Source organism: Capra hircus, chromosome 19 (genome assembly GCF_001704415.2).
Source record: "Capra hircus breed San Clemente chromosome 19, ASM170441v1, whole genome shotgun sequence".
NCBI lineage: Eukaryota > Metazoa > Chordata > Mammalia > Artiodactyla > Bovidae > Capra > Capra hircus.
In genome coordinates, this window is record NC_030826.1 from 56,236,576 (window position 1) to 56,304,477 (window position 67,902).

Sequence of the window (67,902 nt, forward strand, 5' to 3'; positions counted from 1 at the left end):
AGGGCAGCTGGGAAATGTAGTCTCAGTGCTTTAGCACCAACTCTATACTATGAATGGAGAAGGCAATGGCGCCCCACTCCAGTACTCTTGCCTGGAAACTCCCATGGGCGGAGGAGCCTGGTAGGCTGCAGTCCATGGGGTCGCTAAGAGTCGGACACGACTGAAGCAACTTCACTTTCACTTTTCACTTTCATGCATTGGAGAAGAAAATGGCAACCCACTCCAGTGTTCTTGCCTGGAGAATCCCAGGGACAGGGAAGCCTGGTGGACTGCAGTCTATGGGGTCGCACAGAGTCGGACACGACTGAAGCGACTTAGCAGCAGCAGCAGCAGCAGCTATATTATGAAAGAGGAGCATGGATTTTGATGGACAGCTCACCACCTCTGCCGAAGGATGAATCAAGTCACATAGATCATGGGACCAACAGAGAAAGCAATCCATTCTGAGCTTTAAGGAACTCTCTGGAAGAACAGTCTGGGTCCTGGATCAGGGAGTCCGAGATAACTTGCTGGAAGGGATTTAGCTTTTGTCAAGGACTAAGTGATCCAACAGTTTCGGCAGAAATACAGGAAAAGTTAACAGAGAAGCAAACAGATAAGAAACACAGATAATTAGGCCCAAGAAGCCATCCTGTTCACGGTTTGTGTCCAAACTTCCTAGTCCAGTGACTGGAGCTTGGAGCCTCTGAGTGCTTGCGCTCAGTGTCAGACGGCGACTCCGTGGACTGCTCCTTCGTCCATGGGGTTCTCCAGACAGAATTACTGGAGTGGGTTGCCGTTCCCTTCTCCAGGGGATCTTCTTGATCCAGGGATCAAACTGGGTCTCCTGTGTCTCCTGCACTGCCAGTGGATTCTTTACCCGCTGCATCAGCTGGGAAGCCTGGGGCCTCTGGCAGAGGCTAATGGACAAAGATTTGGATGCCTCAGTGTGAAGGAGGGACATAAACGGAGTGAAGGAGGAGCCTGCCACCTCCAGGTCATGGGTGAGTCAGAATCATGCCTTTTCCTTCTCACTTGGGCCAACATGCATGATAACCTGAACCCTTCATTGTAGGTACAATAGTTCCCGACTGCCAAGTAACAAGTCACCACAAGCTTAGAGGCTTAACAAGCCTGATCTATTAGCTCCCTGCTTTGTAGGTCAGAGGTCTGGGGTGGGCTTGACTGGGTCCCTGCTTAAAAATTGAAGGCCAAAATCAAGGAGGTGGTGAGGCTGAGCTCTTACTGAAGGTTCTGAGGAAGAATTCGCTCCCAAGTTTATTTAGGTTGCTGGCAGAACCAGTTCCCTGCGGCTGTAGGATTGAGGCCCCTGTGCTCTTGCTGGCTGCTTGCTGGTCTCTGTTCCTGGAGGCAGCTCTCACGTCCTTTCCCTGCAGCCCCCACCCCTTGGTGACACTGCCCCCTCCTTCAAAGCCACTGATGGTGCCTCAAATCCTTCTTGTGCTTGGAATTTCTGATTCTCCTTTTGCCATCAGAGAAATTCTCTGCTTTTAAAGGGCTCTTTTAGTTTAGGTCAGGCTCATCCAGGTAACCACTCTATTTGAAGGTCTGTTGATTAGTAAATTTATTTCATTGTGAATCCCTTTTGCCATTTAATGAAAAAATAATCTTAGGGGCTTCTCAGATGGTGCAGTGGTAAAGAATCCACTTGCCAATGCAGGAGACACAGGAGACGTGGGTTTGGTCCCTGGGTCGGGAAGATCCCCTGGAGAAGGAAGCAGCAACGCACTCCAGTTTTCTTGCCTGGAGAATCCCGTGGACGGAGGAGACAGGCGGGCTACAGTCCATGAGGTCTCAAAGAGTCAGACACGACTGAGCACGCAATCACAGGGGCAATTCTCAGGGCGCATCTTAGAATTCTGCCTTTCACAATGCCTGGGACATTGAGTCTGAGACCCAGTGGTGTCCTTTGGAGCTAAAGAGACGCTTTTGTCTTCTGGCCGAAGAGTTGTCCCACTTGGTTCCACCCCGTGTGGGTGGGTGACCAACAGCCTTGGCCCCAACTCTTACCAGATACACTCTGGAGATCTAAAAATAGAGAGGAAAAAAAAAAAAAAAAAAAAGGCACTCCTCTCCCTTGGAGAAAACTCCTTTCTCTGAAAGCCTCATGGACACAGGACTCCCCTAAGAAGAAGCTCAACACTGCACTGAGCTCTCTGTCCCCGAGAGAAAGAAAGCCAGGCTCTGTTGGTTGGCTCCTGGCTTCCTTGAGGGTCTACCCTTAACAAGCTCCCAGAACTTTCTGTACCATATTTCTAGCTCCTTTCAATGCTTGTTCCTTGTAGCAAGGCCAGGTGGGGAGCCTCCCTCCACCCCCTTCTGGGGCCTTCTCCCCTCCAGCTATTCAGGAATGTAGGTGCCTGCAGTAAAAACCACTAAAGATGTTTCCTTAGCTGCAGGCCTGCCCACTGGGGCCCCTCGATGCAGAAGGACCCTTTGTGCAGATTCCTCCTCCTTCTCGCCCAGGAGCTGGCATCTCAGCTCCACCTCAGCTCCGACCTTGCTCTCCGCTCCTGTGGGTGTTTCAGGGCCTGGAGGACTGGAAGGGGCCCCTGTGCTGCTGGTAGAGCAACCTGATCCAGAGCTCCCACCAGGGCCCTCTGCCCCGCCTGCAGCCCTCCCTTTCCCCTGGAGCCCCACGGAGGGCAGCCAGTGGCAGGCAGGCAGCAAGGCGTGGGGACGATAAAGGCCCAGGTCGTCCCCTCAGTTCAAGGGGACCCAGACTCTCTCCGCAGAGCTGCTGGACAGCACTGTATAGCAAGGGCGCTAAGACTGGTGTGCACGTAGGTGCTGTCTGCTCCGCTCGGAACCTCAAAGCTAAAAGAAAACTCTCCGATTGGCCAGACTGCCTGTTATCACTCACGCACTTGGTACCAATTTAATGGAGAATAACACCCATTTGTCAGGCACTGAGTAGGTGCCAGGAATCTGACAGCTTGGCTGGAGTGTGGTTGGGAGGGGGCATGGGGAGAAACAGGCTGAGAGCCTGGCAGCTAGTACCTCAAAGGGCAGCATCTTACCCCAGGCAATAGGAAGCCAACAGAGGGCTTTGTGTGGGCTTCCCAGGGGGCACTAGCGGTAAAGAACCCGCTTGCCAGTGCAGGAGATGTAAGAGACGTGGGTTCCATCCCTGGGTCTGGAAGATCCCCTGGAGAAGGGCATGGCAATTCACTCCAGCATTCTTGCCTGGAGAATCCCATGGACAGAGGAGCCTGGTGGGCTACAGTCCATAGCATCAAAGAGTCAGGCACGACTGAAGCAACTTAGCATGCTTATCCCAGGATATTGAATAGACAGGAGGACCCTGTTGTTTAACCGCTCGATATGTAATAATTTGCATCTACCAATCCCAACCTCCCTCTCCATCCCTCCCCTACCTGCCTCCCCCTTGGCAACTACAAGTCTGCTCCCTACGTCTGTGAGTCTGTTTCTGTTTTGAAGATAAGCTCATGTGTGTCATATTTCAGATTCCACATATAAGTGATATCACGTAGTGCTTGTCTTTCTGACTTACTTCTCTTAGTGTGATCATCTCTAGGTGCTTTTTTCTTCCTTTAGATTTTCAGGGAACCAAGCCCTCTGGTGGATGCCTTTCTGGGGAAAAGAAGAAAGAGAGGCTGATGGAGGCAGAGCCACGGAAACTTCTAGCGGCACTGTGCAGGCCCTGCCCACTTCCTTTCTCTTGCAGTGAATTTCGTCCACATGGTGTCAGAAGGCCCGTGGGTGGCGGTGGCGAGGGGCCAGTCACCTCCCCAGCCCTGGCTCAGGCTCCTGATGCCCAACCTTTGTGTGTACTGAGTGGGCTGGCTGGACGCTCAGGTCTTTATCAGTTGTGACCACACCCTCCTGTAAGGCCCCAGGGAGAAGGCAGAACCAAGCCCTGGGAAAGGTCAGCAGCCATGCTCTTTGGTTCTTCTAGGTGCAGCCCTTCCAACCTGAGGTCGTAGAGGAACTGAGGCTGCAGAGGGTGGGGTGGGAATCCCACGGGTCCAGGGTCACTGCACCCACATCCGGAAGTGATTTCTTCTGCTTATTTCTGTCCACGGGACTGAACAGCCGCCTACATCCACTGGACCAGCATCACCCAGAGGAGCTGGCCTTCTTCCTAGCCTCTCCTGGCCTCAGAGGAATCCAGATCACAGTTGGCAGGGTTAGATTGCTCAGGCCAACGGCTCCCTTCAGAGATACACAAACTAGGGCTCGTGGAATCTCAGGGCGAATACAGAACACGCTAGCAGCCAGATCACCTGACCTCCCCCTGCCCCGGGGTGGGGGTTGTCTGACCACCCCATCACCTGACCTCAGGTCACCACCCTCCCCTGCAGTGTGGTTCTCTCCTTTACTGTGTAACATAATATAATCACGGAGTAACTCCCGAGGACAGGGGTAGAGATCACGTGGCCGCCTGAGAATTCTGCCTTCAACAGGGCTGGAGGCTCCCGTCCCCTCACCTGGCCAGACCCCCAGGCCGGCTCCTGGGAGGAAGTGTCCTTCTCAGCTCTTGACTGCCCTAATTACTCAACGAGGTTGGACCAGACCTCCCAATGCATCAGTTAGAACAGGGTGGTGGACAGGCCGCTGGGCGGATGGCTTTTGTCTCCCAGAGGCGAATTCCCTCCCACCCAGCTGGCCCAGACCCGCATGTCTCAGCCTGTGGTTTCGGCTTCCAAGCCCGGAGTGCAGAGATGCCTGTGGGATGCCAAGAGAGAAGATGGTCGAATGCTTGACGGTTCTAACTGCAGGTGCCCTTCCAGCCAGGATCCCTCAGCACCCCATTCTGTTCTATTATTTTATTTGGCTATGTCAGGTGGCTTGTGGGATCTCATTTTCCTGATGAGGTATTGAACCTGGGCCACTGCAGTGAAAGCCCAGAATCATAACCACTGGGCCACCAGGGAACTACCCACCCCACCACACACACACACTTTCATTTTGCATTTCTACCTGGTTCCCTCCAACTTTACTACGCCTTAACTTTAATGAATATTTACTGAGAGCAAGCTCAATGTACTGGCACAGGGGCTGGAGGCTAGGGGTCAGGATCCTTGCCTCCAGAAGACTGAAAGGCAAAGAAATATAAGCTCGAAACTAGTGGCTTCCTGTCCAGGTTCTGAAATTTACTGGCCCTATGACTTCGGCCCTATGACTTCCTCGTTTGCTTGCCTGAAAAATGGATGATACTCATGGGTTGTTGTTGAGACACTAAATATACAGATGGATCATGGCCAGAGCTTCTGTAAAAATAGATCTCTGACCCGCAATCAGCGGCAACCATGCCAGGAAGCCGGCCTGCTAGCCGTAAGTCAGACTTGTAGGAAATCAGACCGCTATCCCGGACAAGTGGTCCAGAAAGCAAACAGTAACCCTGGTAGCAATCATCCCACGTGGGCAGGGCTTGATTAATGATTGACAGCTGCCCTAACTCTCATCCGGGCTTCCAGCTTAGGACCAATCAGAGAAAACCAGGTATGCACTTCTTACCTCTCACATAGGACACCCTACTTAAAAAAAAAAAAAAAATTATTTATTCTTGGCCATGTCATGTGACATGTGGGATCTTAGTTCTCCAACCAGGGATCGAACCTGTGCCCCCTGCACTGGAAGTTCAGTCTTAACCCATTGGGCCACCAGGGAAGTCCACGCTCTACTTCTGTTATTGTTTTCATTTTATTAATTATTAATATTGTTAAATATATTAATATTTATTATCATACACTGATTTAAACAATATTAATAGATAGTATTGGGCTTCCTTAGTGGCTCAGATGGTAAAGCGTCTGTCTGCAATGCAGGAGACCTGGGTTAGATCCCTGGGTTGAGAAGATCCCCTGGAGAAGGCAATGGCAGCCCACTCCAGTATTCTTGCCTGGAAAATCCCATGGACCGCGATGCCTGGTAGGCTACCGTCCATAGGGTTGCAAAGAGTCGGACATGACTGAGGAACTAACACTTTCACTCTATGGGAGCCCACTTCTATTTCATCACAGAGGAGCTCCCTGGAGGTGAGGCAGCAGGTCTAAGAGAGGTCAGAGGTCTCAGAAGGCCAGGAGGCGTGCACACACACACACACACCACAAACACACACTGGTCCACGGGCGATTCTCAGAAGCTGCTGCTTATTCTGTGAGATGCCTCCCAACCAGCAGGCTGTGTCTCACCCTTCTACTCTGAACTGAGGTTCATCCAGGACTCGGGAGTTTGCCAATGGACTTGACCGTGGGTCCTGTCTTGTCCAACCTCCACATTTTACAGATGAGCTAACTGAGACCCCTGGGGCCAGAAATGACTTTTCCAAGGTCATGCAGTGTGTTGGTATCAGAGAAGGTCCAGAGCCCAGGTGCCCTGGTGCCAGCTCAGTGGGTTCCCCACCATTAAAGCCAAAATACTGTGCCATCACCCCACCTGTCAGTCACTTCTCAAAAGTCAGGCCCCTGGAAGCGCTCTCGATGGAGAGCTTAGAACTCCTGCTCTAACCCACCCCACGTGATGTCCCGAAGTGAACCGGTGACTGCTGGCACGCGGCTCCCCAGCCATCTCTCCTCCGGCCACGTCCAGCCAGCCAGGTGGGCACCTGAACCGGTTGGGGCACCCGGCCTGTGACCCTCAGTTCCCACAGTCCCTGGCCCAGGCCAGCATCGGGCTTAGCAGGTGGAAGGAACCCTCCCAGCCAGCTGTGCCCCAACGCCCCTTGACAGTGAGCCCTCTGATGCCAGCCCCTTTCCCACAATCCTGCCTCCTCCAGCCCTGGGAGACCCAGTCACTCGATCCTTCTCTCTGGAAAAGGAGCAACGCCCTGCCCTTCTCCACAGGGGCCTCCAAGAACCCCTGAGGCCACAGCCTTCCATTTAGAGCCGCCCCCACCCTCCTGGGAGTGGTGTGGCCATCAGGGGCTCCAGTGCCAGGGCAGCTGGGCATTCCTCTCCCTGGCTTTGCCCTGTCTGCTAAATATACATCTAGGAGGAGTCTGGGAGGGAAACGCCACAGACCTTGTTAACTCTTTCACTTCCAGCATCCATGGAGAGAGTTGGGGCGGTAGGGCGGAGTCAGGCCGGCAAGCGGGTGGGAGGGGTGCCCAAGCCTGGAGGAGCCCTTGCCCAGGCTCAGCTGGAGGGGTGGGAGGCTCCAGCCAGTCCCTCATGCCCGGCCAGGGGTATGGGACCTGGGGTCAGAGGCCAGGAGTGACCGTGGGAAGTGGACCAACCATGTCCTCATCACCCCCTCCCCGCTCCCGCCCAGATGACCCCGAGAAGGAGGAGGGTAGGTGGGGGCCCTGGGTGGGAAACCCCCTGCTGGCCACGAGGCGGAGTCAGGCCAGCACCCACTTTCTCCAGGGGCACCTAGACCGTGGCCTGAGCTCTCCCTTCCAGGAGAAGGTGAGGGAGGGCCAGGTGGCAGCCCGGCTCCCCCGGGGCGTCCCCTTTCCCAGCTCCTTGAGGGGAGGTGTGATCAGAGAGCAGGAGGCTCTAGACGAGCCCCCACAACCCCCTTCCCTTCTCCCTCCCCTGCAGGGCGCCCCTCAGCCAGGCCTGTCTTCCTGCCCCCTCAGTGCCCTGAGAGCCCCCCGGGGCCCTGGCTGAAGGGTCGAAGCATCCCAGGAGCCCGGCTTCAGCCCCTCAACCCCGGGTCCCAGCTCGGCTGGTGACTCACTGTGGGGTCGGCAGGCCCCCTCCCTGCCTGCTCTCCCTCCCCTTCCTGCCCCCTCCCTGTCCCTCTCCCCTTCCTGCCCGCTTCCTCCATCCTGGCTGTGTGGGGCTGAAGCCAAGGCTCACGCTCTCTGAGTAGGGAACGTGCCCTGGGCAGGGGCTGCTAGGGGAGCCTGGGACCCTAGAGGCACTGACCGAGGCCCTGCAGCTGCGAAGCCCGGGTAGGCCGGTGCCCACCGCGGGGAGGGCAGGCAGCCAATGTGGGATCAGCGGGAGGGGCTGCCCGGACCAGGTGGGAGGGACGAGGGTGAGGACCGGGCCCTTCACACACTGCGCCGCGCAGCCAGCCTTCCCCGTCGCCCGGAGGACCTGGGGAAACCGTGACAGTGACACCCGCCCGTCTCCGCCACCTCCCGGCTTGGAGGAAGGTCGGGACTCCGGGGCCTCAGGGTGGAGAAGAGTGACCAGGGGGCCAGTTGAGCCCTCCTGCCCAGCTGCTCCCTGCTGGCTGTGGACGGGATGGGGATGGGGGTGAGGGTGGGTGGGGGCATGGAGGGCCGTGGAGGGGTGGGGGTGGAGGTGGGCAGACAGAGTTTCTTGGCAATAACTCAGATCTGCTTGGAAATCTGCTTTAAAGGCCCGCCCCCTGGCTACCAGGCCAGTCTGCGCATCCGGCCTATCCTGCAGCGCCCCCTGCTGTCTCAGCCCATAGTGACGGGACAAAGCGGGAAGTTGGGTTGCAAGACCCTCAAGCTTCCCTGCTGACTAAGGAATCAGGGCCTTGATGGGAATGGGGGGGACACCAAGATCCCCAAGACACCCCCATGCCAAAGACCATCCCATTGTGCTTGCCGACAGATCTATAACCTGGCCGACCAAGGGGCTCAACATTTAATCTGGTAAATAAGTAAAGTTTTGCTCTCTGGGGGCGACCCCCTCCCCTGGGCATGGTTGCTGAAAATAGCAGGCCCTCTAGAAGGCTGATTCCTTGTCTCCACCATGCCCCCTCCCACCCGTCCCCATCCCAGGAGCACGTGGACAGCCGTGGGGCCCTTTACCCAGTGGACACGGACGGAGTGGAGGTTGGGGGGCTGGGGGTGGAGGAGGCCACGGCGGGATTAGGGGAGTGAGGTCAGAAGCCCCCGGGACCGCTGACAACCACATGAGGGAGCAGAGGCAGTGAGTGCAGGTAAGAGGGGATCTTTGGCAGTGCTGGGAAGCCATGCACACTTCAGTGACAGTCGCTCAGTTGTGTCCGACTCTTTGCAACCCCATGGACTATACAGTCCATGGAATTCTCCAGGCCAGAATACTGGAGTGGGTAGCCTTTCCCTTCTCCAAGGGATCTTTTCAGCCCAGGGCTTGAACCCAGGTCTGCCGCATTGCAGGCAGATTCTTTACCAGCTGAGCCACAAGGGAAGCCTGTGCAAACTTTAAGCCCAGTGCAGAATGGGAAAAAAAAAAAACACAAACCAACATGCTGTTGGAGGTGAGAGCATTAAAGGGAGCCCAGGAGATGTGGCAGACAGCAATTTTATTCTCCTGTACGAGAAGAAATACGAGCAGCAGCCAGAAAGGGGGCCAGCAACCCCGTCACAGCTAAGAAAATGCAGAAAATTCTTCTGAACGAGGAGGAGATACTCTCAGTGTGGAATTTCAAAGTTCTGTAGCCGACTTTGGGAAACTTCTTGAGGGAAGATACTTGTCCTCAGATGTTTCTTCATTACGGTTTAACCAAAAACATCAAGATCTTCCAAGAATCCAGGAAGAAAGGAGAGGTCATGTTTAAGGATCAAGACTGATGTTGAATCCTGCTACACCAGCCAGAAAGAAAGGTGGGAGGACATTTCCTAAAGAGCTAAGAGAAAAATTCTTCTCGTCAGAAACTGAACGTACAGCCAAATGAACACTTCCTTTTGAAATAACCACAGTGCTATGGGCCAAATTGTGTCTCCCTAAATTTGTAGATTGAAGCCCTAACCCCTCTGTATGTCAGAATGTGAATTTAAAGAGATGATTGAGTTAAAATGAGGCCATTAAGGTGGGCACACATCCAATATGACTGGTGTCTTTTTAAGAAGAGGAGAGTAGGGGACTTCCCCTGGCAGACCAAGTGGTTAAGACTTTGCTTTCCAATGCAGGGGGTGCAGGTTCAGTCCTTGGTCAGGGAACTAAGATCCCACATGCCTTGCAACCAAAAAGCCAAAATATAGAACAGAAGTAACATAACAAATTCAATAAAGACTATAACAACGGTCCACATCAAAAAAAAAGACCCTAAAGAAAAAAAAGATTTGGACACACATAGAGACACCAGGGACGTGGCCGACAAGAGGAAGGAGCTTCAGAAGACACAGAGGAGCCTCTGCACCAAGGGATAAGGCCTCCGAAAGCAACCAGCTTGCCGACATTTAATCTTGGACCTCCAGCCCACAGAGCCTTAAGAAAATTAATTTCTGTTGCTTAAACCCCCCAGACTCCGGTATTTTGTTATGGCAGATCTAGGGCACGAATACACCTGGACACAGAGATCAGAAAACACGTTGTCGACCAACTTCCAGACTGGCAGAAATCATATATATAGACTTGGAAATACAGGACAAACAAATGTCCTCAGGTATTAACACAAGGTTAAAGATAGGAGATAAGATCAACAGATAAAATGGAAAATCTGGGACAGGGTGGGAGGAACCTGTAAGGGAAAAGCTTGGAATTTCAAAAAGGATTTCCATCAGCCAAGGTATTTCAGCAGATGGGGTGGAAATAAGCAGGGCGACCCACACCCTGGAAGTGAAGTTCTCCAGAAGCCATTGAGATTTTAATGACAAAAATTCACAAAGGAAAGATGAGCAGCTTCAAGAATACCTTCCATTCAGTGACTTGTTTATCTTAGTGATGATCTCTCACTTTCATGAAAGGTTATAAAGATATCAAAAAGGAACTGCTACCTAAAGCTTCGTAGGGAAATATGATGGTGGTGGTGAGTTAGTCTCTAAGTCATGTCCGACTCCTTGTGACCCCACGGACTGTAGCCTGCCTGGCTCCTCTGTCCGTGGAGTTCTCCTAAGTAAGAATACTGGCATGGGTAGCAGTTCCCTTCTCCAGGGGATCTTTCCAATCCAGAGACTGAACCCAGGTTTCCCATACTGCAGGCAGATTCTTTACAGTCTGAGCCCCCAGGGAAGCCCCTTAGTTCCCAGACCAGGGATCAAACCCGTGTCCCTTGTATTGGCAGATGGATTCTTAACCACTGGACCACCAGTGAAGTCCCTTTCTGTCTCCTTGAAGACAGCCCCCCAGCCCGTTGAAAGAGGCTTCTTCTCTTGCCCCACTGCAGCTGCCTTCCATGGCCAAGGTCTCCCCTGAGACGGGACAGCTCTCCTACAGGGCCCTGCAGGTTTCCTATAAAGTGGGAAGGGGGGTCTCTCCCTCACAATGTGTCATTTGATTCTGCATCAAAAGATGCCTTTCTTCCCAGCACTTCGCTCTGTAGGGTGGACTTGGCCCCTGGGATAGGCTGAGGGAGGCATCACGTCTTGCGCCCCTTCTTGGGGAACCAGCACTCACACCCCCTTCCTCCTTAAGCAAGGAATGAAGCTCTGGTTCATCAGCTTTTCCCATGGACGTGTCTCTGTGCACGTAGTGTTACTGAACAAGAATCGGGTCCTGTGCGGCTGCACGCAAAGCCAGTCTACAGACACCAGGGAGTGGGGAAGGAAGTTCAGTCGCTCAGTCGTGTCTGACTCTGTGCGACCCCACGAGTCGCAGCACGCCAGGCCTCCCTGTCCATCACCACCTCCCGGAGTTCACTCAGACTCACGTCCATCGAATCGGTGATGCCATCCAGCCATCTCATCCTCGGTCGTCCCCTTCTCCTCCTGCCCCCAAATCCCTCCCAGCATCAGAGTCTTTTCCAATGAGTCAACTCTTCACATGAGGTGGTCAAAGTATTGGGGTTTCAGCTTCAGCATCAGTCCTTCCAAAGAACACCCAGGACTGATCTCCTTTAGGATGGACTGGTTGGATCTCCTTGCAGTCCAAGGGACTCTCGAGTCTTCTCCAACACCACAGTTCAAAAGCATCAATTCTTCAGCGCTCAGCTTTCTTCACAGTCCAACTCTCACATCTAAACATGACCACTGGAAAAACCATAGCCTTGACTAGATGGACATTTGTTGGCAAAGTAATGTCTCTGCTTTTCAATATGCTATCTAGATTGGTCATAACTTTCCTTCCGAGGAATAAACGTCTTTTAATTTCATGGCTGCACTCACCATCTGCAGTGATTTTGGAGTCCAGAAATAAAGTCTGACACTGTTTCCACTGTTTCCCCATCTATTTCCCATGAAGTGATGGGACCACATGCCACGATCTTAGTTTTCTGAACGTTGAGCTTTAAGCCAACTTTTTCACTCTCCTCTTTCACCTTCATTAAGAGGCTTTTTAGTTCCTCTTCACTTTCTGCCATAAGGGTGGTGTCATCTGCATATCTGAGGTTAAGGATATTTCTCCCAGCAATCTTGATTCCAGCTTGTGCTTCTTCCAGCCCAGCGTTTCTCATGATGTACTCTGCATAGAAGTTAAATAAGCAGGGTGACAATATACAGCCTTTTCCTATTTGGGACCAGTCTGTTGTTCCATGTCCAGTTCTAACTGTTGCTTCCTGATCTGCATATAGGTTTCTCAAGAGGCAGGTCAAGTGGTCTGGTATTCCCATCTCTTTCAGAATTTTCCACAGTTGATTGTGATCCACACAGTCAAAGGCTTTGGCATAGTCAATAAAGCAGAAATAGATGTTTTTCTGGAACTCTTTTGCTTTTCCCATGATCCAGCAGATGTTGGCAATTTGATCTCTGGTTCCTCTGCCTTTTCTAAAACCAGCTTGAACATCTGGAAATTCATGGTTCACATACTGCTGAAGCCTGGCTTGGAGAATTTTGAGCATTACTTTAATAGCATGTGAGATGAGCGCAATTGTGTGGTAGTTTGAGCATTCTTTGGCATTGCTTTTCTTTGGGATTGGAATAAAACTGACCTTTTCCAGTCCTGTGGCCACTGCTGAGTTTTCCAAATTTGCTGGCATATTGAGTGCAGCACTTTCACAGCATCAACTTCTAGGATTTGAAACAGCTCAACTGGAATTCTATCACCTCCTCTAGCTTTGTTCATAGTGATGCTTTCTAAGGCCCACTTGACTTCACATTCCAGGATGTCTGGCTCTAGGTGAGTGATCACACCATCATGATTATCTTGGTCATGAAGATCTTTTTTGTATTGTTCTTCTGTGTATTCTTGCCACTTCTTCTTAATATCTTCTGCTTCTGTTAGGTCCATACCACTTCTGTCCTTTATCGAGCCCATCTCTCCATGAAATGTTCCCTTGGTATCTCTAATTTTCTTGAAGAGATCTCTAGTCTTTCCCATTCTGTTCTTTTCCTCTATTTCTTTGCATTGATCACTGAGGAAGGCTTTCTTATCTCTTCTTGCTATTCTTTGGAACTCTTTATTCAGATGCTTATATCTTTCCTTTTCTCCTTTGCTTTGCACTTCTCTTCTTTTCACAACTAACTGGAAGGCCTCCCCAGACAGCCATTTTGCTTTTTTGCATTTCTTTTCCATGGGGATGGTCTTGATCCCTGTCTCCTGTACAGTGTCACAAACCTCATTCCATAGTTCACCACTAGATCTATCTATCAGATCTAGGCCCTTAAATCTATTTCTCACTTCCATTGTATAATCATAAGGAATTTGATTTAGGTCATACTTGAATGGTCTAGTGGTTTTCCCTATTTTCTTCAATATAAGTCTGAATTTGGCAATAAGGAGCTCATGATCTGAGCCACAGTCAGCTCCCAGTCTTGTTTTTGCTGACTGTATAGAGCTTCTCCATCTTTGGCTGCAAAGAATATAATCAATCTGATTTTGGTGTTGACCATCTGGTGATGTCCATGTGTAGAGTCTTCTCTTGTGTTGTTGGAAGAGGGTGTTTGCTATGACCAGTGCGTTCTCATGGCAAAACTCTATTAGCCTTTGCCCTGCTTCATTCCACATTCCAAGGCCAAATTTGCCTGTTACCTCAGGTGTTTCTTCACTTTCTACTTTTGCATTCCAGTCCCCTATAATGAAAAGGACATCTTTTTTGGATGTTAGTTCTAAAAGGTCTTGTAGGTCTTCATAGAACCGTTCAACTTCAGCTTCTTCAGCATTACTGGTTGGGGCATAGACTTGGATTACTGTGATATTGAATGGTTTGCCTTGGAAATGAACAGAGATCATTCTGTCATTTTTGAGACTGCATCCAAGTACTGCATTTCAGAGTTTTTTGTTGACCATCATGGCTACTCCATTTCTTCTAAGGGATTCCTGCCCACAGTAGTAGATATAATGGTCATCTGAGTTAAATTCACCCATTCCAGGTGAAGGAAAGGGCAGCGTTTATTGCAGGGTGCCAAGTGAGAAGTCCAGGCACCTAGTGCTTTAAAAGCCCGAACTCCTTATTTGGTATGTTAAATTACATGGAAATACATTTGTTGGACGAAAGGAAAACAGTCAAACAAGATAAAATCATAACAGTTTAGTCATTAAACCAAGTCAAAGATTTTAATTCCTCTTCAAGAGCTATAGGTAATATTCTGTGCAAAGTCCTTTGAGCTATTTTTGCAGCTACTGAAGCCCCCACCAGGTGGAAGATGTTAGCTGTATGCGGTCCGCGGGCACGTAGACTCCAGATGGGTTGCAAACAGAAAGGTCGATGATGTTGACTCCCGATTACCTCACTACCCACCAATCAGAAGAGTGTCCATGAGCTGATCACTCACCCTGCAACCGTCTCCCTCACTGTCTAAAAACCTTTCCCCAGGGCTTCCCTGGTGGCTCGGGGCCAAAGAATTTGCCTTCCATGGCAAGAGACAGGTTTGGCCCCTGGTCCAGAAACACCGCACATGCCGTGGAGCAACTAAGCCCGTGCCCCACAACTGTTGAACCTGTGCTAGAAACTGTACTCCACAACAAGAGGAGCCACCGCGATGAGAAGCCGGCATATGGCAACTCGAGAGCAGCCCCCGCTCCCTGCAACTGGAGAAAGAACCCTGGCAGCAACAGCCAGAGGCCCAGCACAGCCAAAAATAAAGAAACAAATAAATAGAGGACGTTAAAAAGCAAAGCACTTTCCCTAAAAGCCATCAGGGGGTTGCAGCCTTTTGAGCATTAGCTGCCTGGATTCCGATCTTGGCGCCTGTGATAAACGTTGCACTTTCTTCCACCACAACCCGGAGTCAGTGGATTGGCTATACTGCGCTGGGGGAGAGTGGACCCGCGTTTGGTTTGGTAACGATGGGGGAATCCGCCGTGCCCCTGACCGACTCAGGGCAGGCTGACTTTGCTCAGAGGTCCGCCGTCCTTTCTCTCAGTTTTTGGGACCAGAGGTGTCTCATAATTCTTCAGAATAGAGGAAGGTAACGTGTGGTTTAGACAAAGTAACAGATCTCCGGTCTAGCAGGGTGTAGGGCATCAGCCCGGAATTACACCCTCTGAGTCTGAAATGCAGTCTGTGGAGCTCCTGGCACCAAGACATACCTGAACCTGCGCTTGTTCCGGTCAGGTTTCGCCCCTCAATGTGTTTGTGGCAAACGCAGGACACAGTCTTGGTTTTCAGAGCTTTTTGGAATCTAGACAGGACTGGGGACCTGTCTTTTCTCCCTTATGGGTGTGGCTGAAAGCGCCTTCCTGGACATTCCTGCTGTGGGGAGAGAAGTGGGGAGGGAAGGGGGAAGGCCAGGTGCATTTCATTCTGCACTGACCGTTTGCCCGGCACACATCTGCCTTTTTCGCTTCTGTGATCCCACTAAGGGGTTGGGTGCTGGTGAGGGCCCTCCTGGACCTCCCGTTCAGGGGAAAGGTCAGTTCAGCCTGATGAAGAAGCAGAAAGCAGACTGCTAATGTGTTTACCCAATGCCTGGAGCAGGTGGGAGGTCCGTCTGCTGTCTCTCCCAGCTGCCTTTCCAGGCTGGCACCGCCAAAAGGAGAGAGTCTGGGAGGGGCGGGCAGAGCCCCCCTGGGCCTCCCATCAGTGGAGCCACCTCCCTTCCCCCTCTTGGTGGAGAAAGAGCCTTCTTCCCCAAGTGCAGTGAGGTCAGCAGTGTGGCCGGGGCCGCCTCTCCCCTCTCCTGGCCCCTCAGCTAAGAGGGCCTTTTGTTGCTTAGTCCTGCTCCTTGGCAACCATGAAGACTGCAGCCCCGGGCTGTTTGGGGCCCCTGAACCTGTTCTGGCTCCAGCGCAGGGAGTCAGTCAAAATCAGTCCAGGACGCTCAAGACCCCAAGGTCTTTATGTCACCCCAGAGCTGGGACATTGAGTCTGCTTAAGACCACTTTCCCAGACAGCTCCTCCCCATTGTTCAGTCCCCACACATGGTTCCCCCCGGCCCAGGAAAGGCCTGGGATCCTGGGGACATCTTCCTTTCTCCCTGGCATTGCCAGCAGAAGCCAGAGAAGAAACTGACGCAGGGAATGAGAGGTGGGCTCCAGGAAGGGGTGGGATAGAAGCAATTCATATTCATCCATCCATCCATCTATTCATTCATTCATTCAGCCCACCAACATTAATTTAGCTTCCTGGGGAGCCACCTCTGAAGTGAGAAACCACTCTCCCCACCCCCAGATTGCAATGGAGAGTGTTGATAAAGTTTGTGGGCACAAGCACAGAGACCCCAGAAATCTGAGCATGAGCCATCCCAAACTCTCTGCGTGGGCTCCTCCTCTACAATCCTGCCCCCTTGGGGAGTCCCGGAGGCTTCAGCATAGGCTCTGCCACCGTGCCCACTGACCGCGACCCCAGGGTGCAGGGCAGGTGGGTGTCCTGGAAGACCTCTCGGACAGCGGCCCGAAAAGTCTTGCTGACGAGACAGTAGAGGCCGAAGTTGACGGCGGTGTTAAGCATAGCCACCATGTTGGCGACATCCAGGGCCAGGTGGACCCTCCAGTCGCGGTAGACGGGGGCCACGTACAGGTGGTAGAGCATGACGAAGATGCGGGGTGCCCAGAGGAGGGCGAAGAGCGTGGTGACGCCCAGGAGGATGGCGGTGCTCTTGCCCACCTGGGGCCGCGGCCCGCTCCGGCCCCTCTGCTGCAGCCGGTGGACAATGGCCAGGTTGGCCACCAGGAAAACACCACAAGGGATGAAATAGACAATGAGGCAGTGAGCCCACTTGAGCACCTCGTCCAGCGTGCTGGGCGGGTCTGCGTCCCTCCACACGTCCAGCCACCAGTAGAAGGGGATGCCAGTGAGCAGCGAAGCACCGAGGACAGCAGCGACGGCCCGGCGGGCCCGGCCCGGGGACGAGGTGGCCCGGTGGCGCAGGGGGTGGCACAGGGCTCTGTGCCGGTCCACCGTGAGCAGGACGGCGATCCAGACCGAGGCATGGTTGGCAGCAAACTCCAGGATGTTCGCTGTGCGCACCACGGCCTGGGGCACCTCTCGGGCCAGCACGGCTCCCTGCAGGAGGAAGCCCACGAACACGATGACCACCTGGGTGACAATGTCCGAGGCCGTGAGTGCCAGAAGGTAGTAGTAGGAGGGCTTCCGGGTCCTGGCGGCGAGGCGGGCCAGGGCCACTGTGGTCAGGAGATTGACTGATGGTCACCAAGGTTAGAGAGGGGAGAGGTCAGAGGTTAGAAGGGCTGCCTGATGTGGTTTCTCCTCATTCCTCCTCACCTGCTGCTTCTTGCCTCTCTTTTCGTCTTTCCGGAACCTTCTGAAAGCTCACTTTGTTGGAAAGGTTAAGCAGATCAGCCTTGCCTTGTCCAGCCATGGCACCGCAGGCCACTGCCTTACCAGGCTACAGGCAGGGATGAGCCATTCCCTAATTCCACCCATCCTCTCCTGCACCCATACCACACCCCTGCTCTGCTCTCTGAATGCAGCGGATGGTGCAAGAAGCTGTCAGTGTGAGGCTCTGGGCTGTTCTGCATGGAGTTAGTCATTCTAGGAGATGCCCATTCCTGGGGGAAGAAGGGGCCTGTCTGCTCTGGTGAAAACTTGGGTGTAGCTGTTGACCATGCCAAACTTCTGCAGTGGCTCAGCGGCAAAGAATTTGCCTGCAGTGCTGGAGATACAGGAGTTGTGTGTTCGATCCTTGGGTTGGGAAGATCCCCTGGAGGAGGAAATGGGAACCCACTCCAGGCTTCTTACCTGGAAGATCTCATGGACAAAGGAGCTTGGTGGGCTACAAAGCATCAGACACAACAGCCACTGAGCACCCTCGCTTTTACTCCCCACTACGCTTGGCTCTGCAGTGACCACAAGGCAAGGGGAAGGAATCTACGATCCCGTGTCTCAGAGGTCAGCATGGAGGATTGAAGGAGGACTCCAATTTCTGGCCCAGCCCTGGACCCCAGACCCCACTCCCCACTCACCAGGCAGCCCCAGGCCCAGGAGGATGCTGTAGTAGATGACAGGGATGACTCCAGCCACACATGGGGACGCCGCGGGGCTCTCGGGCCAATGGCCTTCAAGCTCCCGGCTCAGCCCGCTGCTGTTGGGTGTGGGCAGCAGGGTCACCCGTAGCTGGGCAGCTAGGAGTGCAGAATGGCAGGTTAGAACTTTTGGTCTCTTTCTAGCCTGGCCTGGAGCAGCCCCCACCCTGACCTTGGCCCTGAGGTCTCTACTCACCCTGGCTCCATGCAGAGCCCCTAGTCAGGTCCAGCCAAACACGATCCCAATGGCCATGTCCTCTCCACCCCAGCCCACCCCCTCAGGGGCCTGGCTCAGTATCTTAGAGATTATTTCTGAATCTCCTGGTTCCCAGGCAGCCTGAGTCAGACAGTCTGAACTGGGGCTTGAGCACTGTGTTCTTACGGCATCCTGGGTGACTGATCCGGACCCACGGTAATCATGGCAACCACGCTGCTGTAGCAAACAGCTGCCTCCTCTTCAAGGAGAGATGTGACCAAGTTCTCTCCTTTCTACCCCAAAGAGCATCTCTCTCTCTCTCTGTCTCCTAGTACCACTGGAGCTGGAAGGGCCCTGGTTTTCAGATAGGGAAACTGAGTCCAGGGGGCTCAGGTGTGACCTGCCTGCCATCACACGCATCTGGCTGGTGGCCGATATGGGATGAGGACCAAACACACACTCTGGTCCCTCCCCGCCTAGTCTACACTTTCAGATTTTAGGTCTCACCTTCCAGCTTTTGATTTTTTCCACTTCAAGCTCCCCATTCCCACCCCACCTCCAGATTCCTGGGTCTTAGTTGCCTTACCTGTCTCTTCTGCTGCCAGCAGCATGCTCCTGGGTCCTGGGTCACCCTGTGGCTTTTTCCGGGGGTGCCTGCAGCTCCCTCTCAGCTGTTTGCCTGACGATTCTTTCAGCAGCACTGAGTCTGTGATCAGTACAATCAGTACGTGTGAAGCGGCGGGTGGTGGGAGGAGGGAGGGAGAGGAGGAGGAGGAGGGGGAGGGTGGGGCCCGAGGCCCAGGGGGTTGAGCCTGAACAGTCGACACTCTCTGGAGCAAAGCAGGATTACAAGGGAGCCTGGGAAGGGAAGGGGCGAGGCTGGAGGGCGGCCCTGGGAAGGGTCGCACTGGCACTCTGGATGGCCTGCCCCGTGCTCCAAGGGCGCTGGGAACCGGCCTAGGCTCAGTCTGGCTATCAGAAACCCTGGGGGCGAGGACTCTGAAGAAAGGCAGATGGGTTCCAGGAGCTAACTCAGAGAGGAGTGGGGGGCAACCCGTGCCTGGGAGGGAGCACCGAGGCTGCCCTGGGCGGGACACGGATCTGGAGAGGAGCCCCTGGGCCAGGCTGGAAGGAATCGGTCCTGCAGTGGCTGTGGGTGGTGGGTCGAGAAGGAGGCTACCTCGGGGTGGGGTGGGAGTGCTGCTGGCCTGGAGGGATGGCAGGAAGCCATGCCCAGGGCTGGCCAGGACCCCCAGGAGGAGCTGGACCCAGCTGCCAGCAGCTCTGGGAAACCCAGACGCAGTGGCACCCCACAAGCCCTTGTTTTCCTAGCCCTGGTGAAATGGACAATTCCTTCAAGCAGTCACTAGCGAATAAACACCATCCGGCGTGGCTTGCAGTCCAGAGAGACTAGAATTTGAGCCTGGCCAGCTCTCCCATCCCACGTGGGGAAAAGTCACCAGCACAGCCCGCAGTGGGCACCCGGGACAGTGTGCGGATTGAGTCTGGGGCGAGCTGAGGCCCAGCCTGGAATCGCCTCCCACGCTCACCCTCTGGGAATGCCGCAGAGCCCATCTCCGGGCTCCCTGAGTTAGACCTGAGTCCCTGGGACAGCAAGGAGATCAAATCAGTCCATCCTAAAGGAAATCAACCCTGAATATTCATTGAAGGACTGATGCTGAAGCTCCAAAACTTTGGCCACCTGATGGGAAGAGCCGACTTGTTGGAAAAGACACTGATGCTGGGAAAGATTGAGGGCAAGAGGAGAAGGGGACGACGGAGGATGAGATGGTTGGATGGCATCACCGACTCAATGGACGTGAGTTTGAGCAAACTCTGGGAGATGGTGAAGAACCAGGAAGACTGGAGTGCTGCAGTCGGTGGGGTTGCCAAGAGTCGGACACGACTTAGTGACTGAATAACAGCAAAGTTAAATCCCACTCTGGGGCTGGAAGTACCAGGATGCCCACCCCCAGCCTCACCTTCACACCCAGCCTCGGAACTCACAGAAGCCTTGCTGCTCCCTGGTGGCCAGGTCCTGGCCCTGCATACCTCCAAGAGTCCACTGGCTTTGGTCAGAGGAGGCACAGTAGACACTCAGGTCCCTACGCAGAGTGTCTGGGACTCCAGCAACAGAGGGTGCGAGTGGCATAGATAAGTCCCCAGGCTACCACCCTCCTGCACCAGGAGGCTGCGGGTGAGCAGGGGGCCACTTACAGCCACGTGTAAGGGTCTCTGCCAACATCTCCTGAGGATCCACCCTATTCCCCACGGATCACCCTCCCAGCAACCCCGCAAGCTAACTTGGGACACCTCAATTTCACACGAGAGGGGACCGAAGCACAGAGAAGTCCAGCAAGTAGGATAAGGCTAAGAGCATGTAAGTGGCAGCAGGCGGAATTTGAACTTGGTCTTGTCCCTCCTCCAGAGCAGTTTACTGATCATGCCCTCCCACCGGAAGAGCAGGTGCTCAGGTAGCGCAAGTCCACCTTGAGCTCAGGTTTTACCAGGAGGGGAAGTGGGTCAGGTAGATACACCCCTCGGATGCACAAGGCTCTCCAGCTGGGGGTGGGTGGGCAGCACGACGCAGGATGCTGAGGCTGGAAGTTGGGTGCCGCCACGGGACAGCCTGGCTTCAGGCGAAGCTTTCCATATTACGTCAGTTACTTTGAGGAGCAATTTTTTCCTGTTTATCATTGCTGTGCCTCCCACCCCCAAACCTGAGCGGCCTGGAACCTAGATTCCTGATTCCTTGTTCCCCAATCTAAATGTTCCGGGGCACCCTAGCTCAGGAAGTGAGACATCACAGGGGAGGCTGCAGCACCCCTCCATCCTCCCGCGTCCGCAGATTCCGAAACTCTGCATCCTGCCCCAAGCTTACTCTACCAACACTAGCGACTCCTTGCCTCGTGTGTGGCTACTGAAATAGCTTCCCAGAAGAGATAGTATGGGGCTGCGGAAAGAAAAGCAGAAAAGCAACATCTGAATCCAGGCTCAGCCCCTTCTGGGCCAGGACACCTCAGACAAGCCCCTTGGGTCATAGGTACTCTTGTCTCAGGTGGGAAGTTACACTGGTCTCCAGGAATTGTTCTAGCTCAGACTTTGTCTTGAGGAATTAAGGAGCTTCCAGATGCACAGGGCAAGATAAAACTGTCTCTGACCTTCCATCTGCAAGACTGGGCAGGGTGGACGCCCCGCTTCCTCTCTCCAGCTCCAAGACTCTCACGCACACCACAAGCACACACACAGGCATGTATACTTCCACACCACACACACACACACACACACACACACACGTGTGCACACTTAAAGACCACACACACACACGTGTGCACACTTAAAGACCACACACGCACACACACACACGTGTGCACACTTAAAGACCACACACACACACGTGTGCATACTTAAAGACCACCACACACACACGTGTGCACACTTAAAGACCACACACACACACACGTGTGCATACTTAAAGACCACACACACACACACATGTGCATACTTAAAGACCACCACACACACACACACCACACACACACACACGTGTGCACACTTAAAGACCACACACACACACGTGTGCATACTTAAAGACCACACACACACACACACACGTGCATACTTAAAGACCACCACACACACACACACCACACACACACACACGTGTGCACACTTAAAGACCACACACACACACACGTGTGCCTACTTAAAGACCACCACACACACACCACACACACACACATGTGCACACTTAAAGACCACACACACACACGTGTGCATACTTAAAGACCACCACACACACACACACACCACACACACACACGTGTGCACACTTAAAGACCACACACACACGTGTGCATACTTAAAGACCACCACACACACACACACCACACACACACACGTGTGCACACTTAAAGACCACACACACACACACGTGTGCATACTTAAAGACCACACACACACGTGTGCACACTTAAAGACCACACGCACACACACACACGTGTGCACACTTAAAGACCACACACACACACGTGTGCATACTTAAAGACCACACACACACACACACATGTGCATACTTAAAGACCACCACACACACACCACACACACACACGTGTGCACACTTAAAGACCACACACACACACGTGTGCATACTTAAAGACCACCACACACACACCACACACACACACGTGTGCACACTTAAAGACCACACACACACACACGTGTGCATACTTAAAGACCACCACACACACACCACACACACACACACGTGTGCACACTTAAAGACCACACACACACACGTGTGCATACTTAAAGACCACCACACACACACACCACACACACACACGTGTGCACACTTAAAGACCACAGACACACACACCACACACACACAGACACACACACCACACACACACACACACGTGTGCACACTTAAAGACCACACACACACACGTGTGCATACTTAAAGACCACACACACACACGCTTGCACACCTACAAACATGCATGCATACACTTCAGAAACCCTCAGACTAAGAAAATGAAAACAGAAAATGCATATTCCTGGAAATTCAGCTTTTTTGTTTGTTTTTTAAAATTTATTTGGCTGTCCTAGATCTTAGTTTTGGCATTCGAACTCTCAGTTGCAACATATGGGATCTAATTCCCTGACCAGGGATCGAACCCAGGCTCTCTTCACTGGGAGCTTGGAGTCTTGGCCACTGGACCACCAGGGCAGTCGCTGGAAAGTCAGTGTTTAGATCAGTAGAGGAGTTTCAGGGATGACAAGTTAGAACTAGAAGAGGCGAGGCCCCCCAGAGATGCGGAGTCAGAGGTGTCCCTCCTGGGTCTTCTGGGTAACCTGGGCCCTCCCCAATTCCTGCACGCTTGAAATGCCATCCATCAAACTCTAACCAGTAGAGCTTAGCTTGGGGGTGTACATGACCATCATCAGCATACTAAGAAGACACAAGTGCCCTGGCTCCGAGGTGGAGGGTGGGAGATTCCAGCACAGGTGGGTCACACTTCTGAGTCTCAAGGAGACTTTCTAACTGAAAGACCATTTTCTGACTAGTGGGTTCTCTCAGCATCATTTTGTAAAAAGTCGTCAATGACATCCTATTGAACAGCACTGGGCCTGACCCTGCCCTCCCCTCACACTGAGGCTCTGTCTTGTTGGATTGGGTCAGGGAAGTGGTACAGCCCCCGGGAAGGGCAGGCACACAGCCAGTGGGCAGGGGGTGGTGAATCTGGATGAAGGGAACTGGGCATGAAGGTCAGGACAGCTGGGAGGGGTTTCCGCTGGGCCGGACAGCTGCGTCTCTGCCAACCCGGACGAAGCAGGTGCCAGACCCAATTCCAGCTCTCTCTGTGGCTCCAGAGAGGGGTGGGGGGTGGAGCTGTTGGGTTTCTCTGTGCCAGCCCGGGGCAGAGATCAATGCATTGAGCCGGTCCCTGGGATTCAGAGAACAAGGGAGGGTGAGCTCTGATTCAGCCCCAGTGAAGGGCCAGGCCTCGGCAGAAAGGCTAAGCTGGATCTCCTGGGAGGAACCCCACCACACACACACACACACACACACACACACACACACACACACACACACCACACACACACCATTTCAGTTTATCAACTTGGAAGGACTCCCTCCCGCAAGGATCTGGGCCAGGCCCTACCTGTTCCTGGGAAAGGTGAGGCCCCACCAGTGCCGCCCACCCATCCCCCTGGGCTCCAGACCCCACCCTCTTCTCTCTATCCCTTTGTCCTTAGAAGAGCTGGCCCCTGCACTAACCCGGCTGACACTGTCACCTAGCTGTCTGCCTCAGTGTCTCTGACCATCAGGGTGGGTCCTGGTTCCGCTGTGTGTCTCCTTGCAGCTTTTATTATTATTTTTTTTGACTGTACCTCTCTTAGTTGCAGCAAGCCAGATCTTAGTTGCCTGACCAGAGATGGAATCCAGCCCCTCTGCCTTGGGAGCATGGAGTCTTAACCACTGGACCATCAGGGAAGCCCCCTCCGAGGAACTTTGAGATGGGAAAAATTACAGTAGGAAGTTGGACAGAAGCTGGTAAGAGAAACCTTCCGGGGAGGTGAACCAAGAGACCTGAGACCACTTGAGAAGGTGAATTAGAGGAAGAAGGTGCCAGGGCAGCTCCAGGTCAGACGGCGGGTGGGATGCCTGCGGGGGACCAGCCTCAAGCGTGGCTCTGGGTGGGGGTGCTCAGCAGGGGTGCAGCTGCTCTATGCCCGGCCCCGCCACCCTAGCTCACCTTGACCTGGGGGGGGTGTGATGGCCACAGCCCCCATGTCCCTAAGGCCCATCACCCTCCTCAGAGCACGCCAGGAACCTTCTTCAACGAAGGACATGCAAATGACATCAGCTACCCCACGGGCCCCTACTTAGAGTCCTGTCCTCTTTTCTGGAGAGCTAGCCCACCCCAACACGGGAGGGGGAGGGGTGGGGCCTGGGCCGTGGCCTCCTCCTCTTCCAGGCGCTTCCTTTGCAGTCCTTGGCTCACCATAGTGCTCCAGCCGCGATGCTGCCAAGCGTACTCTGTGCCAGAGTCGGGGGTCAGGGGAGGCGGCTGGGGACCCTCTGGGCTGGTGGCTGCCTCTGGTTCTGGAGCCCTTTGCCTGCCCTTTGGAGAGCCTTCGACTACCCAGGAGAGGAGAGACTAGCTGTGCCGGGTGGTAGGAGACGTGGGGGAAGCTGCCGGATCTGGTCCCCTCAGGGGCCCGAGAGCAGCACAATAGCGCCTGGGGCGGCCGCTCTCCGGCTCAACTGGTTGCCTGGGTAACAGCTGGGGCCAGTTTCCACCAATCCAAGGCAGAGGCTGGGTGGGGGGAGGGAAGCCAGCCGGGCAAGGGGGGCGGCCATCCCCTTGGGCTGGATCCTATATAAGGAGGAGGGATGTGCACGGAGTGGTCTGGGCTCCGCTGTTCCTCCTGTGGGCTTGGGGGAAGGGTGCAAAGATGTGCAGGCTGGGCTCTGCCAAGCCTGGGTCCTGGGCCAGCTTCTGGGCCATGCTGACCTTGGTGGGCCTGGTCACTCATGCAGGTGAGTGGGCAGTGGGCAGGGAGAAGGGGCAGGACCTTCGGGCTCCAACTGCCCACAGCCAGGAGGGGGCGGTGTCCAGACGGCCGGGCCAGGCACAGTGTTGATTTGATCATGCAGCTCCGTGGAGGAGGGCAGCCGGCCTCCGAGGGCAGGAGGGCTGTGCAGGCAGGGGGCTTAACCACAGGAACACTGTTCCACTGTCCATTGTCCCTGGCAGCCGGGCCCAGGCTGGGGAGAGTGGGATCCATCAGCGTTTGGAGCCTTCACTGTGACAGCTTGGGGGATGGCGGGGCTGGAAAATAACCAGGGCTCCTCTCTCACCCTTTCTCCCTCTCTCTATCTGCCTCTCACTCATACACAGAGGCTCTGCTTTCCTGGGAGCCTCTTCAAGAGGCCACATGGGCCCTGGGACTCTCTGTGTGTGTGTGTGTGTGTGTGTGTGTGTGTGTGTGTGTGCACATACGCGCACTGGGAGGGTGAGGGTGCCCATCTGCTTCCCTCAACTCCTCAGTCCATGCTCCACTTGGGGAAGCTGCTGGCAGTGCTTTCTGTCGCCGAGTCTTCCGTCCGTGAGCACGTGTCCCCATCTGACCCTCACGGTGTCCTGGAAACAGGGGAGGAGGGTCCCACTTGGCTCACCTGGAAGCAGGAGGACGCCAGTCCCCAGGCGCAGGTGCCTCAAAAGTCCCGTCCAGGACCCGCTCACTCTGTGCTTTCTCGGGTCCCCCAGGAGGCCAGTGTAGACCCCTGCCTCCCAGATCAGGACCACCCCCCCAGGCTGCAGCCCCCTCCCCTGCTCCGCCCCCTCACCTCCCACTCAGAACATGGGCAGATCCCCTCCACCTTCCTAGCACCAAGCCCAGCCTCTCCCAGGGCCTCGGGTGGGCTCCTTATCACTTCCTCAGGGAGCCTGTCTCTGATTCCTGCACCTACAGGAGCCGCCACCCCACTCCTGTCACCTCCCTTACTGGTCACAGCCTAAAACGAGAGTGCTTATTTGTGTATTTATTGTCTAAGAAGCTAAGTTGTGCTTTTATGAGTGTAAGGAGCTGGTTTGTTTTGTTCACTGTGCTGGTCTGAGCTCCCAGGGGAGTGTCTGGCTTATTGTAAGTGCTCAATAGATTATTTGCTGGGGAATGCGCTGCTTTGGGCCAACTTTTCTCTTCCAAGGGGTAAGGTGGGCAATTCTTCAGGAGGCAAGGGGGTGGGGACCAAGAGGCTCCTCAGTCCTCGCCTAGGGGTCTGCCATCATGGAGATCAGCTCTAGATATTAATTTTTTTTTTTGGGATGTGTTAGGTCTCTGTCGCTGTGTGTGCGTTTCTCTAGTTGCAAGAAGCAGAGGCTCCTCTTCTTCGAAGCGCGGGCTTCTCACTGCAGCGGCTTCTCTTGTTGCAGACCTCGGGCTCAGTAGTTTCAGCTCCCCGGCTCCAGAGCACAGACTCAATAGTCGTGGAGCACAGGTTTAGTTGCTCTGTGGCACGTGGGATCTTCCCGGATCAGGGATCAAACTTATGTCTCCTGCATGGGGAGGCGGATTTTTACCACAGAGTCACCAGGGAAATCCAGCTCTGGACATTTTGTCCCATTCTGATTCATGACCTCTCCCTGCCGGGAATCTGCCCCGCCCCCACCCCTTCCAAGAGCATCTTCTCGGGGTCTGCTCAGGTTCACGAATTTCCCCATTTAAGATGTGCCTGTCTGCACATACATGCATCCACGCACTTCACAGGCACAAACGGGAGCACACAGCCTCCCCAGGCTTCCCCTACCCTCTGCCCACATCCAACCACAGGCATCTCCAGCTGGTCCGTCTGCAACCCCAGAAGGCTGCCCCCTCAGGCTGCTTTGTGTTCCTTCCTGCTGCAGCCCAGAAAACTGATGTCGGTGGGGAGTCAGCGGGCACCTCCATCAACCACTCCCAGATGCTGCTCCAGCGCCTGCAGGAACTGCTGCGGCAGGGCAATGCCAGCGATGTGGTGCTGCGGGTGCAGGCCATGGGCACCGACGAGGTCCGAGTCTTCCACGCGCACCGCCTGCTGCTGGGACTGCACAGTGAGCAGTTCCGGGAGCTGCTGAGTAATCAGAGCGAGGTGGTGTTGCAGGAGTCCCGGGACTGTGCTGCCGTCTTCGACAAGTTCATCAGGTGGGGAAGGATCGGGGGGAAGACATCACCCCTTTCCATGTCCCTCGCTTCTCCACTCACAGGGTGATGGAAGCCCTGGCTCTTAGCCCTGCCCCTTCCCTGGATGGCATTAGGATGACCATGCAACCACCTCCCTCTTCCCTCTTTGCACCAGCTTCTTGCAAAATGCATCATGACTCCCCTGCCTGAAAGCTCTGAGTGGTTTGAAGTTAGTTACCAAATACTCTCAAAGCTGTTTCCAAACCTGGCCTTAAGAGCTTCTAAAGACTGTAGACTTCTGGGCCCCACCCTGAATCCCGAGCTTCATATCTAGGGCCGGGCCAAACAGTTTCTTCTTTTAATGTCTCTGTGTGGTTTAGTTGTCTGGCCAGGTTTTGAGCCACAGGGCTAGGGGGCTGCTTCCTGGTAGCGTGCTGCACAGGGACACTGCCCACACTCTAGTCTGAGAAAGTGACCCTGCTTTAATAGCTTAGACAAGATGGCTGCAGAATATTGGTGATTTCTTCAAACTTCCAGGCAACAAAAAGAGAGATAGCACAGAAGGAAGAAAGCATCTTTCCTCTACCCCCTAACTGGGAAAGATTGAAGGAAGGAGGAGAAGGGGACAACAAAGGATGAGATAGTTGGATGGCATCACTGACTCAACGGATAAGAGTTTGAACAAGCTCCAGGAGGTGGTGAAGGACTGGGGAGCCTGGTGTGCTGCAGTCTATGGGGTTGTAAAGAGTCGGACAGGACTGATAGACTGAACAATAATCTCTACCCTAGTCAGTTCTATTTAACCAGGCTTTCCCCCAATCCCAGTCTGTGCCTTTCTGGACATCTCATTAGCTAGAATTTAGTCATGTGATTTAAGGGATTCTAGGAAACATCTTTTGTTCCCAGAGGCAAACAGCGAAGTTCAATGGCTTGCCCACTCTCATAGCAAGTAACTGGCAGAATATGAATCGGAACCCACACTGTAAACCGGGTGAAGGTAGGAGCTGCATCTTTCTCGTCCCAGCACAGAGCTCAACCACTCAGTGGGCACTCACTCTAGGAATCACTGATGTGCTCTGTCAGCTAAGTCCTGTCTGACTCTTTGCGACCCCATGGGCTGTAGCCCACTGGGCTCATGTGTCCATGGTATTTCCCAGGCAAGAATACTGGAGGGGGTTGCCATTTCCTCCTCCAGGGGATCTTCCTGACCCAGGGACAGAACCTGCGTCTCCTGCATTGGCAGGTGGATGCTTCACCACTGAGCCACCTGTGCTCAATAAATGCTTGCTTATTCCCACGTCCCATGAGAAACCGGAAAGACGAGGAGGTGAAGTAGGATGCGCATGGAAAGGTCCTTCTGTTGGCTCCCTTAATGACGATGCTGTCGCCCAACGCCGGGTACCGTTGGGACTCAGGAGGCAGTGCTGGGTAGGGTAACCGTGGCCGCCCTGACCGCGCTCCATCTCTGCGCCTCTCTGGCAGGTACCTCTACTGCGGTGAGCTGACCGTGCTGCTGGCGCAGGCCATTCCCCTGCACCAGCTGGCCACCAAGTACCGCGTGGCCTCCTTGCAGCGGGGCGTGGCCGACTACATGCGCGCGCACCTGGCGGGCGGCGCAGGCCCGGCGGTGGGCTGGTACCACTACGCAGTGAGCACCGGGGACGAGGCCCTGCGCCAGAGCTGCCTGCAGTTCCTGGCCTGGAACCTGTCGGCTGTGGCGGGGAGCGCCGAGTGGGGCGCCGTGAGCCCCGAGCTGCTGGCGCACCTGCTGCCGCGCTCGGACCTCGTGCTGCAGGACGAGCTGGAGCTCTTCCAGGCGCTGGAGGCGTGGCTGGGTCGCGCGCGGCCGCCACCGGCCGTGGCGGAGCGCGCGCTGCGCGCCATCCGTTACCCCATGATTCCTCCGGCGCAGCTGTTCCAGCTGCAGGCGCGCTCGGCCGCCCTGGCACGCCATGGTCCGGCGGTGGCCGACCTGCTCCTTCAGGCCTACCAGTTCCACGCCGCCTCGCCGCTGCACTACGCCAAGTTTTTCGACATCAATGGCAGCGCCTTCCTGCCCCGCAACTACCTCGCGCCCGCCTGGGGCACCCCGTGGGTCATCAACAACCCGGCCCGCGACGATCGCAGCACCAGCTTCCAGACGCAGCTGGGCCCAAGCGGCCACGACTCGGGCCGCCGGGTCACCTGGAACGTGCTCTTCTCGCCACGCTGGCTTCCGGTAAGCCTACGGCCCGTCTACGCGGACGCCACGGGCACCGCGCTGCCCCTTGCACGCCCCGAGGACGGCCGGCCGCGGCTGGTGGTCACGCCAGCCAGCAGCGGCGGCGACGCGGCGGGCGTGAGCTTCCAGAAGACCGTGCTGGTGGGGGCGCGCCACCACGGCCGCCTGCTGGTCCGCCACGCCTACAGCTTCCACCAGAGCAGCGAGGAGGCCGGCGACTTCCTAGCGCACGCCGACCTGCAGCGGCGCAACTCAGAGTACCTGGTGGAGAACGCCCTGCATCTCCACCTCATTGTCAAGCCCGTCTATCACACCCTCATCCGGACCCCCAAGTAGCCAAGCGGGCCGGGCTGGGAGCTCAGCATCCCTGATGCCTCTGGATCAGCAAAGTAGAGGTGTCTATCCTGGCCTGCTGGGTGACCAGGCGCTGGCGGCCTTAGAGCTGGGTGGTAGACCAGATGCCTGGTTTCAGGAGCTGTTTTCACACTGACTTGAACATGAGGTTCTTGGTGTTGTGTATGTGTGTGCTCAGCTGTGTTTCAGTCTTTGCCACCTCAGGTACTGTAGCCGGGCGAGCTCCTCTGCCCATGGAACTTTTCAGGCAAGAATACTGGAAGGGGATGCCATTTCCTCCTGCAGAGGATCTTCCCAACCCAGGAACTGAACCCATGTCTCTTGCATGTCCTGCATTAGCAAGTGGATTCTTTATCACCAGCACTACGTGGGAAGCCAGTGCTCTTGGAAGAATAAGCCAGTGCTAGGAGCGGCAAGGCGGTGATTAAACCACCCAGTTCTGGGAGTAAAAACAGTCCAAGGAGGGCTCCACAGGGCAGAGACTTCCCATTGTTCATTAGCTTTTCCCCAAGGGCCCCCGTCCCCACAGAGGACAGGGCAGGTAAAAGCATCGCGATGGCCAGGTGCACCTTGGGGGAGCTTTCTCACCTGGAACTGAGGGGCTCAGCTGAGCAATTTCTGAGCCCTGACTTCCTGGGGTGGGAGGGGTAAGCACAACCCTAAGTCTCTGACCTCTCCTGGGAGGAGGTCTGGGCAGAGACCTCAGAGTCCGGAGGAAAACCGCTTTCCCCCAGGAGTTTGTTGACTTGTGCTCTACAACCAGCAGGAGAGGAAGAGGGTGTGGTGGGAAGAGGGGACTTGGGTTGAATCTTAACCAGTGATGTGCTCAGTTGCTCAGGCGTGTCTGGCTCTTTGCAGCCCCATGGACTAGAGCCCGCCAGTCCTTTACCCATGCGATTCTTCAGGCAAGAATCCTGAAGTGGGTTGCCATTTCTTCCTCCAGGGGGTCTTCCTGACCCAGGGATTGAACCCACTTCTCTTGCATCTCCTGCATTGCAGGCAGGTTCTTTACCATTAGCACCGCCCGGGCAGGGAAGCCCAGTCTGTCAGGACACCCCACCTTTCAAACAAGGTCTAGTTTCCGGAACAACCAACAAAACTCTAATGGGATTTTTATTGTTAAAAAGGAATTGGGCAGGGGGAAGGTGGAAGTGACTGCTAAGTAATATTAGATTCCTTCCCAGGCCCCAACCACAGTAAGGGAAATGCCCGTCAGGCCGTTCCCCAACCATCCAGCATGCCCTTGTCCCAGATGTGGGCCCAGGAGCCCTAGTCCCACTAACAGTCCCTCCTTGCTCCACCCCCACCCCACATTCTTCAGGCCAAGTCTGGCTGCAGATCTTAGAGTTTCAGCAACAGGAGTCTCTGCCCAGGGAGCCCTGGGATCCAGGGCTGGGAAGCAGGGAGCCCTGCCATTCAGGCCATGCCTCCTGGGCTCCGCTCCCCTTCCTGGTGGCACTGAAGGCACGGAAGTGTGGGGGTCAGGCACCCCCATAATTCCTGGGTCCCAGGGGCCACAGCCTTCTGAGATCCCAAGCTCTTAATGCCAAGTCATCCCCATCTGCCCAGCCTCCGTCTCCCTTTCCTGCCATACCCCATCAAGCCTTGGCGGGCAGGAGAGCCGGTTCCAGGCAGGGCCCTCAGTTGTGATGCAAGCGTCCATTTTTGCCTTGGGTGCCTGTGCCATAGGGCAGGCGGGGCATCCGAGCAGCCCGTTCGGAAACATCCGCTGGGTTGGAGGGGGCAGCAAGGGTGGAGGGGTCCTCAGGGCCTGCGATGGAGGAGGGCCAGGAGCTGTGCTTTAAGGCGTGCCTTTCCATGCCCCTCTCGTCACCCACACTGGCTCTGAACTCCCTAGGGGCACCGCCCCCCCCAGAGGCCAGTCCCACTAATAGTCTTCAGGAACCCCGTTTCCAGCAAGGGGCAGCCATAGGGGCAAGGAGCTCAGCCAGCCTCCTCCCTGGCCAGGCTGAGGGCTCCCCTCTCCCCATTGCTATCCCTGCCCCGCCCCCCCCCCCCCGCCACTTGCTGGCACTCACCCAGGTTCTGGCATGGAGGGAGTTTGACCTTGGCCATAGGCAGTGTGGCCTTTCCCATGTGCTGGATGGTAGGGGTCAGGTGCCCAACCACTGGCAACCTCTGTTCTGGGGTGTGATTCTCCATGGGACGGGGCCCAGTGACGTGCATCTTGGGGCGGGACAGCTGCGTTGGCTGGAGAGCCAGATGAGCTGGGAGCTGTGTGGGGATCTGATACAAGGAGATGTTAGGTTCACTTGGGGGACGCTTCATGGAGAGTGGTGCACAGCTAGGGGTACCCTGGGGCCTCTGGAGGAGTCCAGCCTTCAGAACCCTGCAAGGAGGGGGCCCAGACACCCCCAGCTCCTGTCCCCCTAGGCTCACCCCTTGTCCCGTGACTTCAAAGGACTGGGACTTCCGCTTCCTCTTTGCCTCCAGGGACTCCTCTCGTTTCTTGCTGAGGCTTTTCTTCTGGCCTTGCAGCGCTGGACAAGGGCCATTGCCATGACGCTCGACCACCCGGGATGGTGCCTCGCCTGTGCTGCTGGACAGGCTGTCCTCGCTGGCAGCGTGCTGGAGGGTGGGGCTGGGTGGCCGCTTGCAGGCCAGCAGTCCGGGCGGCCGCACGTCATCAGTCTTGCCCAGCGAGTGCAGGGACAGGCTGCTGTGCTTCATGGTGGGTGGCAGCAGTTGGCGCCCCTCGGCCCCCAGGGCCTGCGAGCGGCGCTGGGCAGCCTTCACGGCAATGCTCTTGGTGTCGGCCATGGTCTCCTTCCTCCCTGCGGCGGGACAGAGGGGCACCCAACCCGGGATCAGGGCTACGTTTTCCTCCCCCTCCTGTACCTCCAACACCCCTTTCTCTGCTGCAGCTCACCCCAACTTGCTTGCTGTTTGAGAAACTTTGGGCAAGTTTCTGAGCCTTCATCTGTAAACTGATGATGCTAAAACTAACCCCAGTGGGTTGTGAAGATTTTTTTTTTTTTACCATGAAACACGGCATATGGGATATTATTCCCTGACTGGGGATCAAACCTTCGCCCTCTGCAGTGGAAGTGCTGAGTCTTAAGCACTGGACCACCAGGGAAGTCCCAGGTTCTGAGGATGGATTGCTGAGATAATGAGGGTCGCCTGTGGCCACAGGGTAGGGAGGATTCAGACTCTATTTGCTGTTAAAATTATTTTCGAGTGGGAAGCGGAGGGGGCGTGTGTTCCCCATTCTGGTTTCCAATTGTGTCCCCTGCTCTGTGTGGACAGAGGGAAGGAAGGGGCTCCGGGCTGGGTGCTCTGAGCTGTTGAGATGATGCCAGGCTCAGGCTGATGAGGGGGGTCGAGGGAGGCAGGGGACACACCTTTGTGGGACAAGGGGATTTCCCACAGGTTCTTGATGCTTTCAGGGGAGGAGCTGATCTGGCTGTTCAGACCGACCTGAGTGGCAGCCTGTGAGAAGAATGGGTTGGGAAGAGAAGCCATTGGACCCAGCAGGGACCCTACGTCCTCAGAGGGCTGTTTTGGAAAAGTTCCATCCCAACCACTGGGTGTCCCTCCCGGGTACTCCCACCCACATCCAGGGGCCTATGGGGCCCACTGCTCACCTCCTTCATCACCAGGTTGCTGGCCAGGATAGGGGGTGGGGTGGGCATAGAGGAGCCCTTCGCTTGCCAGGCCCGGGAGCTCGCCTTGAACTCATGGTTCGCTTCACTGAGGTTGGCAGAGGAGGATGGGCAGCTGTTGCCCAGGCTGGTGCCACGGGGGGCCCACCACCACCCCTCCTGAGAACTGTTGCATTGTGGGAACGAGGACCCCAAAGTCCTGGCTCCAGACCTGTGCCCCCTCCCCTGTTTCCTGCTCCATCCTCCCTGGGAAGCCAGGTCTGGGCTGGCATCTCTGAGACACGGCCTGGTGGCTCAGGTGGGCTGGATGGCCGGAGGCGGTCCTCAGGCTCACCTCTCAGTGCTGAGCAGAGGGAGGAACCTGCTGTGCTGGTGCGGGGACTCCGAGTTCGGCATCTTGATGGTCTCTAGGTCAGACTCCTCTGGGGTCGGCACGGTTCCTGGGGGGCTAATCTTGGGCAAGGCACTGTCCTGGGGAGGGGAAAGGAGGGAGAGGGGAGTCAGAAGACTTGGTCTCGGACTGAGTAAACAGCCTGGGTGATACAGGCACACAGAGTATGAGGCTGTAATCTGGGCTGGGAGCCCCAGAAGAGGACAGAGGGCTCCCCCCCCCCCCCCCCCCCGCGCAGGGGGCGGGGGGCGGGGCTTGTGTTCCGAGTTCCCAGGGGCCAGCCCTGGTCTGCTAGGCATCCCCAGTGGCACCGCCTGGTGGCCTGGTCTCCTGGGAGGGCATCTGGGGCCCTTAGTGCTATCTCAGATGGCCAACCCTGATCCTCAGGCCCTGGAGGGGACACGTGCGGGAGAAGAACACCATGGGAGGGGAGCTTGGCGAGGCTTTGGGTCAGATAAGAAGGAGGAGGAGTCAGCTTTCTGGGGACCAGCCAGCCCGGTCCCGAAGCCACCTGAGTTGCTGGCAGGCGCCGCCTTGGGCATCAGTCCTGCCCTTAGCACAGGTGCGCATGGTCCAGCCCAGGCGCCCACCTGCAGGGCCCGAGAGGCCAGGCGGTCCATCATGGTGGCACGCTCCAGGTTGCCCTCCTCCTGCTCCCGCAGGTACACTTCGTACAGCTCCTTCAGGTGCTGCGGGACGGCCAGGTTGCAGTCTGCGGTGGGGGAGCGGAGAGGCAGGGCTCAGTGTGCGCTCTCGGGCCCTCGGCGGGTCGGACGTGCGGGGCGGGCGCCCTACCCTGGATGAGCTGCCGCTGGGCGCGGATGATCTCCTCGCAGAGGCTGCGGCGCTGCTCCAGGCGGCGCAGGGCCTCGCGGCGGTGGCGGAGCGCTCCGTCGCGGCGCAGGGCTTGCGACTGCATCTCGACGTTCTCCAGCTCCAGCTCGTGCACGCGGCAGAGCAGGCCGAGCGCCTCGCGCTGCTGCTCCGAGCTGACGCGCCGCGGCAGCGTCTCCTCCAGGCGGCCGCCCCGCGCGCGCAGCTCTCGGCACCGCTGCTCCAGCGCCAGCTGGGAAGCCAAGCGGGCCGTTAGCACCAGGTGGCCCCGAGGGGCCGCCCGCGCCCGCCGCTTAGCGGGTCCTCGCCCTTCCAAGGCCCCGGATGCTGGGCGGCCGGCTGAAGCCCCACTCCGAGGCCCGCTTTTCGAAGCTTTGTCTTGAACTCTGCAGCCGGGGACTGCTCCTGAGTGACCCCTCTGTGCCCACCTTCTGGCAACCCATCCCTGAAACAGGCTCCATGCAGTGAAGTCGCTCAGTTCTGTTCGACTCTTTGCGACCCCATGGACCACAGCCCGCCAGGCACCTTCTTCCATGGGATTCTCCAAGCGAGGATACTGCATGGGCTGCCATGTCCTTCTCCAAGGGATCTTCTCGACCCAAGGATCGAACCTCCGTCTCCCGCATTGGCAGGCAGACCCTTTACCATCTGAGCCACCAGGGAATCCAGGGAAATGAGCTCCGTGGACCAGCTCAACCCCAGCCCATCTATTGCCCTCTGGACTGGTGGACCCTGAAGGCCCCTGGTATGGCTATGCTCCAGAACAGAGAAGGGAGGTCTGGGAAATCCTAATTAAAATGTTGGCTAACAGTTTTCTGAGTCTTTAATATGTGAAAGGATTTATTTAATCTCATCAACCCCACTAGGGTTGACCACTCCCATTTTAAAGATGAGTTCTTGCCTGGAGAATCCCATGGACAGAGGAGGCTGGCAGGCTATATAGTCCAGGGGGTAGCAAAGAGTCGGACCCAACTGAGCACACACACACTCACAAAGCGTTCATCCCTCACTGGTGTCTGACTCTGTGACCCGCCAGGCTCCTCTGTCTATGGGATGCTCCAGGCAAGATACTGGAGTGGGTAGCCATTTCCTACTTCAGGGGATCTTCCCGACCCAGGAATCGAACCGGCACCTCCTGCATTGCAGGCGGATTGTTTACCATCTGAGGCACCAGGGAAGCCCTCAGATGAGAAAGAGAGACTCAAAGTCACAGGGGATTTGTGGCCTGAGAGCCCAGGTTTCACTCCTCCCGCAAGCCTCCCCCAGCCCTTTCCTGCTGTCTCTCAACCTCCCTTGCCCAGCCCCCGAGCCCCAGGCACCTTCTGCTTTCGCAGTTTCTTCTGCTCGGTCATCAATGCACCGACGCTTTCGCGGGCGGACACCACCTCGGTGGGCTCCTCGATGTCTGGCTGGTTGTCACCGGTGTCCAAGTCCTTCCTGGTGTCATCCTTAGTGAAGGAATCCTTCCGACGCTCCTCCCGCCACTTGAGTGCCCGGCGTGCCTTATGCTTCCAGCTGCCGCAGCCCCAACCCCAAAGGAGACGGGGGATTCAGGCCATGGGGATTGGGGGGCATAAGGTGCGGCTCCAGCTCCCGGCTCCCATCCCAGGCCAGCGGTGCTCACCTGGCGATGGTGAGCAGGTGGCGGGAGGTGTCCATCTCCAGCTCCATCCTGCGGTTCTCCAGCTCCAGCAGGCGTCTCCGCGTGTCCATTTGCTCTTGGAAGGTGCTGATCAGCTGCTCACGAAGGTGCTCCATCGCAGCCTGTTCTCCCTGCCCGCTGTGCAGCTGGACCTCGGCTGCCCATTGAATGGGAGGTGGGAGAGGTCAGCGGAGGAGGAAAGGTCAGCCCAGGAAAGTCTGGGTCCGCCTGGGCCCTCCCCTGCTCTCTTTCTCCCCAAAAGACTTCTGTGCAACCACCTCCTCCAGGAAGACCTCCTAGATTACCCCTCCCACATCCCACTTCTACACTATCTTCAGGCGGTGACCCAAAGGTGACTCTCAGCCCCCCAGTATGAACTGGACTTCCGCCAGCCTTTACAGTGCTTTTCTGTCAACTAGTAAAAGGCGCCCCTTAGACACTTTATTGCCATGTGCTGCAAAATCATCAAAGCAAGTACCGAAAATCTGTCAGGGAACCGTATCCCTCCTGGCGATGCCAGGCCATCTCGCAGCTCTCACTGCAATCCCCAGAGTGAAGCCCCCACACAGCTAAATGCCCAGGTGACTCTCAGTCTGAGGCACCGAATCCTCAGGTTAGGTCTCTGAGGCAGAGATCGCGATTCTGCTTGACAGCTGAAGGATGGAAGGCTTAAAGGCTACTCAGCCAGAAAGAGCCTGAGTCCGGCTTTGAAGCCAGCGCTGTCTGACTGCAGAGCACCCTGAGGCAGCCTAGAGGGGCATCGGGAGACGGGCTCTGGCTCACGGAGACCCACACACGCACCCTGGATGTGGCGGATGTCGCCCCGCCCCAGCTGGGCTCGGTCCGGGCTCCGTCCGCCCCGCTCCTCGATCTTGCGCTTGAGCCTCTGGATCTCGCTCCGCAGGTCAGCAATGATGTTCGTGTACTGGGCAATGTGGTAGGAGACGCTGAGCAGGTTCTGCTTCACCTGGGGAGGGGGCGGGGTACAGTCACCGGGGGGCCCAGGGCCTGCCAGCGGGGACCCTCTTTTTCTCCTGGATGACAGTAATGACCTCCTCGCCTCCAACCCTGGTCTATGCTGTGCTTAGTCACTCAGTTGTGTCTGACTCTTCTCGACCCCATGGACTACAGCCCGCCAGGCTCCTCTGTCCATGGGATTCTCCAGGAAAGAACACTGGAGTGGATGCCATGCCCTCCTCCAGGGGATCTTCAACCCAGGGATTGAACCCAGGTCTCCTGCATTGCAGGCGAATTCTTTACCACCTGAGCTACCAGGGAAGCCCTGCCTCCGACCCTACAACCTATCAAACTACATGCCCCTACCAGAGGCATACTCCTAAAATTATGTGGCGCCCCCATTCAAGCCCCAGCTCTCTGCGCCACTCGAACTTCGTTGGCTCCCTACTGCTGGGAGAATGTCCTGATTCCTTCATCTGGTGTTGAAGGCACACTGCTCTCTCTAGTTTCATTTGGCTCACTGCTCCAGGGAAGGAAGCATTCTCCTCGCCCCACCTCCGCCACGGACACCACCTCCTCCCTGCCTTAGGAGCCTCTGTCCTTACTGCTCCCTCCCTTCTGGAGTCTCCTCTTCACCCTTCAGATGCCCACTCACCGTCTCTAAAGAGGTCCGTGGGATCCCACTGGCCTCCCTGCTGTTGGCGTGCTGCCTGCTATTAATAATATTCTGAACTATCAGTTCGCTGTTTTAAGGGTCTCTTCCCACCATTAAGTTCCTTAATGGAGAGAGTAGAGATAAAGCATCCAACTCCTGACACAGTAGCTGGAAAACTGCTGTGTTAGGAGAATGTTGGTTAGGTTCTTAGACTCTTCACATGGGTGGGCCCAGATGACCTCATAGATAGCCAGGATTCTAACACACTGACCAGAAAATGTAAGGAAATCTTGGAAACTGGGCAGAGCTCAGTGCCATTCCTCCCCAGCCGGGAAGCCACTTAGCTCCCTTCAGCCTCACTGTCCTCAGCTGTAAAATGAGGACAGAAATAACGCCTGCCTCATTTGAGGATCGCATGAGATGAATTGATAAAGGGCCCACAGTATAAGTGCTCAGTAACAGTCACTGCTATTGTAACTGTTAGGGTTAGGGCCTTTGGAGGAGTAAAGGTCTGAATGAGCATCTTTTAAGATGAAAACAGGAAGATGGAAGGGGATGGTGGGGCTGGGGGCACAGACCTGGGGGATGAGCACAGACTTTGAGCAAGAGGAGGAAACGGACATCCTTGTTGGTCCGATGGTTGAGTCTGCCTGCCAACGCAGGGGACATGGGTTTGGTGTCTGGTCTGGGAAGATCTCACATGCCACGGGGCAACTAAGCCCATAAGCCACCCTTACTGAGCCCACATGCCCCAGAGCCCGTGTCGCACAAGAGAATCCACCACAGTCGCCACTAGAGAGGAGCCCCCAGTTCGCCGCAACCAGAGAAAGCCCACACACAACAACAAAGGCTGACCACGGCCAAATAAAGTTAGAACAGAGAAGGGGCCCCTCAGAAACTGTGGGCTTCCTGGCAAGTCACGGGGCCAGAGCAGTGGCGGCTCGGGCCAGTGTGTGTGTTCCGGAGGCTGGGGGTGGCAGGCCCTGGAGTCAGTCCAGGGGGCTTGAATCTTGGCCCAGAAGGGCGAGTGCTGGGGGCACAGAGCAGGGGCCCCTCACCCGGGTCTTGATGCTCTTGGCCCGGCCGGCGTAGGTCAGGGTGTTCCGGGACTCCTCGAAGGCGCTGCTCGCTGGGCTGATGTGGGCGATCATCACGGTGCGGCTGTTTCCCCCCAGGGAGTCCTGGACGGGCCGGGGCGGGCGGGCGGCAGTCAGCAGGGCACCGCCTCCTTGGGCCCTGCTCCCGCTCATGATGCCCTCGTGGCGTGTGCGTCTCTCTCTCACACTCGCGGGTGCTGGTGCTGAGCACCCCGTGGGCCCTCCCGCGCCCCCTGCCGTCTCCCCACTTCTTCCCTCTCCCAGTTTCTTCTCCAAAGCTCCTGTTTGAAAATTTCCAGCACCTGAGTCAGGGCCGCCCAGCTCTCCTCCTCCCCCGCTCATATACATGAGGACGAGGAAAGGTTGGCTGGAACCAGAGCGGGAAGAGCGCTGAGGGGTCCTGGGCTTCTCCACCACCTCCTCGGGCCTTCCAGGTCGCCCCCTTTGCTGACAGCGGAAGGCGCCATTGTCTTGGCTGGAGCGAGGCTGGGGATGCAGTGAATGGGGCCTGTGGCCACCGCCTCCCTTGTCCTGGGTTTGCCCTGCTCTCTTCAACGGAGAGAGTGCGCGGGGCTACAGGGGCCTGGGGTCAAAGCCCTCGGGCGCGGCAGTGACCAGCTGAGCGACTTCAAGCAAGCTCCTTCACCTCCCTAACCCTTAGCTCCCTCGGGTTTCTAGGTGGCAGGAGTCGGCTCTCACACCCCCAGCCAGCAGGTGCAGTGATGCTGGCGGGCTGATGCCCAGTGTTAGGTCACCTGCAGCTCTGCCATCAGCCCAGCCAGACCTCTGCTGGGGCCCTCCGTCCAGCACTTACTGGCAGGAGCCCTTGGGGAGGTTACTTAGCCTCTTGGTGCCTCAGTTTCCTCATCTGCAAATGGAAATAATGACCCTCTAACTCAGATACGCTGACCCGATAAAAGGAACTGCAAAGAATTCCCTGGCCATCCAGTAGTTAGGACTCCATGCTTTCACTGCTGAGGGCCCGGGGTGCAATCCCTGGTCGGGAAATTAAGATCCCACAAGTCATGCAGAATGGCTCCCTCCTCTCCAAAAAGGAACTGGGTGTGGCGGGGTGAAGCACTGCATTCAGAGCCCCGCCAGGAGCGTGCCCCCCACCCCACAACAGCAGCCTCTGGGAGCCACGACTGTCCACCTGGACCCCCAAATCCAGATGACTCCCAGTTCCCTCAAACCCACAGCCCTGGGGCTGGTGGAAGGGGGGCGGTCAGATGCTCAGATGCAACCTCTTTTCCTCCCTGCTGTTCACAAATGGGGGCCTGCAAGCGTGAGCTCAGTCGCTTCAGCTGTGTCCGACTCTTCTAGACCCTGCGGACTGGCTCCTCTGTCCATGGGATTCTCCAGGCAAGGGCATTGGCATGGGTTGCCATGCCCTCCTCCAGGGGAACTTCCTGACCCAGGAATCAAACCCACATCTCCCGCACCTCCTGCGTTGCAGGCAGATTTTTTTTTTTACCCCCTGAGCCACCTGGGAAGCCTTTACAGGACCCCCAGTTTAGATCTGAAATTTGGATAAATGAGTGAGCTTTTTTTAAAGTATGTCTCAAAGATGGCATGGGACATATGTACTGATACCCAAACCGGACTTCGTTATCTATCTGTTGTTTATTCACATGCAGCTGGACGACCTGTATTTTCCTCTGCGAAGCTGGCAGCCCCACCCCGGGTGCCCAGGGCCTAGGCCCAGTGGCAGCTGGTACCTTCAGGAGGCGGGTGAGCTTGCTGTCGCGATAGTTGATGTACTTGTTGGTGCCCTTGCCGCTCAGCGCGTTGATGCAGTTGCCCAGGGCCAGCAGCGAGCGGTTGATGTGGGCCCCCTCTTTCATGCGCTGCCCACGGTTCTGTGTCTGGGGGGAGGCGAGCAGCAGGTATGACTCCCCACCCCAGGCCATCCTGGGTTGTAAACCCCCTCCCCGTCCCCCAGGGCTCTGCAAGGAAGAGACGCTGAGGATCTGGTCTGCCCTCTGCCCAGGGAGGGCATTCCAGGTCAGAGAACGAGAAGGTCTGTGGACAAGAGTGGGGCTTCCTAAGTGGGCACTACTGGTAAAGAACCTGGCTGGCAACGCGGGAGACACAGGAAACGCCGGTTCGATCCCTGGGTCTAGAAGATTCTCTGGAGGAGGGCATGGCAACCCACTCCAGTACTCTTGCCTGGAAAATTTCATGGACAGAGGAGCCTGGCGGGCTACACTCCATGGGGTCAGAGTTGGACACGACGAAAGCAACTGAGCATGCACGCTGGACGAGAGCGGGGGACAGGAAGCTCCCAAAGAGGGATGGAGCCTGGGTCTTCATCTCCCTGAGGACTGACCCGCTGGCACAGTTAAGGGCAGCGCCTAGGGTGAGATGGAGGGAGGTCATGACTTCCCAGGCAGCTCATCTGGGAGCCGGCACGGCCGTGGGCTCCCGGCTCTAGAGAGAGAGCTAGGCTCCAGGCGGAAGGACGGAAGTTTGTGTGTATGCGGGGAAGGGCGTGTGAGCGTGTGTGAATTGCATGTGTACATGTGACAGCGTGTATATGTGTATAAGAAGGTGTGTGAGGAATCCCCTGGCAGTCCAGGGGCTAAGACTCCGCGCTCCCAATGCTGGGCGCCTGCGTTCGATCCCTGGTTAGGGAACTAGGTCCCACATGCCACAGCTAAGAGTTTGAATGCTGCAGCTAAAGATTCCATGTGCCATAACTAAGACCTGAGCAGCCGATACATAAATAAATAATCAATAAATATTAAAAAAAAAAAAAAAAGGAAGCCTGTGTGTTAGGGAATGCATGAATTTGTGTGTGAATGGATGTGAGAGCAGGACAGGACCAAGTCCCAGGAGGCTCTGCCACCCTCGGGAGATGTCTCTGTCCAGCCTGGTGAAGGTGGGACCAGGTTGCTGCAGGGCACACCCTCTCCCCGCTGGCTGCTCCCTGCCCCTTTCCTCCAGGAAGCCCTTAGGCCTTTATGAAAAGAGAATGTGTTTCTCCCAGTCCACCCTGTTGAAACCAACCCCACATGTTCCAACATGAATCCCTTGTCACTTTTCCCTGGTGCTTGCGTTTGCCTCAGTGCTAATGGTGAGATGCCCATGGATTCAGGCGACCATGAAACTTCTGAATTTGCCCACAAGAGGGGGCCTGGGCCCAGGCTTGGGTGGCAGGGCTGGGCAAACGGCGATGAGGGGGAATGAACACTGACAAGTGGGTGGTGGGCCCTTTTCTCTCCCTGAGGTGGTGGGCAGGGTCCCCTCCTGGGCTCTGCCCAGGGTCTCCCCCATCAGGGGTCATCATTTCCCCCGGGGCCCTAGCTCCTCATCGGGCCCATTCATTCTCCTGGTGGTTTCCCCATGTCCTCCGGGACACGCACTGTCTCCTTCCCTGGAGAGACCCTCACACTGCCAGGCCCCTTCCCACAAACAGCCCCTTGGCAGGGGGGGTCTCCCTGGGGTACCCCAGCCCAGCCCACCCTTTCTGTCCTCTGTGACATCCCTCAGTGCTGGCCCCTCCGGAGCACCCCTTACTCCCACCCTCCCTGAGACAGTCCCCATTGCACCCCTTGGGGAGCGGGGTGGGCCAGCCTCCCTGCCCTGCACCCCCAAGCTCTGCCCCAGCCCCAGGGGGAACCGACCTCACCTGGGAGGCCCGCTCAGAGCCAGCCAGGTCGATCATGAAGAGGCGGCCCTGCCGCACCTCCTGCAGGACGTCCCTGACCCGGCTGCGCTGGCGCACAGCCACCTGGAGCACGGCGTGGGAGCGTGAGGACGTCTGGTTGGCGGCCGTGGGCTCCTGGGTCCTCTGCCGGTTCCCCCTCATCAGCAGCTGCATGATCTGGGTGGGCAGGGCAGAGCAGGGAGGCCACTTCTGGGGGCCCGTGGGGACGCTCCCCAGTCCTGCCTCTTCGAGGTTGGGAAGGGGCCCAAGGCAGGGCTGGGTCAGCCCGCCATGTGCTGTGAGGGCTGAGAGGTCAAGGCCTGTCTGTCAACTGGGAGGTGGGATGCCTGGCCCGTCCCCAGGGTCGGCGTGGCCGGGAGCGTGTCATCCAGGGTCCTCTGTGTCTGCCCCAGTTCCAGCCCAGCTGAGCCCCAGCGGCTCCCTGGTTGCAGAGCCCTGCCACCTCTGGTCACACCGCCACACACAGAGGTTAGTGTCTTCCACTACCCGACTGGCTGCACAAGACTCGCCTCTTTGGCATTGATAGTGGAGACCTCAGTGATTCCGGCCACCTGGATCACTCCCTTGGAGTCTTCCCTCAGCTCCAGGTACCCCAGGGCAGGGTTCAGCAGGTCCCGGATCATCTCATTGTAGATCTGATGGGACCGATTGGGAGGGGCAGGGGACAGACATTAACGGGAGACCAAGAGCAGGAGGTTCAGGCAACAGCCGGGCTCTCCATCCCTCCTGAGAGCTCCAGGCTCCTCTCAGGGAAACCCTGGGTTAAGGAGATGGACCCCTTCCTTCCTTCCTATGGGGTGGGCGTAAGGGGGCTTCAGCGTCCGGGGGGAAACACTGGGCTGCCAGAGCCAACGGCACAGAAGGCAGCAGGCCAGCTGGGCACCGGGCAGAGGATGGAACCTAACCCATGGCCAAGCCCTGGTGGTTGCTAGGCAACCCTTATGGTACCTTCACCCAGCCTCCCCAACCATGGCCCCCGAAGTGCATCTTGCTGGCTAAGTCAACACAACACTGGCTGGAACAGGTGCTGGCAGCAGTGCCTCGCTGCCCCTCCTGAGCTGTCACCCAGGAGATTATCAGCTTCCAGAGGGAGCCAGGGAGGCCAGGAGCCAGATGGAGCCTAGCCCAGTGGCTCTCCCACCGCTTCTCGCCTTTGTGGGCCCCCACCCCTACTGATCTGCTATTGCCCAGTGATAGCACTCCCACAGGTGGGCATCGGGGGCTGTGTCAAGGTGGAGAAGGCTGGCAGGTCTAAGCCTGTCCGTATATGTAACGTTCTCACCTGTACCTACATATACAGGGCGCCTGCAGGTAGCCTAGCAAAGCAAACAGGGTTGGCTCAGTCGTGTCTGACTCTCTGCGACCCCATGGACTGTAGCCCGCCAGGCTCCTCTGTCCATGGATTCTCCAGGCAAGAATGGAGTGGGTTGGTTTCCTTCTCCAGGGGATCTTCCCGAGCCTGGGTCTCCTGCATTGCAGGCAGATTCTTTACCATCTGAGCCACCTGGGAAGCGGTGGAGTGGGCCCAGAGGATGGCCTCTGGGAGGCTGGCTGAGGTCTGTGCTCAGTGACCAGGTAGCTTTGGAGTAGCCAAGTGGGCAGGGCTCGGCTCTAAAGCCGCAGGGTCCTGAGTCTGAATTCCTGTCCCCCCACTTACTGTGTGACCGCAGGACTATGGCTGTCTAGTTGCCTGGCCTCTCTGAGTTTTTATAAAGTGAAGCCGACCATAAGCACATGGGAGGGCAGCCGTGATGAGCGCCCCCAGGAGACTGCCCTGTGGCCTGACCCCCGGGAGGTAAACCGGCCCGGGCCTGCAGGCCTCCCGGCCCAAGCCCTCAGGACGGGGCAGGCCGAGGGCTCACCTCCAGGTAGGACATAGACACCTCATATTCCATGTCGTCGCTGGTCTCCTCGATGGCACGGAAGAGGTCGTTGAGGGTCCGAACGTAGATGCCAGGCTCGTGGTCTGTGCCCAGCATGGTGTAGGTTTTCCCGCAGCCTGGGGCAGATGGGGGAGGGGGTGGGTGAGCAGGACAGAGACTGGGAGGGCGGGGCCCCTGGGAAACCTGGGTCTGTCTTCAAGGCTGGAGCCTCCCAGGTGGCTGGGAGGTGGGGGGAGGGGGAGAAGATGGCATCCTTAGCTGGGGGTGGGGCTCTGGGTCCAAATGGCTCTGGGAGAGGGCAGTTTCAATCGGCCACATCCTTGATTCCTGCTCCAGCCTGGGCCAGACAAGCTCCGAGGTGGAGGGTGAGGAGCTTGATTTTCGGGGGCACTTGCCCTCACCTGTGGGGCCATAGGCAAAGACAGTGGCATTGTAGCCTGAGATGACGCCTTCGATGAGGCTCTTGGTGGTGGCTTGATACACCATCTCCTGCAGGGAAGAGGAGACCCATCAAGACCCTGGGCACAGCCAGGGCAGAGCACACAGGCCTGCAGGCTCACCCTCACCCCCAACAGAGGCAGTTTCATCCCTAGAGCCCTCAGGCCCTGAGAAGTGGGGGTGAGAACGGGGGAAGGATGTCTCTGCTTTCCCCCCACGGGGACAGTGTGTGTGGGGGGAATGACAGCCTGCAAGAGTGTCAGGACACCTGAGACCCTCCCCACCAACAGCTGGCTCCTGGCCCCCAGCCCAGAGGACGCCTCACACCTGCTCCTTGGGGCATCCGCGGATGGGTGAGACGGGGGTCCCTGGGAGGGTGTCAGCTTCCCCGAGGCGCCCACCAGCTGGGCTTCAAGCACCTTCCTGCAGCTCCCCTAGGGGCCACCTGTGGGGAGTGCTGTGTGGGTCCCCGTGGAGGGTGGCATTTGTGTGCTGACCGAGGTGTGTCCACGCAGAAGGCTCTGTATGCGCCATGCAGGCTCACGCACACGTGTGCATGTGGGGATGCGGCAGGTAGAGAGAGTCAGTGATGGAGGGACGCCTGGGGCTCGGTGCCAGGGTCCCCTAAGGGCTCCCTCCCAAGTCGGTCAGAGGGCAGAGAGGGGATCCTATGTGTCCCCAGGCCCAGGCGCCCCCTCACCTGGGTGGCAGTGAAGTCAAAGGCCACGTCGAACAGGTAGGACTTCTCCCGGGAGCGGTGCGCCCGTAAGATGTCATCGGGGTCCTCCATTGGGTCCATAAGAACCACCATCTACAAAGGTCCCAAGGGGAGGTGGGCAGTAACCCGGGAGCCCCAGGCCCACCCCGATGTCCACACTGACCACTGGCCTTACCCCCACTCAGGACGTGGGAAAGAGCAGGAGGGGCCGGATGAGACTTGGAGTCCAGGAGTGTCAGGGTCAAGGTCAACCGAGTCCCAACAAAGGACAAGACACTGAGCGGGCGGGCTGCCCTGGGACCACCCCAAGGGCTCAGAGCTCCCTTCTGGGGTCAGCAGGGGAGTCAGGGCCAGTGACAGCCCAAAAAGAACTCGAGAGGAGACAAGGCGTGAGGCCCTTGTCTTGCCGAGGGGCAGACAGAGGAGGCTGATTTGGGAGCCGGTCCAGTACCATGGACGCAGGAGATGATAGGGGTCCCTCTGGGTGCACCCCCATCCAGCATCAGGATTCAGGAGCCCCCGGTGCTGGGAGGACCACAGCTTTGGGGCTCCCACCAGGCTCCTCCCAGTAGGTACACACTGGTGCTCACTGCTTCTAAACTGGCCCAAGACACCCACCCCCACCCCCGCTTCCTCCAGATCCCAACAGGGCCCTCCTCTGAGATCTTCAGTGGAGGGAAGAAGGAAGAAGTCTGTCCCCTCTGCCCAGGACCCTCAGGCAAAGGTCTTAACCAGTCAGGTGGGATTCCAGGGGAGCCACGAGAGGGGATGCCCCAGACAGGCTGGGGTGGGGCTCTGTGTAGGGAAATGAGGAGGCCACTGCCCTGGCCCTCGTCACAGACTGCTAAAGCCTGGGTGGGCACAGCAAGCTGCGTGCAGGACGCTGGGGCTTGCAGTGTACCTGGGGTGCACACCTGTCTCTGGCCACCTCCTCCAGGCTTCAGCCCCAGGGCCATGTAAGCTTCTCCCAGGATCCATTTCCTGGCTCGGGCCCTAATACCTGGAGCAGGAGCCCTGATCAAGTGTCAGACCCAAATGAAGAAATATCCGCCCACAAGTCCCCAGGCGTGGGTCCCAGAGGAGGGATGCAAGGGAGCCTGACCAGCTGCACGGCTCTCACCCTCGGCGTCAGAGCCCCTGGGCACACTGGCAGCACCAGCAGCCCGAGGGGCACCCTCTGGAGGCTTTTAGTGCAGGGGAGGGCGGGCAGCCTGCACGGATGCCCATCGCCCACTGATCACCTTCAGGTGACCTCCGGGCACTGCCAAGTTCATGGGCACCGTGGGCATCTGGTCCCTTTGACATTCAGCCTCCTGAATCAGGACATCGTCAGCACGGCTGCCATGAGCCCCTCTTAAAAGAGGGCTTTGTCTGGGTCTCCATCTGTCTGGACCCCTGCCCGCACCCAACTCTTCAGAGCATCAGCCCCTTCCCCGCCCTCTCAGGCACACGATGGAGCCTTTGTGCCCCTCGGCCAGGTGAACTGGACCTGAGCTGCGGAGGGCCGGGTTGAGGGTGGGGTGCTCGGGGCCGCCCGGAGGCAGCACAGGAGTTCAGGCCGAGTGACCACAACTGCTGGGCACCTTGCATGTAACCCAGGCATTACGCGATACCCTCTGGGTCAGAGAGAGATGCTATTTCCTGCATGGCGTTCAGAGTCCAGCAGGGCACAGACCATTTTAATAACAAGCACTGGGCTCTGGGAGGCAGGCAGAGTGCAGACAAGGGGCACACGCCCTAGCTTTTCCACTACAGGAGGGCTTCCTGGAAGAGGAGGTACCAGCACTGTTTTTTTTCTTTTTTTTTAATAAGATATTTAATATCGTTCCCTGTGCTACAGAGTAAATCCTTGTTGCTTGGTGGTTTAGTAGCTAAGTTGTGTTCGACTCTTGCGACCTCAGGGACTGGAGCCCACCAGGCTCCTCTGTCCATGGAATTCTCCAGGCAAGAATACAGGAGTGGGTTGCTGTTTCCTTCTCCAGGGGATCTTCCCGAACCAGGGATTGAACCAGGGTCTCCTGCATTGCAGGCAGATGCTTTACCAACTGAGCCACCAGGAAGTCCTTGTTGCGTATCTACCTTATTTTTAAAAAATTTCTGGCATGCCACGAAGCAAGCAGGATCTCAGTTCCCTGACCAGGAATTGAACCTGTGCCCCCTGCACTGGAAATGCAGAATCTTAACCACCGGACCACCAGGGAAGTCCCAGCAGCAAGTCTTAAAGGATGAGCGAGAATTGGCTGAGGAACGGGAGGTGGGAAAGCAAGCAAGGGGACCACACGAGCAAGGCCGCGATGTGACAGGCAGGCTGAGGGCAGGTGGCCTCAGCCCAGAATCACCGGCAGTGCTCGGGAGAAAGGTAGGGTTGGAACAAGAGCTCAGGAACTTTTCCTCCTGTTCTCACTGCCAGGAATCCCACGAGCACAGACCCAAGGTGGCCACAGAAGGAGACGTAGGGGCCCCTCTGTGAGCATGTGTCGCCCCCCGCCCCGCAAAGCAGCTCCTGTACACCCTAAAAGTCACCCAGACTGGCACCCGGCATCAGCCCAGGGAATGTTTTATTTTTTCTGGCTACACCTCGTGGCATCTGGAACTTTCCTGACCAGGGACTGAACCCATGCCCCTCTGCAGTGGAAACACAAGAGTCCTAATCACTAGACGACCAGGGAAGTCCCCAAGGAAAGCTTTCTAAATAAAGCTGCACTGGGGCCACAAGAAGTGCTAAATGCTTTGCACACTTTCTCATCTTCTCCGACAACTTAGAGCAGGCCTCATTATTGCAAGATTGTAATGAGGAGTCAGACTGGTACCCAAGGCTGCACTGCCAAGTACAGAGCTCACTGGATTTAAAGCTACTGGGTTCCAGAACCCAGGCTCCTAACCAGGCCTCCTGTCCCTGCCTCTGGAACAACAGCGGCCTAGCTGGGGGGATGCTCATCTGTTTAGTTGAGCTGTGCCCGCCCCCCCACCAGATTTGAATGTTGAAGTCCAACTCCCCAGCCCCTCCGAGTGTGACCTTATTTGGAAATAGCGTTGTTGCAGATGTAATCAGTTGAGTTAGGATGTGGTCCTTTTATAAGGTGGTGGTGTCCTTGTAAAAGGGGGCTACTAGGGCACAGACACATGTGGAGGGAAGGCGATCCAGCCAGTCCATCCGAAAGGAAATCAGTCCTGAATATGCATTGGCAGGACTGATGCTGAAGCTGAAACTCCAATAGTTTGCCCACCTGATACAAAGAGCTGACTCCTTAGAAAAGACCCTGATGCTGGGAAAGAGTGAAGGCAGGAGGAGAAGGGGACGACAGAGGATGAGATGGCTGGATGGCATCACTGACTCAATGGACATGAGTTTGAGGGAACTCTGGGAGATGGTGGAGGACAGGGAGGCCTGGTGTGCTGCAGTCTGTGGGGTCTCAAAGAGTCGGACACGACTGAGTGAATGTGGTATTTTGGTCCAGCAGCCTTGGAAACTGATACATCACCCCCCACCCCCTGCCCCGAGGCAGGCCCCTCCCTCAGCCCGGAGGTGGTGGGCTCAGCCTGGGATCCTCCTTTCACAAAATCCCTGAGTCTTAAGTGTCCATGTTCAACCTGTAGCACGCTGGACACCTGCCTCTGGGAGGTTTCAAGGGGGACGTTGACCACACAAGACGCAAAGGCCCCCCCACACACACTGGCAGGGGGTGGGGTGGGAGGTGTGGCTGGGGCTGGGCCAGGTGGCAGCATACGGCAGGGCCCTGCTTCCACTGATCCAGGCCCCCTGACTCCGCAGAGGCCCCGGCTTGCCCTCTCCCTGCCCTCACCGCCCCATATCCAGACCTATTCTTGACTCAAGGCCAGTTGTGATCTTTGCACAGTTCTAGATTTGGGCTGGGAAACCCAAGATCCACTGGGGAGCTAGGGGGGGCCTCAGACTCGGGGTAGGGGGGTGTCATCCGTATATGGGGCTACAGAAGGGACCAGGCTCCTCCCCGGCATCTCCTAGGTGAGAAATACCAGGAACAAAGCGTGTGGGGACTTCTTCCTGCTGAGCAGCGCTAAGCTGTGGGGCTTTGATCAGGTGAGCAGCGCTAACCGCCTCTTTCTGGCCTCTCGATGGCTCAGGGTTTCTCAGTCTCAGCCTACTGGTGCTTTGGGCTGGACCACGGTGAGCGGGACTTGTCTCGGGTGTTGTAGGATGGTTGGCAGCAGCCCTCCGGCCCTGGAGGCCCCAGCACTGCCTCCTCCCGCGGTGACATCGCCACATGCCCCCCGGGGAGCAAAATCACCCCTGCGTGAAAACTGTTGTTCCCCCTCAAGCCACCAAACTGGCAGCGAAGTTCTCTGAGCAGGGGGCGATGTGCAAATTGGGTTCAGGCTCCAGACTGCTGGGTGACCCCAGGAAGGCTGCACCACATCTCCGGGCCTCATGTTCACCCCGGCCAGAAGTCAGGGAGGACCCACAGGGCCATAGCCTTGAGAGAAGAAATCACCCCATCTCCCCTCGCCTGCTCGGGAAGCCCCAGCAGAGACCAGGAATGTGAGGGGGTGCCCAGCTCAGGAGGCGTCATTTCCAGTCCAGGTTGCTAAGCCCACAGCTCCTTTATTCTCGGGCTGTAAACCAGACACAGCAAAACAAAAGCCGGATTCCGCTGGATATCACCTCTGTAAAGCTATTTCTGGATTTGTTTGTTTGTTCTTTAAGAAGGAAAATTCGTGGCTGGTCAGATTTCTAGTCGTACCATCCAGTGGGTACTCAAGAAAGGAGATTTTGATTCCATCCTGTGGGTACTCAAGAAAGGAGATTTTGATCCCAGGAAGGGTGTTACAGGGCCCTGAAAGCTCTGTATCCAGATGAAAAAAACATTAGAATGCTGAGCTCATAAAGCCACCCAGGTCCAGCCAACTGCTCCGAACAGGGCCACACCTGGCTGACATCCTGGCCAGGTCCCCACCTTCCCGCAGGACTCTGAGGACCCGGGTAACAGAGGTGTGACCGACATGGCCTAGGGCTGCCTCTCTCTCTCGGGTCTGCTGATCCCTTCATCACTGTCTTCCTGGGAGCCTCTGAAATGCAGATTCCCAGCACTGCCCAGATTATTCATGGAATGAGAATCTCTGGGGAATGGGGCCCACAGATCTGCCCTTTTAACCATTGTCCTTGTGGCTCAGTGGTAAAGAATCCATCTGCCAATGCAGGAGACGCGAATTTGATCCCGGGGTCTGGAAGATCCCCTGGAGGAGGAAATGGCAACTGACTCCAGTATCCTTGCCTGGAGAATCCCATGGACAGAGGAGCCTGGCCGGCTACAGTCCATGGGGTCCCAGAGTCAGAGATGGCTGAGCACAACACACAACACACAGCTTGCCGTGTACCCATTCAGGCGCTAAGTGTAAGCAAGCTTGCATCCTGGCGGCATTATTCACAACAGTCAAAACGTAGGAAACAAGCCAAATGTCCATCAACTGAGGGGAGGCTGATTAGATGCGGAGCAGCATGGAATACTACCCAGCCACAAAAAGGAATGACACTCTGACCCAGGCGACAACGTGGATGAACCCTGAAAACATGCTCAGTGAAACAAGTCAGACACGAAGAACCACAGATTGCAGGATCCCGTTTCCACAAACTGTCCAGAGCAGGCGAATCTATAGAGATGGAAAGTGGTTGTCTGGGGCCGGGAGGGGGCTGGGGAGATGCGTGGCGGTGTGGCTAAGGAGGGAAAGGCTCCCCGAATCCTCTCCCAAGTCACCCTCCACCAGGCTTGGCCCTCTGGGGCCATGGAGCCGGGAAGCATCCAGGTGGTGGGCGTGCAGGGAGGCCCTGCCCCAGGGTCAGTGAGCAGACTGAAGATGCCCTGGCTCCCGAACAACACTCACGGATTCTGACACCTTATCCTTTATTTATCTTTCACAATAGCCTCACCCTCAGAGGATTGCTCTAATCCTCTCAACAGCTCTACGGCCTGGCAGAGCAGGTTATTAACATCCTGCCTTCGGATGAGAAAACAGAGATAGGAAGTCCCTTGACTCCTGAGACAGGACCCCCAGGGGCACAGGGAGGTCGACAGTTGGGGTTTGAGGCTAATTATGGGATTATGCATGTGGGCAGGTGACTTAAATCCTGCAGATAAACACAGTCTGGGAGGCTGAGGGGAGGGGCAGTGGGCTGTGGGCTCCAAGGGATGGTGGGGGTGGGGTGGGGAGAAGGAAGCTCTTTGTTCTGGGAGCTTCTTTTTCTAGCCTTGGGACTCCTGGGCCCCACAGCCCTCTCAGGCTGCCCTTCCCCACTTTACAGTCATCAGGGGCACTCCCTGAAGGATCTGGCATCAGAGTCTAGACCCAACCCCCGATGCTAGGAGACTGAGCTCCTACTGGACTCCTCCCTGAACATATATATGTGGCAGTGACCAACTGGGGACCACCAGACAGGAAGCCCAAAAGCCAGAAGCGGGTGGGCAGGAGGTGGGCCAGGGTTTCACTTATCTCCAGGGCCTGAAACCATCCTGACTGTCAGCCCTTGAGATAAACTAACATCTCTTAAATCCCGACCAGGCACCAGGCACTCGGTAAGCACTGGGCATCCAGGAACCCATGGAGACGTCTATGTATGCATACTAAACCGCTTCAGTTGTGTTGGACTCTGCGAATCTATGGACTGTTGCCCACCAGGCTCCTCTGTCCATGGGATGCTCCAGGCAAGAATACTGGAGCCGGTTGCCAAGCCCTCTTCCAGGGGATCTTCCTGACCCAGGGCTCGAACCAGCATCTCCTATGTCTCCTGCATTGGCAGGCGAGTGCTTTACCACTAGCGTCGACGGGGAAGCCCTGGAGACATTTAAGAAGGCACTGTGTTGACAGTGCTCTGATGACGCCCCGAATCAACCATCAACCCAAATCAAGCCCCCTGGGGACAGGGGTGGGGCAGGTAAGACCACAGGCACCCGAATCGCCTCTTTACAAAGCCAAACCTTGCTCCAGCTTCCTCAGAATGCAGGCACCAGCCTCTGGTCTGCAGAGGACACCCTGCCCTGCCCCTGTCCACCTCTGCAAAGCCGGGGGAACACGGCCTCCCTCAGCCCCAGGAGAACAACCCCCAGCTCCAAGCAAGGCTGTCCTGGGACCCCTCACACCAACAGGTGATGGACGCCTAGGCCTACCTCTCCCCACTAGGACTGAAGGGCTTTCACAGCACGGCCTCCCTGCTAACCACCAAGGGCCGGGCTTCAGTAGTGTGACCTCTGGGTTGCTCCCCACCCCTTGGCCTGAGCACGGGGGCAAGTAGCTCCTCCATCACAGAGGGAAGAAAGAGCCCAGAAGCCCAGGCCAGGACAGACTGGGCTGGGAGCCCCTCTGTGGGGCGGGGTTGTGAGGAAGGGCCACAGCAAGGGGGCAATGGAAGCCGCTGGGTCAAGGGCAGGTCTGCTTCCCAAGAAGTCTCTTTAGCAGAGGCAGGGCATTGTGCAGGCCGCCTGGGCCAGCAGCACCTTTGCTGGGAAGCAGCTCCATGGCCCTGTTGTGCTGGGGCTGCTCCCACGCTCACCCTGCCAGTCACCGGGCTCCAGACCTCAAGAAGGAGGAGCTGAACAGCTGCCCCATCAGTGAGGCTGGTCAAGCCTGCAGCCCCGAGCCCTCTCGGGGTCAATGATGCAGGCCTGGGGGGCCAGGGTCAGAGACGAGCCCTGGGGGTCACCAAAGAGCCACAGAGGTCAGGGTGCAGGGCCTGGCCAGACTGGGAGGTTGCCCTTTTCTTAAATTTTGGCCTCGAGGCATGTGAGATCTTACTTCCCCAACCAGGGATTGAACTCAGGCCCCTTGCATTGGAAGGTAAAGTCTTAACCACTGGACCACCAGACAAGTCCCCCGTTTTGCTTCTTGGACTCGTGTGTCTTTACCTTCTGCCAGCCAGGGTCTTACTGGTCAGAGGAACAGAGCACTTGAGTGGTGGCTGGTTTTTGAGAGGTGCCCAGCCTGTCATGCACTGTGGCTTCTCCCAAACTGCAGGCCAGGCAAGTGCATCCTTGTTTTATCTTAGTTACTTGAGCAGAGATCAAACTGCCATGCAGGGGAAGGGCGGAGTCTTAACCATCGGACCACCGGGGAAGTTGCAGGCATGTGCATTTTTGAACCCAGTGGGGACAGAAGATGCTCGGGGCAGAAGCCTAGCGTTCTCCCCCTGCAGGGCCTGGAGTCTGTGTTGAGAGCCCTGGGCCCACGCCACTCAGACCACCCTCTGTATGTCTAAGCCCACAAAGGAGCAGGCCCGTCAGCACTGCCCAGCCCAGGACCTTCTCAGAGGCGCAGTCCGGCCTCCCTCTCCACTGGCAGGGACAGAAAGGAGCCAGTGTTTGCCGTGTGTGGGCACACAATGGGCTGTGCCCTGGACCAGAGCGTTTCCATCAGCGTCGGTTAATATCTCTCAGCCCCCAGTCCGGCTGGGAGCCAGGAGCAGTGCAGAGAGACGGCATCTTTGTCCCTAACAGTCCTGGGGACAAGCGGGACCAACAGGGAGTGGCCTTGCCGGGAAGGAGGGCTCTCCTCTGGAGTTCCCTGGCCCTTCATGGATGGCCCCTCTCATCAGCAATGCTTGGCACTTTCTCTCACTAATCCAGTAAGTCCCCTACACTGAACCTTCAAGGTGCGAACATTCAAAGATGCCAAGGTACACCTGGTTCCAGCAAGGACCTGGAGCCCGTGCCATCAGCGCCAGGCGTGCGAGCCGCTGCAGCCTGCCCTCCCTCTCCTCCTGCTGATGATCCTTCAGCTCCACCGTCTCCCCCCTCCTCGCCCCCTCCAGTCAGTAACCCTTCTTGCTTGTTCACTCCTCGCCAGCCCCTGTATGTACTACTGTCCTTTTCAAGGTACTGTACTGCAAGATTAAAAAGGCTTTCTTTATTTTTTGTGTTTGTTTTTAAATATATTATTTGGGTGAAAGGCATTATAAACCTATTACAGTACAGTACTACACAGCCAATGGTGTTAATTGGGTACCTAGGCTAACTTTGTCGGACTTACGCACAAAGTGGGCTTACGAACGTGCTCTCCAAATGGAACTCCTTAGTAGGTAGGGAACTTATAGTAGATGACATGTGTGTTAGTTGCTCAATCATGTCCAGCTCTTTGCAATCCCATGGACTAGTAGCCCTCCAGGCTCCTCTGTCCGTGGAATGTTCCAGGCAAGAATACTGGAGTGGGTAGCCATTCCCTTCTCCAGGGGATCTTCCCAACTCAGGGATCGAACCTGGGTCTCTCCCACACTGCAGTCAGATTCTTTACCGTCTGAGCCATCAGGGAAGGCCAGTAGATGATAATTCACAGCTATTAAATGCCTACTGCGTACCAGGATCTGGGGGAGCACTGTGCCCACATCAGTGCACTCCCTAAAGACTCTTCAGGGAAGGGTTAGGGTTACTGTCCCCAGTTACAGAGAAGGTAGTTGAGGCTTCTGGAAGCAACCTGGCCAAGGCCACACAGCTGGTGGAAGGCAAAGCCTACCCTACATGACTGCTGTGTGTGTACATCCTGTTCCCGCTGGCCTTTAGGTGGGGCCTCCCAGCCCTCTGAAGGAGATCAACCCTGGGATTTCTTTGGAAGGAATGATGCTAAAGCTGAAGCTCCAGTACTTTGGCCACCTCCTGCGAAGAGTTGACTCATTGGAAAAGACTCTGATGCAGGGAGGGATTGGGGGCAGGAGGAGAAGGGGACGACCCAGGATGAGATGGCTGGATGGCATCACGGACTCGATGGATGTGAATCTGAGTGAACTCCGGGAGATGGTGATGGACAGGGAGGCCTGGCGTGCTGCGATTCATGGGGTCGCAAAGAGTCGGACACGACTGAGCGACTGAACTGAACTGAACTCCCAGCCCTCCCCTGCTTTCCCTGAGGTCTTTGAGGAAGGCTCCCCTTTTCCAAGGGGGAACAGAGGAAGAGAAATCAGGAGGCCGGTGCTACCCAGTTCTGCCACGCCCTCGTGGGAACCCCTGAGGCAGGCCGGCAGCTCATGCTGGGTTGCCCGCCTGTGCTCCTCTTATCGTGACCGTCGGGAAGAGTCCAGCCTTCCAGGATCAAGGGCAGCAAGTACTCACTTTGCGTCTCTATCTGCATGATGCGGGGCCACCCCGACTCCTCTGCACACTCTGCCTCCTTGATGAGCCCTGGAGCTCAGGAGAAGCCGGCAGCAGCCACGGAGCAGAGGCAAGTGGCCGTTTTCAGGGTCCCCATAGGCTAGAGCAGCGTGACGCCTCTACCCAGGCACCAAGAGTGCCCTTGCTGCCCCCACCAAGGTGCCCACCCCCAGCCCACGCCTGGATCCTCAACTGCCTACCCCAAAAAACATCCTGGCTGGGACTTCCTTGCTGGTCCAGTGGTTAAAAATCCACCTTGCAATGCAGGGCACACAGGTTTGATCCCTGGCTGGGGAACTAAGATCCCACAGGCTTCAGAACAACTGAGCCCGCGCGCTGCAACTGCTGAGCCCTGGGGCCACAGCTAGAGGGAAGCCCACTCTCTACAATGACGATCCCACATAAGACCTGATGCAGCCAAAAATAAAAAAATTTTTTTAAAAGATTGAAATGTCAAGAATAAAACCTTCCTTGAAAAGCAAGCAAACAAACAGAAAACACCCCTGCCGTGGGGGACAATGTGGCTCCTGCCCGCACCTCCAGTCTCCTCTCACCCCTTCTCTCTCCAGCCTGAGCCACGCTGGCCTTTTCTAAGCTACCCAAGTGCATCACCACCCCTCTCACCCCAGGGCCTTTGCACACGCAAGTCCCTCTGGTTGAAATTCCCCCTTCAGCACACTCCTAAAGAGTTCCTCTTCATCCTGTGTGTTTCAGCTCAAGCATCCTTTCTCAGGGAAGTCCTCCCTGACTCCGGGACAAGGTCAAGTTCCCTCTTACTCCCACAGCAGCACGCATTTCTTTGCAGCCCTTGCTGGCTACACACTCATACGTTTCTTTACAAGAAAGCCATGGAAGGAAGACAGGGTCTTTTTTGCTCACCGTGGTTTCCTGGCTCCTAGCACTGTCCCCAGTGTGTTGTGGGTTCTCGATAAATATTTATTGTCTCTCGTGTAAGTGGAGGTGGAGCGTGCCCTGCCCAGCTCATGATAGTGACAGGAAGACCAAGAGAGCAAACAGACATCCAAAGACTCTGCAAACCATGAACTGTCTGGTGACCCTAGGAACACATGCTCTATGGGGAGCAGATCCATTAAGGTGGGGAAGTTAAGTCATGAGTACAGGGAAGGTATGTGAATTTTTTCAGGGCTGGATGAAAGGGCTCAGCTCACTTCCCCCTGGACCAGGGAAGGTTTTAGCTCTCTTTGGATCAATCTAGGGAGGCTTCCTGGAAGAAGGACGGTGGTTTCCTTGATGATGCAATCAATAGTACAACCAAGGATTCAGAGGGTAGAGGAGGGGTCATTCCTGCCTCCACCAGGTGAGTAGATACCTGCCCCTACTAGGTGAGCGCAGACCCCGGCCCTGCTGTGCAGCTCCCGGCCACAGCCCCCACATACCTGCTCGTCCACTTTGTGGGCGATGAGGGTGGCTCCTTCTTCCAGCTCCGCCACGCTGATGGGCCGGACCCGGAGCGCCACCTGGGAGGGAAGGTCAGACCCCTGGGATTAGATGGAGAGGGCTGTGCCAAGGCCCCAAGAGAAGGATGAGAGGACCCCAGGATCCTTCCCTCGGACAAGCCTCATGGGTTCCTCTCTGATCAGCCAGCCAAGCCCGGTTCATCTTGAGGAAAACTCGGTGGTTCAAGGTGACCATCCAGGGCGAGGGCATCAGGTCCACAGCATGCAGGCTGTGTCTGTCTATGAATTTCCCAGGAGCCTGTGCATCAGAGGAGAGCCCCAGAGGAGACAGCTGTCTGCTCCTCCCGACTGCATCAGTCACACGCCCGAATTAAGCACCTGCAGCCCCCCTGGGCTTTGAACTTGGAGCCCTTGGCACCGGGGCAGCCTGTCTGTGTGTCTGTGAGTGACGCGCTGCACGTGGCGGCCGGATGGTGGGATGGAGGCCCAGGGAACCTCCCCTCCTCGCGCTGACTACATCCCTACCCAAGAACAGCCCCATCAGGGGCTCCCTCCTCTCTCGGTCCTCCGGCCAGAGAGAGATGGTGGGTCCCCTTCCTGGGCATGGGTCTCCCCAAAAGAAGGGGAAGCTGTTTCTTCTTCTGATCAAGGGGAAACACCTGCTGGGCGGGTGGGTATAACTAGCCATCCACAGGCCCGGTAAGAAGCCTTCTCTCAGAGGTACTTCATTGTCAGAGTGCCCTCCTGCCTCCTCAATCAAACTCCACGGATGGGAGGGGCGGCCCCTTTGTCCACACCTGCCAAGGCAAGCCATTTGCAAAGAGACAGTTCTAAACTGCCAGACAGGATGTTCTAGAGCCCTGGGCTTGCTGGGGTTGCCTTATCCTCCAGTTACATCATCACCCACCCACTGGTGGTGTAGGAGCCTCCCCAGATCTCAGAAGTTAGGGGCTGGGAGGGTGCATCAGCCTTGGGATCACTGAGTCTCCCCCACCCCCGTCACTCTGACCTGGCCCTGTTGATAATCAGAAATCTGTCTTTGCCTCTAGCTGCTTCTTGGACCCCCATTCACACCTCCTCCTCTGCCCAGTCCCCAGGGCCCTGGGGCTCCATCAAGCGGCTTCCAGCACTTCTCTGAAATATTTAGAGTCCTGACACGGACAGCAACTCAATAACCAGCCACCCTCAATCCTGTGCCCGGTCCTCTGTCACGTGGGGACTCTTGCCCACCTATGGTCCCCAAAACCCTCTAACCTCCTGACCCCACCAGTCCCGGGTACCCTCGTTCACTGGGAAACCTCCACTTTCCTTTTCCGGAAGATGGGTCAGGCGCCCCCTGCTCCTGTCTCTTCTGGATCAGAAAGCAGTCTGGCCGCAGGGTGTCCCCTGGTGGGAGGTGTAAAGGAGGGTGGGACTGAAGCTTGGCCAACTTCTCAGGTCTTAGCATGCCTTAGGATGCCTTCCTTCTTGATATCCACGACTTGGCAAAGTTGCTCTGGACCGTCGCAGCCCCGGGTCATAAGAGTCCTCTTAGTGGAAACAGTCTGGGGGCCGCCGGCAGAGTCTGGGTTCTGGGGGCCGGAGATGGGGTCGAGGAGGAGGAGGAGGCTGACCGGGTCTCACCATGAGTTGCTGGTCCTTGGAGTCCCCGCTGTCCTTCATGCCTGCGGCGGGCGGAAGGGCTCAGGCCGAGATCGCGGGCAGGGCCGAGCCACACGCCCACCGCCGCCGGGGCCCGCGCGGCTGCTGCCTGACAACCCGAAACCAACAAGGCGCGCGCGGCCGAGGGCGCGGACCGGGGCGGGCGGGGCCTGGGGCGGGCCGCCGTCGGGGCCCGCCCCCCTCGCGCTGCGAAAGGGAGGTGGCGGTCTCCGCCAGGGAGGCCGCCGAGCCTGCGCTTCTTCCCGGCTAGCGTCGGCCTGGGCGACCCCCGGGCCCTAGGCGCGGCTCTGCATCCGCCCCGCGGGCGCCCGCGCTCCCTGCCTTCCGCCCGCTCGGGCCATGCGCACCGGCTGCCCAGTCCGCTGCCCGTCCGTCCGTCCGACTCTCAGCGTCTCCCGGGCGGCGGCGGGCAGCCTCATGTTTCCATGGGTGCTCCGGGCACCAAGGCTGAGGCTCGTGTCGCTGGCGCGGTGTCTTCGCCAAGTGTCCGGTGACAGAGCGGGTGGGGGAGGATGCCCGGGCTGCCCACCGGCGCACGTGCAGGGGCACGCCTGTATCACTTGGGTTGTCACAGAAGAACCCCGTGAACTAACAGGACCTGATGGGTAAACCCAGCGTCTAGGCCACGATCTAGGTCTAGGTCTGTGTGCCTTCTGGCTCCCTGCCTGCTGTAAGACCCACAGTGTTGTTGAGTCGCTAAGTCGTGTCGGACTCTTTTGCGACCCCATGGACTGTAACTAGCCAGGCTCCTCTGTCCCTGAAATGTTTCAGGCAAAAGTACTGGAGTGGGTAGCCCTTCCCTTCTCCAGAGATCTTCCTGACCCAGGGATCGAACCTGTGTCTACTGGCATCTCCTGCATGGCAGGTGGATTCTTTACTGCTGAGCCATCAGGACAGCCCAAGAGCCACCATACTGTGCAAGAAAGTGCAGGTCAAACACTGTCGTCCCCATCCTTGGTGGGAACAACAGTGATCGCAGCTGCAGGGAGCACGGTGGAAAGACCCCTGGCCTCAGGAGGCCCTGGGAAAACAGGATTCTGGTCCCACCTCGCATCCAGCCTGCTGAACCACCTGGAGCCAGGTTTCCTGTGCCCCCTGGGCCTTAGTTTCCGGGGTGATGGTGAAACTCCACCCACTTCTGATGGAAGAAGCCCCCATCTTAACTGTCTTCTGAAGTTGAGCCTGGCAGCCACCCCCCCACAATGACTGGGCAAGGGGCGTCCAGTGTGGTTCATTCCCCCTTTAAGGAGCTGGGTAAGGAAGAGCTGCTCATCCCCCGGGACTGTCTCAGACAGCCTGGCACACATCCAGAACATGATGCCAGCCTGTGCTCTGGGACTGGCTTCCCTGGCTGCCCCCGAGGAGCTTGTGTTAGGTACAGTTATTAATAAACAGTGTCAGGAAACTGCTCGTGACCTTGGGTCGGTAAACAGATAAACCAAGGATAGCCTGGTGGAAACCAAACACTCCTGCAGGGGCTCCCGAGGTTTCGGCCCGTTCTCTGGCCCAGGCTGCTTCCGGGACTGCGCACAGCACTTGGCTGGTTTGCAAGTGGGTGAGCGGCACTGAGAAGCAGGAACGTTTGAAGATGGATCATCTGGATCAAAAACACTTTCCAGGGAATTCCCTGGTGGTCCAGTGGCTAGGACTCTGTGCTTTCATTGCCGAGGGCCAGGTTCAATCCCTGGTTGGGGAACAAAGAGCATAGCGAGGGTAAAAAAAAAGAAAAGAAAAAGGAAGATCCAAAATGTGTTGAAAGAAAAAAAACACACAAAAAACACCCTCTAGGCTTGCATTTCAGACCCCCTGGATCGTATCTGTTTGGATCAGTACAAGAGGCCTCTAACTAATTACACTATAGCTATTTTTCTCTTTTCTGTTCCTCCTCATGCATAAATCCCACCCAGGATGGCCCATGCTGGTCAAAATAAGAGGAGCTCCTAAGCAGGCAGTCCCAGCCCATCTTACTTGCATCCTGACTCACCACAAAGTCCTCTCTATTCTCAGACATTCCCTGCTTGACTCTGGTGTTTCTGTCAGTGACACCGCTGTCTTCGAGAGCCCTGTACCTCTAAGTCGTCTTTGAGTTCCCCTTTCCTCTCATCCTCTCCATTCATTTTCTTTCCTGACGTAAATACATATTCTAAAACGTATTTATTTTTGGCTGTGCTAGGGCTTTCTCTAGTCGCTTCGAGTGGGGGACATCCTTCGCTGCAGTGCTCAGGTTTCTTCTCTTGTTGAGGGACACAGACGCCACGTGCTGTGGCTCGGCAGTTGCAGCTCCCGGGCTCTAGACACAGGCTCAGTAGTTGTGATGCCTGGGCTTAGTTGCTCCACAGCATGAGGGATCTTCCCGGAGCAGGGATAGAACCCGTGTCCCCGGCATTGGCAGGCAGATTCTTATCCACTATACAACCAGGGAAGTCCTCTTCTCTTTCTCTTTCGACCACACCGTGTGGCACGCAGGATCTTAGTCCGCTGACCAGGAATCAAGCCTGGGCCCTTGGCAGCGGAAGCACCGAATCCTAACCCAAACTCTACTCTGATCCTGGCGGTTCTACTTCGGCAAGCGCGTCTCCTCCTTGTCATCTCCTGGCCGCACGCCCTGGGCTCCAACTTTTACCTCTTCTCACCTGGATGGCATCACAGCGTCCTGGGCCCCCTGCCTGCTGTCTCCCTGACTTTTCAAAGCTATGCTCCGACCTGGAAGCAGAAGCAGGCCTCTGTTTCTGGGAGACAGAGAACAGCCCTAAGTGGGTTCCTAGCAGCCTCCCTTTGCCTCCCCTGGGGCCAGTGCCATCTCAGGGGCCTCTGGACCCTGGGGAAGCACTTGGTTTCTAACAAAAGGCAAGGAGATCCTTCTTCAGAGTTCCGCCCTGGGGCCCACAGAACCCAGTTGCCCGGCAGAAGGGACTGTGGGGCCGTGACCCCCAGAGCGCCGAGGGCTGCCATGGCAGCAGTGTGCATCGTCGGCCAGCGGCATCGTAATCGATCAGGTCGGCCGAGAGGAAAACACAGGTCCGGGAGGAAGCAGACTGTCCCCTGGGTGTGCATGGACCCGGGGTGGGGGGCCCTTAACTGCCGTGGACACACCAGTCTGGATGCTACGTCCACCACCCTCCCGTCCTGCTTGGATGGGCCCCCACACCCAGGCCCCGTCATCCACGTTCCATGCCCACGCGGCAGGTCTTTCCAGCGGCGTCTGGGTCTCCAGTGATGCATCACGGTTTTGTCTTGCTTCCCATCGGGGAAGACTAGGCAACAGGCTCCAGAGGAGGCTGAGGAACGAGAAGGCGGGTGATCATCGGTGAGGATGGGCGGTGATGGGTGTCGCATTCTCAGAGCCCACGATGCCCTTTACCACGCCGTGTCTGCGGGGACCTCCTCTCCGTTCCCACACCTGTTCCTCAAATGCCATCTGGCACCACAGCACGTCTGCACCACAGTGAAGAGCTTGAGACTCCAGAGGTGGCCCATCCTGGCCAGCACCAGCCAAAGGCCCAAATTCTGGTACAGTGAGGGAATACTCTCCCTGGGAGTATTTCAGCCGAACATCTCACACAGCGGTCCGTCAGTGTGCCCGGGGCCAATGCAGGGAGCTCTGACTTTCTCCTGGAGGTTTCACTGGCTAGACTGTTTTCCGTAAGTGAGGGTTTCTTGGCCTCCGCGCTGCTGACGGCTCGGCCGGGATGATTCACTGTAGTGTCGACTGTCTTATGCACCCCCCAGGATATTTGGCAGCATCTGTGGCTCCTACCCACAGGATGCCAGTAGCGCCCTCCGCGTGGTTATGTCAGTCTGAAATGTCCCCAGGACTCCCCCGGTGGTCCCGTGTTTATGAATCCACCTTCCGATGCAGGGGGACACGGGTCTGACCCCGTCCCAGGAAGATTTCACATGCTGCGGAGCACCTGAGCCCGTGCACCACCGACCGCTGAGCCCGAGTGCCCAGAGGCCGTGCTCCTCAACGAGAGAAGCCACCGCAATGAGAAGGCTAAGCACTGCCGCTAGAGAGGGGGCCCTGCCCTCGGCAACTGCAGAAAGCCTGTGCTCAGCCACGAAGACCCAGAGCGGCCAAAAATAATCAATTAATTTAAAAATCAAAATGTCCCCAGACGTCGCCAAGTGTCCCACTGAAGGCAAAATCACCCCCTTGCCCCGCCACTGAAACTGCTGACCTTTGCCAGGCAGTTCTGGGGCTCCCTGCGTCCTCCTGCAGTGAGGGGCCCATCACAGGAGACCCCACAAAGCAGGATGTGGGATGTGCCAGTGGCCCCTCCCTGGATGCAAGTGGGCCGGCCCCTTCCTCCTCCTGGGAGACCGAGGAACGGGGTGCGTAAGGGCATAGGCTCTGGGGTCCCCTCCGTGCCACTGCTCCCACAAGACTTGGGCAGCTCCCTCCCTCTGGGTCTTGCTCGGCAGGCAAGTAGTGACTCAGGGATTGAAGGTGCTGATATCACCCCATCTGGGGCTATTGCAAAGATCAAGTGCTCGACCCATACGCCCCTTGATGACTGTTTTATCATGGCAACTGGATTTTTTTTCCCTCTTTGGGCACAAGGGGTGGCTGACCCTGGGTCCTTCCCCAGTGAGATCCTTAACACAGGCGGTTTTTAAAAGGGCACTTCCGGTCACCTTCGGGACCAGCGGCCACCCGTAGACTGAATGGTGGTCCGGAACTTCTCCTGGCGCAGGCTGGCTTCTGAATGGCTCTCTGGTCCTACCGTCTCTGGTTGCTGAACGCTCTGCGTTGCCGTGGTTTCAGGGCAGCCCACCGCCCCTGCTGCAGCCCCAGAGGACCTTGCGCCGCACCCAGCCTGTGGTCACCTGCCCTGCAGGCTCACGGTGAGCTGCCTGGGCTCCTGTCCCCACACCAACCCTCATGAGCCCGGTCAGCTGGCATCAGCAGACACCAGAGCTTCGTTTCTGTCATCTGAAAAGTGAGCTGATGTCTGCCGACACGTCACTGGGCTGCTGAGAGGGTTCAGTGTGATGGTAACTAACACCTGGCAGAGTGCCTGCCTGGCCCCACGTAAGGGTGTCACGTAATGTAGCATTTGCCGCTGTGCAATTGGGGGATTGAAATGGTTAGTGGTTTTGTTACATAAATATGAAGTGTTAAAAAAATACAAACCATGTTGTTGTTAGCCGCTAAGTCCTGTCGACTCTTTTGCGACCCCACGGACTGATAGCTGCCAGGCTGGCTCTTTAGTGAGGGCAAGGACAGAGCCAGAAGGGGTGCTGGGAGGCGTGGGGCTGCCCTTCTGGAAGACTGGGGCGACCCGGGAAGGCTTAGATCCAGGGTGCCTCTGTTCCTGTCCGTCAGAAAGCTCCTCTCTAAGGACTAATGGCAGGCCCAGGAGACGGTGTGTGTGTGTGTGGTCGTGTGTGCAGCGCGGCGCGCGGCGTGCCTGTATTGTTAAGACAAATGTGTAATTGTAGGACATCTACCCCACCTCTCGAATCACAACCAGTGACCCTAGACTTGCCCAGGTCTCTGAGATTGTGAAGGACACTCCTTAAGTTCTATCGAACTTCCTGGAGGTGCTGGTCAGGCTGGAGACATCAGAAGTTGAAGGAAAGTCAAGTCTCTGACGGCTCCCTGGCTGGCTTTTCAATCGTCCCTCGTAACTTCCCCGGAAAGCACGCGTTCTAATAGACTTTGGGCTCTGCTGGATTGAGGAGGGCAGACTCTGCTGGAAGGAGAGCTGCCCCACCCACCAGCGGCCTCCCCTTGCCCAGTCTGCGTTTGTCATTTGCCTGAGTCACTGTGACCTGTCTCCTTCCTGCAGACCGTCCAGGTCAAAAGCCAGCCCGTGGTGGCTGACGTACGGGGAGGGACCGACCTACGGCCCACGGTACCAGAGCCAGCACTCGCCCGGCCTGGACGTGTGGGGAGCGTCTGTGTGGGCCGGGCACTTTGCCCTGTGTTGTAGGCTTGAAGGGAGGGACATTGCAGGGAGGGCGAAGTGGATGAGGCAACTGGTCAACCAGCCATCACGGTGCTAAGTCAGGAACAGGGACAACTCAGGTGTTCGAGCCAAGGTCCACCAGCCTGGGAACTCAGGTGTGGCCTTGGAAATCAGGTGGATGGTATTTGAGTTATTGTTGAAAGAAAAGAAGGGGAGGTTAGGGAAGGGAAGGCGAGCATTCTTGGCTGGGGAATAACATTCGGGAAAGGTCCGGATGCTGCTGGAAAGTTTGTGGTCCGGGAGCTCTTGCTCTGTGTTGGGTGAGCCCTTCCCATTTCCTGGAGGGTAGACTGAAACTCTGGCCGTCAGGGGCACTCATCAAGGTTCACTCAAGGGTGTATGCTGATTGAATCAGGAAATGCCTGACTCCGGGCCATCCCACCCAGCAGCGGTGGGGCACCCTGGGGCTGCCCACACATTCGAACTTCACGTCGGGGGGCACGGTGGGACCTCACACTGATTCACAAAGCATTTTTTCGTTTCAAATTCTCTCTGATGAGTAGACCTAGCTGGAGGAGCTGAGCAGGTAGCTCCGTGCAGGACACGAAGGCGACCCTAAGGTGATGGTCGTGCCTCTGCCAGCGCAGCGAGTCCATAGTCAGGTGGCGTGTGCAGCGTGGCCCCGCCCCCGGGCACGTCAAGCAGCTCTGGCTCACGGGCACTTCCCCGGGTGCTGGCTGGGCAGCACGATGTGGATTCTTTCTAGGTCGGGCGGCCGAGGATGTGGTCAGTATAAGCTGCAGGCCCGGCTGGAGCACGCGGAAATAGACTATCTGCTCGCAAGGTTTCCTTTGCAGAGGCCTCTTCAGCTGGGGCACTTGATCCCAACTTCCTTCATCAACTCAAGCTTCCAACCCTGATATAAGGAAGCTATTAGAGTCCACTTCCTGGTGTTGCCTTGAGCCTCCCTTGGGCCTTGCTTGGGCTGGCATGGAGCTGTTCTCATCGAGTGACGGAGAGAGAAGAGAAGACAAGGGCCCTGCATAGCCTGTGCCTGGGTTTGACCTGTAGCCGCTCGTGTTCCCTGAAGCTCCACGCCGTCGTCCTGCCCATCCGGGCCCTTCTCTCCCGCGCCGCGGCCCGGGGAACTGGGGAGCCCCTTCCATCTACCTGGCAGGACGCTGGCTCCGAGACGCTCTGACAGCCAGGTCACTGGAAAGCTCAACTGCTCACTCGCAACCTCCGCTCCCTCCCAGTCTCTGCCTCGGGGCCTGGGGGTCCAGGAGGGGGGAGCTTGGGGGAAAGAGGGGATGTGTCTCCTGAAAAACTGGATGCCGTGGGACCCGGGCCGCCTGCAGGGAGCCCGGCCTTGAGCCAGGCCCTGCGTGTCCTTTAGGGCCCCTCCAACGGGACCTGCTCAACCGTTGCTTTTCTAAGCGCTCCTTCCCCGACTTCCCGAACCTGTGGGGAGGGCAGGAGCAGACAGCTAACGGCAAGGACTAGGACGGACCTATATAACCCGAGGCCGGGGTCGGGTGGAGGGCTGGTCGCGAGCTCAGGCTGTCAGTGTTAACCCGCCGGCCTCTGGAAGCAGGCGGTGCCAGGCGGCACGCGAGAGAGGTGCTTTAGTCTGTTCCAGGGGCTTCTGGAAAGACAGAAGAAGGGAAGGAAGCCCAGCCCGGCTTCTCTCCTGGGAGCCTGTGAGGCACCTTTGGGAACACAAGAACCCAGCAGCGGCCCCGGAGCCTCTGCCTGCAGGTCCGACGGTGGCGCAGGCCTCCACGCTGTCTGAGCCCAAGGGCTCCGTGCACACCAGCACCGGCCGCTGGATGACTCGGAGCAGGAGAAACGCACGCCCCGCCGCGGCAGGGCGCAGGAGAGCGGGGCTGGGGGTGCGTCAGGGGGCGGGTGGTGGTGAAGGCCGGAGGGGCGTCAGGGGCCGGGCGAGAGAGCGGGGGGGGGCATTAGGGGGCGGGGAGAGAACTGTGGGGCATTAGGGGGCGGGGAGAGAGAGAGAGAGGGGTGGAGGGCATTAGGGGGCGGGGAGAGAGCGGGGGGGCATTAGGGGGCGGGAGAGAGCTGTGGGGGCATTAGGGGGCCGGGGAGAGAGCGGGGGGGCATTAGGGGGGCCGGAGAGAGCGAGGGGGGCATTAGGGGGGCGGGAGAGAGCTGTGGGGGCATTAGGGGGCGGGGAGAGAGTGATGGGGGGCATTACTGGGCGGGGAGAGAGCGGGGGGGGCATTAGGGGGCGGGGGAGAGAGCGGGGAGGGCATTAGGGGGGCCGGAGAGAGCGATGGGGGGCATTGGGGGGCGGGAGAGAGCGGGGGGGGGGGCATTAGGGGGCCGGGGAGAGAGCTGGTGGGGGGCATTAGGGGGGCGGGATGAGAGAGCGATGGGGGCATTAGGGGGCGGGGAGAGAGCGGGGGGGGCATTAGGGGGCCGGGAGAGAGCGTGGGGGGCATTTGGGGGGCGGGGAGAGAGCTGTGGAGGCATTGGGCGGGCGGGGAGAGAAGCGATGGGGGGCATTAGGGGTGGGGAGAGAGGGGGGGCATTAGGGGGCAGGGAGAGACGCGGGGGGGGCATTAGGGGCGGGAGAGAGCGGGGGGGCATTAGGGGGCGGGAAGAGAGCTGTGGAGGGGCATTGGGGCGGGGGGAGAGCCGGCGGGGGCATTAGGGGCGGGGGGAGAGAGCGGGGGCATTAGGGGGTGGGGAGAGAGCGGGGGGCATTAGGGGGGCAGGGAGAGAGGGTGGGGGCATTAGGGGGCGGGGAGAGAGCGGTGGGGGGGCATTAGGGGGCGGGAGAGAGCGCGGGGGAGTTAGGGGGCAGGAGAGAGC

General features: G+C 57.1%; 3 protein-coding genes across 3 annotated transcripts; 1 reads left to right on the top strand and 2 right to left on the bottom strand.

Annotated features, from left to right (window-relative positions):
* On the bottom strand, positions 16,299-24,609 carry GPR142 (G protein-coupled receptor 142). The gene is made up of 5 exons (XM_018064028.1): positions 24,573-24,609; positions 20,298-20,427; positions 18,944-19,015; positions 18,054-18,214; positions 16,299-17,270 (listed from the first exon to the last, which is right to left on the bottom strand). The coding sequence occupies exons 1-5, from the start codon at positions 24,607-24,609 to the stop codon at positions 16,399-16,401; spliced, it is 1,272 nt and encodes a 423-aa protein (XP_017919517.1). The 3' UTR covers positions 16,299-16,398.
* On the top strand, positions 25,135-30,934 carry BTBD17 (BTB domain containing 17). Its single transcript, XM_018063879.1, has 3 exons — positions 25,135-25,360; positions 27,228-27,504; positions 28,966-30,934. Exons 1-3 carry the CDS (start codon positions 25,276-25,278, stop codon positions 30,038-30,040), a joined length of 1,437 nt encoding a protein of 478 aa, XP_017919368.1. The 5' UTR covers positions 25,135-25,275; the 3' UTR covers positions 30,041-30,934.
* KIF19 (kinesin family member 19) lies at positions 31,036-59,155 on the bottom strand. Its single transcript, XM_018064029.1, has 19 exons — positions 59,117-59,155; positions 57,473-57,574; positions 45,952-46,062; positions 45,215-45,302; positions 44,793-44,929; positions 43,440-43,565; positions 42,892-43,086; positions 40,979-41,125; positions 39,222-39,344; positions 37,353-37,518; positions 36,534-36,708; positions 36,229-36,424; positions 34,871-35,141; positions 34,666-34,787; positions 34,019-34,155; positions 33,667-33,772; positions 33,424-33,511; positions 32,098-32,853; positions 31,036-31,829 (listed from the first exon to the last, which is right to left on the bottom strand). Exons 1-19 carry the CDS (start codon positions 59,153-59,155, stop codon positions 31,699-31,701), a joined length of 3,216 nt encoding a protein of 1,071 aa, XP_017919518.1. The 3' UTR covers positions 31,036-31,698.

Coding starts and splice junctions, on each gene's coding strand:
- GPR142 (XM_018064028.1), bottom strand. CDS start 24,609: ATGGGGGCTGTGGCCATCACACCCCCCCCAGGTCAAG. Junction 18,215..18,943: donor GCACCCCCGGAAAAAGCCAC/AGGGTGACCCAG, acceptor TTCTGCACTCCT/AGCTGCCCAGCTACGGGTGA. Junction 17,271..18,053: donor CCTGGGCCTGGGGCTGCCTG/GTGAGTGGGGAG, acceptor GGTGACCATCAG/TCAATCTCCTGACCACAGTG.
- KIF19 (XM_018064029.1), bottom strand. CDS start 59,155: ATGAAGGACAGCGGGGACTCCAAGGACCAGCAACTCATG. Junction 35,142..36,228: donor AGAAACTGCGAAAGCAGAAG/GTGCCTGGGGCT, acceptor TTGGCTTCCCAG/CTGGCGCTGGAGCAGCGGTG. Junction 32,854..33,423: donor AATCCCCTTGTCCCACAAAG/GTGTGTCCCCTG, acceptor GTCCCGCCGCAG/GGAGGAAGGAGACCATGGCC.
- BTBD17 (XM_018063879.1), top strand. CDS start 25,276: ATGTGCAGGCTGGGCTCTGCCAAGCCTGGGTCCTGGGCCAGCTTCTGG. Junction 25,361..27,227: donor GGGCCTGGTCACTCATGCAG/GTGAGTGGGCAG, acceptor TTCCTGCTGCAG/CCCAGAAAACTGATGTCGGT. Junction 27,505..28,965: donor GTCTTCGACAAGTTCATCAG/GTGGGGAAGGAT, acceptor CCTCTCTGGCAG/GTACCTCTACTGCGGTGAGC.